General features: G+C 39.1%; 1 protein-coding gene and 1 pseudogene across 8 annotated transcripts; both read right to left on the bottom strand.

Annotated features, from left to right (window-relative positions):
- Positions 1–15,510: 15,510 nt before the first annotated feature.
- SLC35B3 (solute carrier family 35 member B3) lies at positions 15,511–49,258 on the bottom strand. Of its 8 annotated transcripts, none has more exons than XM_086706315.1 (13): positions 48,708–48,798; positions 46,535–46,660; positions 43,924–44,063; positions 43,274–43,386; positions 41,880–42,173; positions 39,549–39,670; positions 29,835–29,989; positions 28,449–28,556; positions 23,846–23,943; positions 21,546–21,638; positions 21,026–21,137; positions 17,777–17,846; positions 15,511–16,454 (listed from the first exon to the last, which is right to left on the bottom strand). In XM_086706315.1, the coding sequence occupies exons 5-13, from the start codon at positions 42,078–42,080 to the stop codon at positions 16,304–16,306; spliced, it is 1,110 nt and encodes a 369-aa protein (XP_086562441.1). In that variant the 5' UTR covers positions 42,081–42,173; positions 43,274–43,386; positions 43,924–44,063; positions 46,535–46,660; positions 48,708–48,798; the 3' UTR covers positions 15,511–16,303. The 8 variants fall into 8 exon arrangements, with proteins under 8 accessions (XP_086562441.1, XP_086562444.1, XP_086562446.1 ...); XM_086706318.1 differs by lacking the exon at positions 48,708–48,798 and adding an exon at positions 48,152–48,701; XM_086706320.1 differs by lacking the exons at positions 46,535–46,660; positions 48,708–48,798 and adding an exon at positions 48,865–49,258.
- On the bottom strand, positions 26,416–27,646 carry LOC112853768 (protein arginine N-methyltransferase 1 pseudogene; annotated as a pseudogene).
- Positions 49,259–72,089: the final 22,831 nt, after the last annotated feature.

Raw genomic sequence — 72,089 nt, 5'->3', positions numbered from 1 at the left:
CTCAGGTCTACCTACTTGAAGGCTGGTGCGCATCGATACTGTCTTATTTTTTCTCTTCGAAGCCCAGTAAGGGTATAAGCCATGATGGAGGCATGATCTACCACAAGAAGAGAAGCCAGCAGTATTTCCTCTCGTGGTCACTAGTGCTGTTAAGTTGAATACAACACTTTTTAAATTAATTCGTACTTGGCATTCCATTATAATTAGATTGATTTAACTGAGCTATGTTTTAATTTTTTAATAACTTTTAAACTTTTTTGACATCCAAGTTAGTTAACATATAGTGTCATAATGATTTCAGGAGTAGAACTTAGTGATTCATCACTTACATATAACAGCCCGTGTGCATCCCAACGGAGCTATATTTTTAATATTTCAGAGTTAGAAGACATGGAACAAAATTTTATTTTCTTTTGTGACTTTTCAAAATATTCTAGCAATGAGAAAACATCTTGAAGGAAAATACTTGGTAACATTCTTCACCAGAGAATAACATTTTTTTTTTTCCTCTTGCTTACTGGTTCTCCCTCCCTTTCCAGTTCTTTGCAGAGCCCTGGGTGGGATCATCTCCCTCTGCTGTTCCATGAGATGTGGGTGTTTCTCAGACTTCTGTCCTTGGGCAACTTTCCCTCTCACTGTATGTAACATCTCCTAGGTGATCTCACGCATTCAGCTTCCACTACCATCTGTAGACTGATGACTTCATCTTTGGCACAGACCATTCTGACTGGCATAAATCCCATTGCTTTCCTTTTGGACAAGGAGGCCCAGATGACCCACAGAAAACTAAATCTCACCATGCCCCGCAAGAGATCCAGTGCTTTCCCAACGCTGTGCTCTGAACCTCCCCTGTTCCTGCTAGACTCCCCATGTCACAGATGGCACATGGGAGCCGTCTCAAGTGTTTGGCTCCTCCCACCCAAGCTGCCACTGTCTTACTGTGCTGCCTGCTTAGTATCTCTCAAAGTCATCCCCTCCTCTGTATATCCCTTCATGAGGTCTAATCTGCATTATTCTGATACATCACCTCATATGTCGTTGTCCCACCCCCCGCCAGGCACACTGCTCAAAGTCATGTTGCTTCCTGCTGTGAGGCCCACAATGGCTTCCCACTCCCAAAGGGCAACACCCAACTTCAAGCCTTCCCCATCTCCCTCTGCAGCTTAACCCTAATTGAAATCTGAGTTTCAGCTGCAGTGAACTACGTGCAGCTATCTAAGCACCCTTTGCTGTTTAACCAATTATTCGCTTACACTGCTTCTCCGCCCAACCTCTTAGTACTGGGCTGTTAGGTCTTTCTTTGCCTTCACTGTCCTTGTCATTATGGATCTGTTGAGCAAGTGTTTTATATATATATATATATATATACATATATATATATATATATATATGTATATATATTTTTTTAACATTTAAAATTGTTTTTTATTTTATGTTCTCCCCACCACCAATTTTTCACAGTGAGCAAGCAAATCTTTTTTTAATTAGAACATCTAAACTTTATTAAAATACCTTAATGAAAAAAATACCTTAATGAATATGTAATGACATTCTCTTTATTTTTCTGATATGGTCCAGATGAATACAGGCATTGCAAAACTTCAAAACAGTTGTTATTCTTTTAAATCTATTCATATTTTCAAGTCTTTTAATTGTATGTGTAACTCACACCATCTTGAAGCAGGCTTGGGGAGCTGTGGATTTACTCCCAGATCTCCAGGAAGAGATTCAGCCATTTTTTGTCTACCTTGGTTGCTTCTTCATTCCCGTCTTCTTTCGTATATTAAAAAATTAAATAATAGCTTTATTTTTCAGTATAGTTTTAGATTTACAGAATAAATGAGTGGGTAGTAAAAAGTATTCCATATACACACCCCACTCCTCCTTCCATGCCCCCATTCTCACCCCCAACTCCCCACACATAGTTTCCCTATTATTAACAACCTTCCACAGTGAGGTACATTTGTTACAATTAATGTTCCAATATTGATATACTCCTATGAACTACAGTCCATTTAATTTGCATTAAGTGTCACTCTGTGATGTCCAGTTCTATGGGTTTTGACAGATGTGTAATGACATGTGCTCAACATGACAGTTTCACACAGAATAGCTTCCTTTGTGCTTCCTCTCTTCATCCTTCCCTTCCCTCTCCTCCTCCTCAACCACTTATCTTTTTACTGCCACTGTAGTTGTCCTCCAATATTATCTTTTGAGCCATGGATTGCTCAAATTGCCTTTTCTTTTTAGGCAGACCTCTGTTTTCTTTCTTCCTTTGTCTTTCTCTTTTTCTTTCTTTCTTTCTTTCTTTCTTTCTTTCTTTCTTTCTTTCTTCTTTCTTTCTTTCTCTTTTTATGTTTATTGTTGACAGAGAGAGACAGAGACAGAGCATGAGTGGGGGAGGGACAAAGAGAGAGGGAGACACAGAATCCGAAGCAGGCTCCAGGCTCTGAGCTGTCATCACAGAGCCTGATGAGGGGCTTGAACTCACAGACTGCGAGATCATGACCTGAGCCGAAGTTGGACGCTCAACCAAATGAGCCACCCAGGCACCCCAAGACCTCTGTTTTCTTAAAACAAAGAGAGAGTAGCTTCGTGAAATGTAAATTATTTTGCACAAATAGTAAATACAGGTTGAATGTTTTTTAGTGAGCAGTAGAGGTTTTTCAAGGACCGACCATGTTGCATTTTCTACTCCCATGAACCTATAGTGAATACATTGTTGATCAATGTATTCAAGCTATAGGAAGAAGAAAGACCCTTGGGAAGAAATGAGGGTCCAGATAGACCCAGAAATGCCCATGAGGGACACTGATTTCTCTTATCCATTACCATATTGCAAGCAGCTATGTATGACAGTTCAGTAAGAGTTTATCAATTTCTAACATGTGGCAATGATAAAATAACCTGGTGCACAATCTAGGCAATTACCATCATAATATTTTTTTTAATGCTTATTTATTTATTTGGAGAGAAAGAGTGAGCAAGCAGGATGGGGGGGAGGGGCAGAGAGAGAGAGAGGGAGAGAGAGAATCCCAACCAGGCTGCGCGCTTGGTGCAGAGCCTGACATGGGGCTCAATCTCATGAACCAGGGATCGTGACCTGAGTCAAAATCAAACATTGGACAGTTAACCAACTGAGCCAACCAGGTGTCCAGTCATGGTCAGTATTATTCTATATTTTTCCATCAGAAAAATCTCAATTGTGAGAGTCCAAAGCTTAGCACTGTTTATTTTCAAATAGACACACTTAACCTATTTCTAGATGCCACTCTCATTTAAATTTGATAGTGCTAATACCAAAGAATGGAGTGCATACTTAACACTCTTTTTAAAGTGTGTTTTCTCATATTTATTTTGATACAAGTTAGCCTTACCAGATGTGTTATTAGCATAGCAGTGTTTTAAGATATTGAAAATCTGCTTCTGAGTGCAATAGATTAGAGTGATCAGAAATGATCCCAGAGCGAAAATATAATGGCTTTCTTCTTCCTCTTTGCTTTAGTGGAATGTTTGAAAGCCTAACTCTTTGAGCTGAAAGTATGATTTGCTATTCCAAAACGATTTTAGTCTCAGCAGAGATGGGAGTTTGCACGTGCATTTTCTATAACTGGGGTTGACTCACATTAGGGAAGAAATAAAGTATATGATTCATAATAAGAAATTGCTGCCTTTGAAATCACTTCCTACCACAATACTGGCCACTTCATTACAGTGGTAATTAGAAAGAAAAAAACCCCAGAAATGGCCATTTGAGGGGGAAATTAGTGCTTAATTTCCAAGACTGTTTTATTCTAATGAATGCAACACTGGCAGGATTTTATACTTAAATTGCAAACAGAAGAATGATAAGACTAGTGTTTTAGATCTATCTTCTAAATGGAAAACACTTAATGCGATATGTGATGAAAAAGTATCTTAATGACTGAATATATCCCTTCCAATCAAATATACTGACTTTGAAGGGAGGTTTAAAAAATAAACACATATTTAAAGGTAGGCATCTGTGTGTAAGTTACATCCATTTAATCAGCTGCTGTCATTAAGGAACAACAACTCTTTCCAGGAGCACCTTTAGCTTGCTAAAGATACTCTGATAAGGAAGGAGAAGGCACTGTGAAAAGAAAATTTTATGTTTTATTAAAAATGTCTGATTCAGTCCAAAATGAAGGAATAGATCTTTTCACTGAAAGAGGAAAATGAGACTTAAGACATAGAAATAATCATGGTTGGTCTAAGATTCCACATTTAAAAAAAAATTTTTTTTTTTTTTTACATTTTATTTATTTTTGAGAGAGAGAGAGACAGAGCACAATTGGAGGAGGAGAAGAGAGAGGGAGACACAGAATCTGAAACGGGCTCCAGGCTCTGAGCTGTCAGCACAGAGCCCAACGTGGGGCTCAAACCCACGAACCGTGAGATCATGACCTGAGCCAAAGTCAGTTGCTTAACCGACTGAGCCACCCAGGCACCCCTAAGATTCCCCATTTTTTAGAGAACTGTTGAGTCATCTTATATTCTAAAGAATATATTCTCTGTTCTCCCTCCCACCTTTCTTCTTTTAGAGAACTGTTTAATTGTGCAATATAATACTCGTACAGAAAACTGTACCAAAAAATATACAGCTTGATGCTTTATCTGAAATGGCACAGTAGTGAAATTACCACACAGGACAATAGAAAACTGCCAAGCACCTTATGAACCTCCTCCTGCCATTCCTCCTGCCTTCTGTACCCCCAAAATGTAGTAGTATTTTATTTTATTTTATTTTATTTTATTTTATTTTATTTTATTTTATTTTATTATTATTATGAAAGAGAGTATGGGATGGGAGAGAGGGGCAGAAAGAGAGAGAGAGAATCTCAAGCAGGCTCCATGCTCAAAGTGGACACAGGTCTTGATCTTACAACATTGGGATCATGACCTGAGCCCAAATCAAGAGTCAAGTCAGACACTCAACCGACTGAGCCACCCAGGTGCCCCACAAAGTCCATATTATTTCTTTGCTTTCCTAGATAATTTTACCACCAAAACATGCATCCTTAAACATTCCAGTTTTGCCTTGTTTTTTTTTTTTTTTTTTTTTTTTTTTGGAACTTTGTATAAATGGAATCAGACATTTCTCTTCTTTTGTACTATGTTTTTTCATCCAACATCATTAATATGAAATTTATTCTTATCGTCCATTTTCATTACATTTATATGTATATACCATGTTTTGTTTTTGTTTTTGTATTGTTTCCCATTCTACTGTAGGTGGCTGCTGTATCTGAGTGGCTTTCAGTTTCTGCTTTTACAAATGATGTTGCTCAGAATATTCTTGTGTCTTTGGATACACATGTGCTTACATTTCTGTTGTATGTGCATTTGAGTAGAATTGCTGGGTCACTGGGGAAGCATACATTCAAATTTTGTAGATATACTGACAAGTTGCTTTCTGAAATGGTTGCATAAATTTATATTTCTACCAGCAGTGCACGAGAAGCCCTCTTTCTCCATATGGTTGTCTATATGCAGTAGTTGTGACTTCTTTAATTTTATCCTTCCTGGTAAATTTGTAGATTTTCAATTGAGGTTAAATTTATATTTCCCTGAGGTTGAGCACCTTTTCATATGTTGATGGCCACTTGGCTATGTTCTTTTGTAAAATGCCTGAAGTCTCTTCCCAGCTTTTGTGTGGTTATCCTTTTTCTTGTTCATTAAAGGGACTCTCTTCATATCCTATGTACAAGTTCTTTTTTGGTTATGTGTGTGGTCAATTCACTGTCCCACTCCACAGTTTATATTTTTATTTTCTTAGTGGTATCTTTTGATGAATAACAACCTTCTATTTTTAAAGTTTTATTTTGAATTAATTTCAGATTTAATGAAGAGTTATAGAGAGCTCCCATATGCACTTCATCCAGCTTCTTCCAGTATTAACATATTTATCAAACAAAACACTTATCAAACTCAGAAATTAACACTAATATGATACAACTGACTAAACTACAGAGTTTATTCAGATTTCATGAGTTTGTCCACTGTTGTATTTTTTTCTGTTCAGGCATCCAATCCCGGATACCATGATGGCATCCTGTCTCCTGGGTTTCCTTCAGCCTGTGGTAATTTCTCAGTCTTTCATTGTTTTTCATGACCTTTATACTGACTGGTCAGTTATTTTGTAGAGGGAACCTCAAAAGTTACCCTGGAATTCTTCTGTTCCTTCCACCCCCTGTATTAATCACCTCCTACATATCTCTCATATTGGTTCCATTCTCTCCAGCACCAATTTCCAAGTACTTATTTATGTCCTCATAATTTCTTATATGGATTTTCTTAAATACTTCCTCTTCGAAAGTCTTTCTGAACACTTATATATATTCACATCATAGAAATTATCACATTATAGAAATGATTATACCATAACTCTATGCTTGCCTCTCTCCTGTAGGATAATTGAGTGAAGGAGCTATGGCATTTATATATATCCTAATATATATTCTGAGAGTCTTTCAAATTGCTCAGTACACATTTGTTGAATGGATGAAGCAATGTGACATTTGGGTCAATGGATCTCATCAAAAAACAAAAAAGAAAAGCTTACTATTTTCTCATCGCTTATCACAATTGCTGATAATTCATACTTCTCAGTGGAGGGCCCATGTGGGTCTATGGATTGTTATTTATTAACCTTTCGGAAAAGTCAGTTAGTTCAGATGGCACTATTAATTTGAGTCAATGTCACTTTAAAATAGAACATGAATAGAATATGACCGTCTCTGCTCTCCAGGAAAAGTCTGTGTTCATGCAGTTATAATGAAGCCTTCTGACATTATAGCCACCTCATTTGAATATTCATGTCTATTTGGAAGATAATCGTCAAATCATAATACTACTGAAGCTGTATGCTTAGAAAAGCTCAGATCATGTAATTTGAATTTTGAATATTATAATTTCAAATTATATACCACTTATTAACAAAACTATCGTAAGAAAGAAATCTCACTTCTGTGGTGAACGTGTTTTTAATCATCCCTTTTTCAAAGCAGCAGATAAAATACAGTAAAATCAAGCAATTTATGTTAACTCTCATCACATTACTGACACTAATTCAGGAGTATTGATTCCTAATTCTAGATTCTCCCCCTTTCTTATGGTGGTAACATTGTCTTGACCTGACCTAAAGAGTCACACAAAATCATTAAGCATAACTTCTGATCTTGCTCTTACAGGCCATATTTTGAAATTCCCATGGTGGATAACCTTTAATCTTTACATTTAGTCCCTTCTGGATCTCTTACTGGGGGAGGCAAATAGACCTTGGAGTTCACAGCTTAGCAAGCCAGATCCCATTTCATTTTCCTCTGACCCTGGCACCTACACTTTCTATTTTTTCCCTTGTGATTAAGCTTCCGCCATGTGTTCTGTTCCAGTGATGTCTTCTCAACCTTGACCACACTTTAGCTCTGTGCTCAGCATTTCTGCTGAAACTCACATTCTGACTAGTCTTTCCTTCCTTCCTTCCTTCCTTCCTTCCTTCCTTCCTTCCTTCCTCTCTCTCTCTCCTTTCCTCTCTTTCTTTTTCTTCCTTCCTTTCCTCTTTCTTCTTTCTTTTCTTCTCTTTTCTTTCTTCTTTCTCCTTTTTTCTTTCTTTTCTTTTCTTTTCTTTTCTTTTTTCTTTTCTTTTCTTTTCTTTTTTGAGGGTGGGGGAAAAAGAGAGAGAATCTCATGACCACAAGATCATGACCTGGGCTGAAATTAAGAGTTGGATGCTCAACCGACTGAGCCACCCAGGCTCCCTTGACTAGTCCTTTAATTCTATTCCCCACCTCCACTTGTCCCTAAAACTTCTCCTCTGGTTGGGTTCTATTACCTGTTGGTAGCCTACCCTAAGTGCCTACCTGTAAAATCTCACTGATGCATATGTGGATTTACCTGCTCAGGGACACAAGGCAGAAAATCCCTTCTTTCACCACTGTCTGGGTATCTCTCTTAAAACCTGGCTGAAGTGGCCAGTCTCCTGAGATGTGTTAATAGGTAATATACAAGCAGAATTGTCCATAAAATCCCTTCCTTGGAAAAAGTCTTGCTCAGTGTAAGTGGGACAGAGAAAGAAGGCAGCATTAAGTCCTTTGACGGACCACAGGAACAATGGAGAGGATGCCAATCTGAATGTGGTGTTGTGGTGGCTAGAAAGAGTGGAGGTTCAGGAATCGTGGGTTATCAGACAGGTATTAGGATACAGAGTGAAAGACACTGGGTGTGGTTTCATTTTGCCTCTTTACTACATGTGAACTTTAGCCACATTTGTCTTGCCAAGGCCCGTTTCCATGTCTGCACAACAGAAATCATTTTTGCCTTTTCTGTTCCCAGAATTTTGTACAAGTGATGATTACTTCGCTGTGCATTAGACAACAGCACAATTGGAGAATTTTATAAGGTATATGAATAAGTATCATCTCAAAATTAAAGCTTTAAGTGTAGTGAAGTTTTTCAATCTCAAGTAATTATGCAGATGTATTAAAATAATCTTCAGGCACCTGGGTGGCTCAGTCAGTTAAGCTTCTGATTCTTGATTTTGGCTCAATTCACAATCTTGTAGTTGGTGAGTTTTAGCCCCGTGTTGGGCTTTGCACTGACAGTGCAGAACCTGCTTGGGATACTCTTTCTCCCTCTCTCTCTGCCACCCCGCCCCCCAAATAAATTAATTAATTAAAAAAAAATCTCATCTAATTAACTATAATATAAAATTAAAGTTTATTGTAATGACTGAATTCTATTTTATGTTTCCATTACTTAATTTTCCTTTCAAAAGATGTGAAATCTTTCAAATGGTTGAATATTATAAATCTTACTGCTTAAATTTGAATTTTTACCAATTTAAAGGAACCAGTATTTGTAAAATACACTGAATCAAAATAGCAGCCAGCAAACTATTACTTATAGGGGTTGGAATGGCAAATCAGAGAATCATTAGTGTGAATCACTGAGAGACAGAATTGAGAGAGCTTCCTTTTTAATTAATTTCAGCTCCTATCAAATGGTGAACTAGCACAGGCTGCTGGCTTCTTCTAAAACCACCCCAGAGAAATTATTGAAGAGAGAGAAAGGCAATAGGGAGACAGACATATGGATTCTAGAAAAACAGAAAAGTGAGATGTCCTGGGGAGGCCAAGACAGTCTTAAGCCTTGCAGCGTGGAGAAAGGAGTGCAATGTGCAGAGGGGACGGTGCATGAGGGAGGAGCACAGTGCCAGAGCGCACAGTGTGGGAGGGGCCTGGTGTGTGTGGGAGCCAGGTATGTGGGGGAATGTGTTATAGCAGGCAGCGAGAAGGCTGGGCTGAACAGCCAATGCCTATACAAAGGTGTATAATTAATAAAAGACCACCAACTTAAAAAACATCTATCATCAGAAACAGAATGATTAGGATAGAGAATGCAGGAAATTAAAATAACCATGGTAACTATAATAAGGGAAAATATTGTTAACATAAAGCAGAACCAAGAAATCATTAGAAGAATCCAAGTGGACATATTAGGTATGAATATGTAATAACTGGGATATAAAAAAATGACACTACACTGAATGGGACAAATAGTAGGTTGAATGGATGAAGAACAAGCAGAAAGATCAGACTGAGAAACTCTCCTAGAAGCGGCAAGAAAGAATAAAGAGTTGGAAACCATGAAAGAACAGCTCAGGGATATGTGAGGCAAAAGTGGAATTGGCATCTCTTAGGAGTCCTTGAGGGAAAGAAAAGAAAACAAAAACAAAAAACAAAAATAAAAACAAAACAAAAACAAAAAACTATCAGGTCTTCTTAGAAATTTTGTAAATAGATAAGCCCTGAGAATTAAGGGAAAAAACAAAAACAAAAACTACCCATGGCTCAGTTTTATGAGAATGGCTGACTGCCGAGAATTGAATGAATAATTAAATATATGTTTAGTAAGATTAAGTTTGAGAATCTGAGTAGCTGGGATCTTAAAGAATGAGTTCCTCCAGGCACCTGGCTGGCTCAGTTGGTTAAGTGCCTGACTTCGGCTCAGGTCCTGATCTCACAGCTCGTGAGTTCGAGCCCTACATTAGGTTCTCTGCTGTCTGTGCAGAGCCTGCTTCAGATCTTCTGAAGATCTTTTTGCCCTTCTCTCTTCACCCTTCCCCCACTTGGTGCGCGCGGGCTCTCTCTCTCTCAAAAATAAATAAACCTTAAAGAAAAAAAAAATAAGGAGCTTCTTCATTCAGTGTTTGACTGTCAGCTAATGTAGGCACATTTGAACTAGTCCCGTTAACTGTGCACTAGCTCCATGAGCTAACCTGTGTCTCCACGGGCACCGCACTCCTCTGGTGCAAGCCTCTCCTGGATCCTGCAATAATCCCTAGTGGTTTAAAGATAGGCTTGAACTGGCTGTGGATGTGTTTGTAGGTATTTTACAGGAAATTACCCCCAGCCCCATCCCATCCTATTAGATCAAACCTTCGTAAGGGCAGACATTTCAATCAACTTTTCATTTCATGAGAGGTACCCAAATACCAAAACAGTACTGAGATTAGCACATATATTGCAGATTAACATTATGTCAATTAATATGTAGTTAGAAACTAGAGAAAAGATAATCACCCACCTTTATGAGTCATCTCTGGGTATACACACACGTACAAATCCTACACAATTAAAAATAGGATATATATGAACGGACAATTTTTCATAACATATAAAAAAATGAATTCCCACATGTTCATTTTCTGTCGAGTCAGAAATATGCTTTTTAGTCCTTTCATTGTGACTGGCGTTAGGAGAAAACATGGAAGGTGAGTACTGTAAGGAAATCTCTAATAATCAGACTCCAAAGTCTCATTTCTGTCATTATCTATTGTGATAATTATCCACACTTTACCTATTTCACCTATTTAAATCTTATCAAGTGTGTGAAACTGATGAAAATGGAAATGTTTTAGACATTTGGGGGTATCATAGGATTAAGATATTTATTTTTTTTTTTTTTCAACGTTTATTTATTTTTTTGGGGACAGAGAGAGACAGAGCATGAACAGGGGAGGGGCAGAGAGAGAGGGAGACACAGAATCGGAAACAGGCTCCAGGCTCTGAGCCATCCGCCCAGAGCCCGACGCGGGGCTCGAACTCACGGACCGCGAGATCGTGACCTGGCTGAAGTCGGACGCTTAACCGACTGCGCCACCCAGGCGCCCCGTCATAGGATTAAGATATTTAATAAAACACATTTTTGTGATTAAAGTCTCAGAAGAATCCCTTAAGTGTTAAGTCCTACTTCCTGAACCCCTTATAATACAGTTCATTCTGAAGCTGGAGTAAATCACTGAAGTGAACATTTTCTTCATAATGTCACTACAAAATAGCGTAAAAGGGATTCTAACTACATGCCATGAAATTAAAACAACAGACCATGACTGGTAGGAAATTATGGGTTTATCTTAGTTTCGTGAAGATTAAAAAAAAAAGCCACATTTATGGAGAAAGTAATGAATATTAAATCTTTCATACACCTACACTGATTAAATAACTCTTTTCACTTATGCTAGCAACTCTGCAACATGGTAAGATTTTTGTTCAGTTTGAACAAAGAGACTTAGAGATGTTACATAGTGTGAGGTAGGTCCCACAGAATGGGAAGTTTGAAAAGCAAATGGAAGGGAATGAGGTGGAAGCTATTCAAATAGCTTAAGATGTCTGGACCCCAAGAGCAGGACACAGATCCGGTATTCTAAGGCTTTGATACTCAAGTGTGGTCCAAAGACCAGAGCATCAGCATCTTGTTAGAGCAAAGTCTCAGCCCCAAGACAACCCTATTAAATTAAAATCTTTTAAAAGAAGATCCTCTGGTGACTTACGTGCACATATAACTTTTAGAAGCACTACCACCTTAGGGCGTTATTTTGAAAACTTAAGGCTAACAAGCTACTCTGTGACAGGAAGTTTATGTATTTTTACGTAGCGATCACAGCAAATCTTCTCTATAGAATAGGTTCTACTTAAGAGTTAGGGTTTATTTGATTATTTTTCTTATCCTCAGCATCTAGTATAATGCCTGGCTCATATCTGACCAGTGAGAATGGAAGAGAAAAGTATGTTAAAGTAAAAATAAGAGTAGTCAAGTCAGTGATGCTACACAATCTGTTAAAAAGGTTAAGATGGTTGGCCCCATGGGCAAGAACGAGGACATTCAATAGGGATACGTAAAAAGCAGAGTAAGTAAAAACAGGAGAAAATGTTTTTGTTCAAACACACAATGGGAAAAAAAAGGTCATGTGCTTAATTAGGAAGAAAGCATACAAAGGTTTTGAGCATTCTGGGCATAACTTGGTAATTGGAAAACTGTAGTTTAAAGGACAAACGTGATATTGGAATGCAAAAATATTTTCATTATGTTAAGCCCTATTATTTGTTGGCCCCAAATATTGGTCAAATTTTACTAGAACTCTATGCTCTTTGATCAAGGAGGAATCTAGAATGTAAAGTGGGCTGAAGATGAAAATCACTTGAGAAAACTCAAGAGGCTTTGAGAATAGTGCAGAGAATGCTAACAGTTATTTACAAGCATTTGTTCAGCAATAAAGCCCACAATGGAATTGTAACAACCCAGATTAGGTCATTTCACAGGCAGTCTCCACAAGACTTCCCTCAGTTCAGACACCAGCTGCAAGCCCTGGGATCCTAAGGCCACTCGTACTTGTTACCCACTGGGTACAAATTCGGCAGTTCCCACTATCCCCTCAGGTTCGAGAATGTGCCAGAACAACTCGCAGAACTCAAGGAAGTGCTATACTTCCTATGTTTGTTTTGTTACAAAGTTACAAATCAGGACCAGACCAAAGAAGAAATCCTTGGGGCAAGGTCTGCGGAGGGTGACAGACACTAAGCTTCCAAGTCCTCTGGCACATCCTCCTGTCACCCCCCTGGTACATCCACGTGCATCTCCAATCTGAGAAACTCTCCCAAGCTTTCAGGTATAGTGTTTATTGATCCTCACTGCATGGCCATGATTGACTGAATCATTGGCTATACAACTGAACTGACGTTCCAAATCCTCTGCCATCCTTGGAGGTCGGGCTGGTATGATGTGGCTCAAAACCCCAACTCCATAGACAGTTACATGGTTAGTCATTCTAACATGGTCAGCACCTACTCTGGAACTATTTAGGGACCTACCATGAATATCAAAGACATGCCCATCACTTGGGAAATCCCAAAGATTGGAAACTCCCTACCAGGAACCAAGGAAAGGCCAGCCAAATTCATCATATAAGTTGGCCTTACTAAGGATTCTGGCTAGGCTGGCTTACCTGTACGTAAGATTGAAGAGTGATCCACATGAGTTGGCCAGATTCTTCTGCTATTATTTTGTTGCTGCACTATTATGCTAAAAAGAGGGACACTGCTGGAAGAATTCAGAACATATATTATCCAATATAGTTTTTGGCCTCATGGTATTCTTTGAGGATTAGTCTCGGATAACACAGATATTTAGTGAGTGCTAACTATGTGATAGGCACCTAATGTGAATACAGCTGAAGAAACAATCTATATTTACATACTACTTAAAACAAATACATCTATCTGCACCGAACTAACGTTCCAATCAAATCATCTTTGCCTATTCATTAAAGTATGTCTCACAAATTCTTTACTAAAAAATATTCTATCATTGGGGTGCCTGGGTGGCTCAGTTGGTTAAGCGTCCAACTCTTGATCTCAGCTCAGGTCATGATCTCATGGCTTGTGAGTTTGAGCCCCCCATCAGGCTCCGTGCTGAGTGTGCTTGAGAATCTCTCTCTCTCCCTCTCTCTCTGCCCCTCCCCCACTCGTGCCCATGCTCTCCTTCAAACATAAATAAACTTAAAAAAAATATTTCATCATTATGTTACTTGTTACCTAAATGCTCATAGTGGGGTTCAGAAAATATGCCTTGGGGTATGATGGAAAGGGACTTGAAATCCAATTAACTGTGAGCTAGTGAGTACTTACCCTGGTCCTCAACCTCTGTATTTGCAAAACATGAACATAAACCATCACATCTACTTAGAGAGGCAACGTGGCTAAGAGCCTTACTCTGGGACTTGGCTGCTTGACAGACAGCTCTGGTTCTTTCTAGCTCTGGTTCTTTCTAGGTGAGAAATGTCACCTAATCTCTCTGGTCACAGCTTCCTCATCTGTAAAATGAGGATAATACTTGCCCTCATAGAGCTGTTGTGAGGATTAAATAAACTGTTGAGTATTTCACTTAAAATAGTGCCTGGCACCTAATAAGCACTTAAATTTTAGTGATTTTAGTAATTATTATTTTTAATTCCTTTATTAATTATATTACTTATACGTGGGTTGTTGGGATCACATAATATTTACGAATGCTATTAGAAAACCTGACACAAAGTATACATTCAAATATTGATTTCCTTTACTATAGAAAAGTATTCTGTATTTCAAACTATTCACTAAGGGTACTCTAGGGACACAAATGAGATGAAGTTTGCTTCCATCTGATAGCAGGTAAAAAAAAGGAAATGGGAGTAAAAGGGTTAGGCTGGCAAACCAATTTTTAAACAGTGCTCAGCTGTTTAAAATTGGGGGGTGGGGTGAGGAATTCTTAACAGGCAAAGACAAAAAAAATTAGAAAAGCGTGTACATAAAAGGATGCCTTGAAAAGTTAAAATTATAATCTTTTATCAAGAACTCGGGAAAACTGATTTTTTTTAATGGCCCAAATTTCCTTACTGTCTTAAGAGTTTAAGAAGGCATAATGAGGGGCGCCTGGGTGGCGCAGTCGGTTAAGCGTCCGACTTCAGCCAGGTCACGATCTCGCGCTCCGTGAGTTCGAGCCCCGTGTCAGGCTCTGGGCTGATGGTTCAGAGCCTGGAGCCTGTTTCCGATTCTGTGTCTCCCTCTCTCTCTGCCCCTCCCCCGTTAGTGCTCTGTCTGTCTCTGTCCCAAAAATAAATAAATGTTAAAAAAAAAGAAGGCATAATGAAATATAAATTAAGATTCCTTTCATTTTAAAATATGAAAACTTAAAAAATGATTACCATTTGGGGAAAAATACCCTCAGAGTATTTTAACATGTAACTGATTTTCAGTCAGAATTCCTTATGGCTAGACTCTTAAATTATCACGGGCTCTGTTACACCCACATATGCACATAACAGGTTAAAATTACCATCAGAATACAATGGAATTTTCAGAACAAGATTAATATTCCAAGTATATTATACTCACAAAATATAAGTGATATCACCAATAACACAGAAACTAAGCTGTTTTAACTAGCATTACTTATGCTGAAAATGAAGATTAATTGGATTTTTTTAATACAGTGGAAGCAATTCCAAAACTCAACTGCTACAAAATAAGGCCAAAATCTTTACGAGTTTATACTCAAAACTGTGCAAACAAGATACTGTACAAATTTGGTAAAATCTACTTGTGTTTCTTACGTTTACCCTATTTAATCTTTAAGCTGCCAAATTAAATTTCAGTTTTATGAGAAAAACTATGATGGTTTTATTATTTTATTGTAATTTAAGGCATGCATTATTTTCCCTTCAATTAAAAAATCCAAATCATTAAATCTTTTAGCACTTCTTTGATGAATAGTAGCAATTTTTTCTGTGACACATACTTACAGGTTGCAGGATGACTCTTTTTATTATTCTGTCTATATTTCACAGAAAACTTAAAGCACGTTTCCTCTAATACTCCTACTAAAGTATCAGAGAAAAGCCTAAGTTTTAAAGTTTCTGTAAAGACTTACTCCAACCTTCACTTCCCTCTTCATAACAAAATTCTAATAACACATTTATTTAAAAAAATCACAGAATAATTTTTATTTATAATGAAGTTATTCTTTCTAGACTTTAAATCATCAGTTCACTCTTATAACAGAGAATCATTTAAATAACACCACCAAAATGGAATGAAAACAAAACAATCTATTAATTGATATTATTATATCAATTTCTTTGATATGTCATAATGATATCCAATTAGTTTTGCAACATGGTCCATTTCCAGTGCAATTCTCAACAGGTTGCTAAGAAATGTCAGTCCTTCGCACTGACATTTGATTCTAAGGCGTGCCAGATGTGGCTCTCTTGATTGCTTCAGAAGTCAAACGGTTAAACAAGTATCCTGAAGAAAAGGCTTCAGGTCACCACTTCGTAGGTGACCCATCCACAAATGGGTAGCATGCCTTCAGATCCTTTGGTTTTTATAATAATCCCTTTGGAAAGTTAATTACTTGATGATTACTCCCTTAGAGTTCTGTTTTAAACAGGATGAATCACTCACTATACGGTTTGTGCCAACGTCCTTGACTTTCTCATTTCCACTATTTTGTTTATCAGATCATATAGTGCTGGTAGTCTTAGTTTATCCATATTTTTGCTGTAAACATTGAGAAATATACCAAGGACAACTAACAAACCAGACCAGACATACCTAAGAAAAGAAGGAAGGAAAAAATATTAATATCAAGGTAACGATTTATTGTTAACCACAGAACTTGGTGATGAGTTAACAATAATTCTTCAATAAAATAAACATTTTGTTATTGGAGGGCCACCATGACACTAAAATAAAAAAAAAAAAACAGTATTTTTAGACCAGATTAGATAGAATTCCTATTATTTATGTTAAGTATAGGTACAGAGAAGATATTTTACAAAATATTAAATATAGTTCATTTGAATTTTGAGGATAATAGCAAATTCAAGTCCATGTCCTAACCAATAGTCTTAAGAGTCTAAGCACTGATTGTGTAAATCTGCCAGTGGCCATCTTGGGAATTCAACAATCTACCCAGTTATCCCAGTTGGGTGGGACATACAGAGGTAAAAAGGGGCACATCCTGAGAAAGTAGGGGAATTACATGGGTTGCTATAATGTATACCTAGCACATGCACAAAGAGAAACTGATTACAGAAAACAAATACACCAACTGAAATTTATCTGTGGTTAACTTTAAGCTTATACATTGATAATTTCTAGGTTTGAATCTTCTCAATTACTAAGCAGCATAAATTGAAAGGATACTAATTTTAAATGTATACCAGACAGTAAAGAAAACAGTAAATGCTTTATAAGAAGCCATAAACTAAATAAACTTACAGAATAGATCTGTACCTCAAATCTTTGTTCTAAGGGGAACAAATTGTTCTAAGGGGAACAATAAACTTAACAACTTTATTTATTTTTTTGTTTTAATGTTTATTTTTGAGAGACAGAGAGGGACAGCGTGAGCAGGGGAGGGGCAGAGAGAGAGAGACACACACAGAATCCGAAGCAGGCTCCAGGTTTTGAGCTGTCAGCACAGAGCCCGAGGCAGGGCTCGAACCCATGAACCATGAGATCATGACCTGAACTAAAGTTGGGCACTTAACTGACTAAGTCACCCAGGTGCCCCTGAACTTAGTAACTTTAAAAACCACATATATATATATAACTTATATAATTTATGTATTACATACATATAATTTATACTTTTGTACTAGGGCAAGGCAGAATCCCTTCATCTCAAGACATCACTCACGTTCACTTATACTGGAAACAGGGTCATTTTAGCACTGGAACTCTAGTTAGGCAGTTTAAGTGTACAACATGATTTCTTCAAAATATTACATGCATTTCTGAAGTAGCAGAAGACACGTCAATAAAGTATGGCTCCAGATAAAACTGATTCTTTATAAAGAAATTAAGGAAATAGGAAATGTGAAACCAGGTACCTGCAAGTAGAAAAACTTGTTGAATTACAAACTACTTACTGAAATGTGAATGGTTTGGAGAAGAACATAAATGAAAGTACGATAGTCATTGCTTTTCTTCCGGTTGTCACTGTAGGGAGAAAAAAAGGTTGCTTTAGAATGTGCCTACTAATATCTATCTTTTAGAATATTTTGGAAATCATTTCAACAAATATTAACTAAGCCTGCTATGTGCCGAGATCTACATGACACGCTAAGAAAACAACAGAAACCAAAAAACAAACAGAAAGTTGCTGCTGGGGTTATGGAGTTAACAGTCTGGTAGAGGGTAGAGACATTAAATCATACAGTTAAATGTTAAAGTACAACTGTAATGAGTACTTGATAAAGGCCACGACACTAGGGAGGCATGTCAATCCCTTAGAGATGCTTAGTCTGGCAGGAAAGAAAGGCTTTCACGAGGAAGGTATGATTAGGTAGAACAGGTATTATTCTTTAAAAGTAGTAAGCTAAATTCCTAGGAGTGCTATCTGCTTTCACTCATATGTGGAACTTGAGAAGCTTAACAGAAGACCATGGGGAAAGGGAAGGAGAAAAAAATAGTTACAGAGAGGGAGGGAGGCAAACCATAAAAGACTCTTAAATGCAGAGAACACACTGAGGTTTGATGGGGGGTGGGATAGAGAGGAAGATGGGTGATGGGCATTGAGGAGGGCACCTGTTGGGATGAGCACTGGGCGTTGTATGCAAGCGGTGAACCATGGGAATCCACCCCCAAAACCAAGAGCAAACTGAACACACTGTTATGTTAGCCACTTTGACAATAAATTATATTAAAAATAAATAAACAAATGAAAGTAGTAAGCTAAAGGATAAAGTAAGCTAATATCCTAATACTACTGGTCATGTCTGGGTAAGACCATGAATAATCTTGACATGGCTGTATCAACCTTTACCGGTCTTTCAAGTATTATTTTAAGTCTGCTGTTAGGCATGAAGCCCTCCTCCCTGTCCCAGCCAGGTAGAGGTAGGACTCGGCAAATATCTCCATGGCAGCCCTGTTCCCCGCCTTGCATTATTACTTGCTATCCTCTCTCTGGACTGTGTGTCTTACTTAGTTCCTTGTCTTACTCATCCTTGTATCCCCAGACTACAGTCCCTGGCACTCAATGTCCAATGCATGAATAAATGAACTCCAAATGAAGAAAGTTTTGGAAATGTGTCAGAGCCTGACTCCCCAGATCTATTTTTCCTTCTGTGTTATTTTTTATGCTCTATTTTTACCTGGGCATACCTTCCTTTCCTACAGTCAGGTGTGGTCATGTGATTAGGTTTTGGCCGGTGAAAAGTGAGCAGTGCTGTTTCTAGGGGTGTGTGATTTCTAGGAAGATTTTCTGAAGACAAAGGTGTGTCCTTCATCTTCTCTCCACCCCACTGCCTGAAATGAGGATGAGGACAAGCTGGCAGAGAAGACAGGAGTCCGGCTTCCTGATGAACGTGGAGCCACCACAGCAGTTCAGGAGGCAGGATCACATATGGGTTAAGAGCATAGGTCAGGAGCCAGACTGCCTCCGTTGGAATACTGATTCTGCAACTTACTAGCTGGTTGACCATGGGGCAAGCCACTTAACCTCTCTGTGCCTCTGTTTACCCCTTGTAAAATGGAACAATAACAGTGCCTACTTTATTACAGGATTATTGCGAGATGAAAATGAATAATGTATGTGAAATGGCTCTGGGTACATAATGAAGGTTATATACATGCTGGCTATTGTTACTGCCACCACATTTCTTTTACACAGAAGAGAAATAAACCTGTCTGCACCTTTAAGACAAGGACTGCATCTCATATTTTTTTATACCAACTACAGGGTTTAGATAATACGTATCAATTGATATCAACCCCCTTTTGAAGAGTTATCATCTTTAAGCGAAACTGGAACCCGAGCTAAGTATATGAATTTGCAATCTTTCTTGGTAGTATGAGATAACTTGACAGATTATACATATGGCCTCACCTATAATTAAATGCCCTCTGTTTACCATTAGCAATACAAACTTCAGCAGGGGAGTCATATGTGAGCAAATAAAGAGAAAGTTTAGGATTTAAATCCATTTGCTTAATTTATTCTGTAGTATTAAACTAAGTATTCCCTTAAAAGTATGAAATGTTAAAATCAGCTATAAATGGCTAATGTGTGTGTGCATTATGATGCAAACCTTACAAATCTGATAGAAATGTTCAAGTCCAACCCAGTCTCTTTCCAAGAGAGAAATGAAGGCCAGAGAAGAGGAAAGAATTACTCTCCAGGCCACATGCCATTAAGCATCTGAGCTGGGACGACGTTCTACCTTCTCTGACATCCCAAACCAGCCACACTGCATCCAATCCTGGGCTCCTTTCAGCGCTCTCTCCATATGGGAGATGCTGAGTGCATTTGTCATCTGGACCATTCACTTGGCAAATGGTACGAGGTTAGCACATGGAATCATCTATCTTTTTCACTGGGCCTCACCTGTAGCCTCTCATCTGTTTTCCTGACTCCTCCAAAGCATAACAAATATAACTTCCATTCCTCTAAAGTGCCAAGCAAAGTTCCTGCACAAAGCAGGTGCATAATAATTATTAGTGACAAGGGAATGCCCCAGAAAGGGTACGAATGAAGGTCCAAAGCTTTGTTTGAAATATAGCTGCCATATTTTCCGTGCATCAAAACTAGAATTTTTGTTATAAATTAAAAGTGTATATAAAAGCAGCATTTTTCTCTGAAGGTATTTGGCCTATCACACTTAAAAAAAATTTTTTTTTAATGTTTATTTTATTTTTGAGAGAGAGAGAGAGAGAGAGAGAGAGAGAGAGAGAGAGGCAGAGAGAGAGGGAGACATAGAATCTGAAGCAGGCTCCAGGCTCTGTGCTGACAGCTCAGAGCCTGATGTGGGGCTTGAACTCACAAACTGCGAGATCATGACCTGAGCTGAAGTTGGACACTTAACTTACTGAGCCACCCAGGCACCCCATAGCCCATCACACTTTTTAATGAAAAATTCTTTTAATGCATTTAAAAGTTACTATTTAGATATATATACATATTTGATTTTAAAATTAAACCTTCAAATAAATAAAATATTATGAGGAAACATCATTTTCTTTAGAATTTTAAAGAAATACCATAAGCCAAAAAACAAATTGATGAAATACAACAATTTTCTTTTTAACGCAGAGTAGACGCTGCCCGTATCTTTTGAAAATGAGAGTCAGAGAAAATTTAAATGTTTATTTCATAATCTAAGCAAGTATATCATTCATACCTGTTACAGCAAGAAGTGCACCAAAAATTTTAATCAAAGCCAGAACAAAGGAGATTCCAAAATACCCAGTGAGGGAAAAAAGGAAAGCATAACCATAGGTCTGAATTGGATTCTGCAACATATAAAAAAAGCCTGTTAGGAAAATGCAAAACAAACCCTGAGGTATTACAAATGAAATAAAACTACAGATTTTAATCAACCTCCTGAGTAGTAATAAGCCATTCAACAATGCAGTCAAGCAAAGATTCTTATTTAGTTCCGATTTAATGGAAAAACAATGATGAAATTAAAAATCCCAACTTTTACACATTATGCATCGCTTAAAAATTAACTTATAGGGTAGAGCAAGGATAAAATAAATTTAAATATAAATCATTTCATTTCTGAAATAATTTCTGATCTGCATATATTATATTAAAGGAGTTATCAAATTACATAAAAATAATCTTTTTGAACAAGAAATACAGAGGAGACTATTTAATGGGAGATGTTTATTTTTAAAAATATGATTAGTGTTTACCTTTGAACAAAATGTTACTGCAGGGCCTAATCCACTAGTGCATGTCAATCCCAGTAAAATGTACACAAAACCGATGGAATACGAATACAAAACCTATAGTAGATAAAAATATAGTGGGAAAAAAATGCTATCAAACCAAAGGCAGAAAATGAAGGATTTTTAATACATGGCTTAATTAATTATTTTTTTTTTAATTTTTTTTTCAACATTTATTTATTTATTTTTGGGACAGAGAGACAGAGCATGAATGGGGGAGGGGCAGCGAGAGAGGGAGACACAGAATCGGAAACAGGCTCCAGGCTCCGAGCCATCAGCTCAGAGCCTGACGCGGGGCTCGAACTCACGGACCGCGAGATCGTGACCTGGCTGAAGTCGGCCGCTTAACCGACTGCGCCACCCAGGCGCCCCATGGCTTAATTAATTAAATGTGAAGAACAAAACATTTTTTAAGTAACATCATTATTTCAATACGGCCTAACTTTGTCGAGACGATGACGGATCCTGTTTCGAAGTTTACAGCTTTTTTTACGTATAAGGTAACAACACAGCAGTACTGATCCTTTCATATATACGGTCACATAATATTCATTTTTTTGCCTGGCTTAATTACTGAACTCAAACCACATTTTATTGTGGGGGTTCTAAAAACACATATAAATAAAACAAAATAACTTTAAAGCTACTTATTAAACATTAAAACACCCAAACGTTAAATTTGCAAAGAAATTAAAATATAAGGAAAATAAGCAGTATCTGGCATATCTATTGCTTCATTTCCCAGTTTTCCTACCAATCTTTCTATCCCGGTTTAGTATACTCTCAGAACAGTCAGCAGCAGCATCGTCATCAAATTTACAGACCTGTGACGCTGCAGGTACCGTGTTAACAATGCTCTCTATGAATAATTCCACTTATGCCTCAACCTGCAGATGAGGAAATTAAAACTTAGAGACAGTAAGTCATTTTCCCCAAATAAGAGAGCTCGCCAAGTTGGGATATAAACTGAGGTGATCTTAGCCCAGAGCCTAAGCTCTTAACCATTGTACTTCTAACTATTTACACTTCCTTAATTCTCTGATCTTGACCTTACCCAGGAAGAGTGGTGACGATCATCAAGAAAACTTCTGACCGAGATTAAAGACTCCTTTAAGATGCTCACTCTGCTGACAAAGTAACAGGAAAGACCATTCCTATATACTCTTAATGTAGTACGTTCTGTCTAGCAAGAGGTTGGTTAGAAAATTAATGTAAACATACATATGGTAACTTTCCTATATATAAATACCAACCAGGTAGAAGGTATAGGGAAAGAAAGAGCGTTATTAGCAGTAACAACAGCAAAAAGATGAAACCCCTAACAATAGCTTCAATAAGAAATATGGATTTATATGAAAAAAAAAAAATCTAAGGGACATTGGGAAAAAAAAACACTTGAATAAAAGGAAAGTCATACCTTATTCTTGGACTGAAAGAATCAAGTGTATAGATGTCATTCTCCCTAAATTAAGTTATAATTCAGTGCTATACCAATCACAATAGCAATGCGATTTCTAGTTTATTTGGGGATATGAACACCCAAGAATAACCATGGTAGTAATATTCTGAAAAACAAAAGGAACATTGCTGGCTAGTCTTAGCAGATGGTAAATGTATGACAAAGCTGCTGTCATCACATGGTTTGGGTGCAGAAAGAAATCCAAAAGAATATAATTCTGAATCCTACATTACACTATGATATGATAAAGAAGGCACTTAGGCTGAAAAGTGGATCTTTCAATAAATGAAATTGGGGCAAGTGGATAGCCATATGGAAGAAAAATCTTTTAAAGTGTTGGCTAGATCGAAGCTTTAATTAAAAAGGAAATCATAAAATGGATAGGCAACCTGGGTAAAATTCTTAAATCTTAAGAGATGGGAAAGCCCTTTTCAATCATAATATGTTTCCAGAAGCCATGAAGGAAAGGATCAACCATATAAAAATCACAAGCTTCTAAATGGAAGATAATACCAAATACAAAGAGAAGAGAAAAGTGATGTAACAAAGGATTTTTTAATATGTAAAAAACAGAAATAGGGAAAATATTCATCAAATATTATACAATAAGCTCTACAGTGGTAATGGTATTTTTACTTTTTCATTTCCTGTAATGTTTGCATGGATTACTTTTGTGAAAATAATGATGACAAACCAGTTGGAAAATGCCGTGCCAGTCTCCAACACCAGAAGTGGTTCGCAAAATGAAGCACGTCACCATTTCTGAGCCTGTCCATCGTGGAGAAAAAAACACCAGAGCACTTACCATTTCTGAGTTGGAAGCATTGTGCAGTTTCATGGCTTTCTCTTGAACGTTCCCAATGACGGCGTCCGCACACAGTGCCAGGGAAATAAGGATCACACCTTCAAGAAAGTGCAGAAAAATACAACCTCCTTATTTAAACATGGGAATGACAATCAAGATTTACCAGAGATTTAACTTGGCTGAAAAACCAAAGCAGATCTTAAATCACATTTGCTCAGTAAAAATGGATTATTTTCATCCACAACCAGCTATAATTGGGCGCATAGATGATAACGTCAAAAAAAAAAAGGTAATGGACACTAATAAACTACATTAAAGTTGTCACCTTACTGTGTTTCATTATTATATAAAATAATAGTTCTGTTTAGGTTAAATGTTTGAAAGGAATACTCTATTAAACACATACAGAAGAAATTCTTAGGAGCTCTATCGGGACTGGTAGTTAGTTAATTGAAAAAATCAGATGAGGATGGAAATCATAAAAGAAATTACCTACATTATTAAAACATTTAAAACACATAAACATACACATAGTTGCCAAGGTCTTTTCTTTGAATATGTGTCCTAACAAAAACCATACTCATAACACACACCATTAATGATTTCCCAGTTTTTTTTGTTAAAAAGCATACAGGAAAACACAGGAACTTCGGACACAGTCGGGGGGGCAGAATCCCTTCACGCTTTTATGATATCCTGCTATTTTTACAGTTGTTTCCTCCACACCTAATTCAACAATGATTCTGTTGACTAGTCAACCATATTGTTTCAATTAACAGAAACAATTCTCTCTTCAAACTCATTTTTAAACAATTAAAAAAAAAATATTTACTTTTGAGAGAGCGCAAGTTGGGGAGGGGCAGAGAGAGGGGGACAGAGGATCTGAAATGGGCTTTGCACCAACAGCAGTGAGCCTGATGTGGGGCTCGAACTCGTGAACCGTGAGATCATGACCTAGGCTGAAGTCGGACGCTCAACGATTGAGCCACCCAGGTGTCCTTCATTTCTGCACAATGCAAGCAATATTATTACCTAGTTGTAACAGTACAACTGGCATGTACAAATCTGGAAATCAACACACCAATGCGAATAGGCACATCTACCTAAGAAGCAGGTGGTTGGTTACCTGAAGTGTTCAGGACACCGGTCATCAGCCATGTGCTTTACAGAAAGAACAAAAAGCAGCCTTGGTTACGTCTGCGAGTCTGCTGGGACCTACGGGAGTTTCCCCCTTTTCATTTTTTTAAACAATGCAGAAGCAATTACATGGAGCAGAAAAATATATGTGCATGTGTGTGCACTTGAGAATTTTCAAGTTTTCATATTTATTCTTCAGTTTGCCTTTTCATCATCTAACTTTGTGGTATTTATTACCTAATCATACATTTTTATTCACCAAACTTGATCCTGAATGCTCTTTTACTTATTTCAAATATGAAACCTGTCCTTGAAACAAAGACGGGCTATTGTTGAAGACTTGAATACAACATCCTCGCTCCCGGCAGGCTATTCAAAGACATTCTAAAAATGTTCTGAACAAAGGCAACACAGCATGAAAATGCTTGAACTACATTCTAAGGGGAATATTTAAAGGCAGACATTTATCTGCATAAGTAAATTCAGATATATTCACTTTACACATTCAAAGTTTTATTTATGTCTATGTTAAATAACTACCTAAACAGTTAATCTAATCTCCTTTAGATAATATTATTATTACAGATCAGAGACCATGATAAGTGCTCATCAGTTATTCTTAATGATGAAGTATGACCAGGTTCTAATTTTCTTACAAAATATTTCCATGGGAGTTGGAAAAGGTCAGCGGTCATGTCACCTTGAGAGGTTGCGGGACCACCGACACCAATGACACCACTTCAGCCCATCTTTATTGTCACTTTCACCCTCAGCACGCGCATGTGCTTTCATTCATACCCACTGTTCCATTACCTCAGTCAATCCTCCCACCACCTCTGTGTGAGGCAAGCTATCATCATGATCTCTGTTTAAAGGGGAGAGTACAAAGGGGTCTGGCACTTTAGCCAGGGTTATAATTTTAGGTGATCTGAACAGAATTTGAAGCCGTGATTCTGACTGCAAATTGTGCCTTCTCTAAAATTGCTTTTTCAATAAGTAAAAGGGTCAATTACCTCAGTTTCCATACATAATTTTCCTTTGAGAGTTGCTGACACGAAGCGTTCTTGAAAAATCTACACCATGTCAGACACATCTGTAACCATAAGCTTCTTTCTCAGAGGAAAACTCAGTGAAGTAATGATCACCTGTACTCTGAGCAAAGTTGAAACAGATGTTGTAAAAGGTTCCATCAGAATCTTTTGGTTGTTGAAGGGTTACTCCAAGAGGCTGTGCTGGTTACATTTAAACCCATTAACTTAGCCTGGTTAACCAGGTTAGTAAATAAAGAAGGCTGACTAACAGCCATGAAGAAAGATTTTGATTCTTAGGAATAGCAAAGCTGATGTAAATCATTTTCTTCATTATGTAGTACCTTTTTCTCATGAATAAATTTTTTCCGTTTCTTCAGAGTTCCTATGAACACGTAAGTATTTTATTTTATTTTTACTCTCCTCCCCCCCGTTGAGGATCTACTGGCAATAAATGCAACCATATAAAAGCATAAATTATGAAAAACATAGCCATGATGTGCCCTGCCCCTCAGCCCAGGCCCTAAAAAAAGCCCTTCTGAGGGAGGGAAGAGAAGAACTACCTAAGAACACTGTTGCCCCTGGGCCTGTGGGAGAAGCCAGGTGCTGCTTCAGCATATCTGGTAGTCAGTAGAGCAGGACAGCTCACACAGCTGGCCCTTGAAGTCCAGGTCAATGGTGAAGTCCAGATCTCGATTATTATTGGCACTGGGCTGAATGTCAATGGTGCCAAAGATCTCTCCGCCTGTTTTCACTGTCAGGTGGTCCTCCATGTAGAACACTGTCTCCTCCCAGTGTGTGTGCAGGGACTCAGGGCTGGTGGAGAAGCCTGTCCTCTTGGGGCAGCAAGTAAACTTGATGTAGAAGTAGGCCACCAGGGCGTGCTTCACTTGCAGGCAGAAGGGGGAGGTGAAGGTTAGGTCTTCCACCTTGACAGTGTAGATGTCCACCTCCTTCATGAGGCGGGCATTGGTGACCAGCTGCTTGGGGTCCACCACATCCACCAGGGGCTCTCTGATGGCCATGTCTTTGACACAAGATATGTCAAAGCCATATATGTTCTCCCAACAGTGGATCTTCATAGTCTTAGTACAGCCGGTCTTCAATGGTTGTCACATACAGCATGGCTCAGTCTGGGAAGATGAGGCCATTAGGTGTCAGCCACTTGTCTGGAACACCATATTGAGCATCGACTTGTAGAAGGGGCGGCAGTCCATCTACTCACTGATGATGATGTCTACCTTCTTCACTGGAACCTCTACTTTCTCCACCTTCCCCTTAGTGATGGTCACCACACGGTCTAAACTGTTGGTTTTGACAATCTGCACCACATAATCAGAGATACTGGAGCACTGGATCCCAATGACCAATGACCTTGCGGGCTCCAGCCTTGGCAGCAAACATACAGAGGATCCCTTGGCCAGAGCCCACGTCCAGTACCATGTTGTCCACAAAGAGGTGTCGGCTATGAAACATGGAGTTTTGGTACATGAGGGTGACTGCCTCATCTTTCAGCATCTCTTTCGAAATGCCAAAGTGAGCACTGGAATCAAAGTAGTGATCTTTGCATGTCAGCACTGGGCTTCCTGCTGTTTTCTGCCTGGCCCCAGGTGACCTCCATGATGCAGTCCGTGGCCTTGGCTGCTGCCACCTTTACCTGCACCTACTCCTCCTCCGGCCACCAAGACCTGCCCTGAACACGTAAGTATTTTAAATACTACTTTTGTCAGGCTAGGAGATGGGATGATACTAAGCTTATGAATAAAACTCAACAGAATAAGAATGACCATACTGTGTATATAATAATATAATAAATTCTCTTCAAGGTCGTTAGAACAAAAACAATATTATAACACATTTTTTATTCTTATTTAGTTCTAAATATACAGAATACCTATTTTGCCTGTGAAAAATCTAAATTTTATTTGCAAAATTCCATGGGACACACAAGGAGGAAACTGTTCATGGTGGAAACTTCAAGCACTGTAAGGTTATAGACATATTTAGAGTACACAGTTCTATGTTAACGTATAGCATAACTTTTCCTCTTTAGCTAAAATAATGACAAGTAAATGTGCAATTTAAATTTTTTTTTAAAAAAAGAATAAAAAGTTACTACTGTGATTCTCCTATAACTAATGTGTATACTTCCGATTCAGCCCATAAGAAACTCATCTATCATGTACTGGATCACAGAAAGTTTTGACTGGCCGCACAGCCTTTTGTCATGTCAAGATACCAGAGCACTAAAAAGAACTGTTACATCTGCAGGGTTGTAATATTTTTACTACATCTTATACAGAAAGTCCAAAAGCTTTATGTCAGATACGAAAATCATAGATGTCACACTATCGTTTAAAATTCTCATGAAATTATAAAAGTTCTTACTCTAAACCCAAATGCCTGTAAAATCTGAGCAGCACAAACAATTTCCTTACCGGTCAGGTTGAAATTTGGTGCAACCGTGCTGTCAGCTAGGGTGAACCATATCAGGCCAAGGCTCATACATATGGCAGCAGACACATCTGCAATGTTGTAACGCTTCCCTGTGTAAAATAAATGTAAGCCAACCTTATTATGCACATGCCCACTTGACACAGTTTTAGATCTATGTGTCTAACCAAGTATAGCAGGATCTGCTTTTTATGTCCAAAGTCAAAAACATACGAAGAATGCTTAGATCAGTGCCTTAGACAGTCACAGAAGGGCTTCGGAAAATTAAATTACCAATGAGCAGCAACATGTCCTTAGGAGTTAGATATGAGATCCTACCTTATCTGTTACGGTGAGTAAATATGAACATTTAAAGTGCATGGACATGAGTGCCTTTTTTACTTCGTGTATATTAGAAGATTCTGAATTTTCTTACAGCCCATACGTTTACAAAGTAACCAGACCAATTTTCCAGGCTGCATAACTGTTTAAGTTTGCAACTACCATAATCAGAATTGGTGCGAATGAACCTATTTTAGTAGATCCACATCTAAATAATAAAATCATGCAGTGTAACTTTTTGGTAAGGATTGTTAAGGACGTATTACACATGCATGTGGTTTTTAATAGGGAAAGGTATCAGTACTTTTTCCTGCATCAACAGTTACCCTGAAATTATACATGAAGTAGTTGACATCCATACTTTCATTTCAAAGGGCTTTTGTGGGAAGGCCTCTAATGTAAAAAATGAAGTCAGGCTGTATAAGAACTTTAGTGAAATAGAAACCCTTGATTGTCAAAACATGAATATTCTGCATGACTGTTATAGAAACAACAAAAATGTGTTCCACGTGCTATCATTGCTTCCTCTTTCGCTCCTATTTCCACATAGCCTGTAATTTAGTTGGGGCTCTAGGAAGTCAGTGAGCCAGCAGAGTTGGTAAAAAAAGCAGTTCTGCTCAGGTTAACCTTTACTTCAGTGTGAGAACTGTCCGTGTGTATGATGGAGGTAGAGAGAGGAGCCCTGCAGAGCAGAAGAATGAAAGAATTGAAAAGAGGAGTTTTCTAGGTATTTCTGAGCTACGTCTTCAATAGATGAATGCAGTATTTCTGGAAATGTGATGGATTCCCAACTAAAAGAAAAAGTAATTTAAAAAAGTACTATTTTTATTTTTCCCCAGTCCAAATTACTGACGGCAAAGACTAGGGGATATTGCAGAAGTATCAGTGTTTTTATAATACCTTATTTTGATACAATGTCACTCAGAATTGTTCTGATATTTCGAATGTTCATTAAAAAATATTAATTGAGTTTCAGGTTTTTCCTAATGCTAGATGCCGTAACAGATCCTATTAGTTTCAAACAGTATGAAAACATATCATTACTATACCTTGAATAAAAACTCCTCCTAGCATAACAGGAATCAATTTGCAGCACTTGAAGATGACTTGGGTGGGATAATTCAGGTAGCCCAAGGAAGTATTTGATAACCCCATAGTACCCACAGTTAGAAAAGCTATTATCATGTAGGTTTTTCCTGGTATTCTGTAAAAGACAATTTTTAAAATCTTCATTTGGGACCCGATTCACACTATTATAAGATAATGTGTTTACAATGTGTAAATGTCTAATTTCTGATGAATATTTCTACAAATACTGGTGAAATATCACTATTTTAAAGGTTATCACGCTGTATTCATACAAAAGAATGTTGGTAAAAGCAACAATTTACCCTTATTTAATTGATCACAAGTGAGAACTTTCAGCTGTGTGAAACACGGTGTACCACAGAGTTCTGCAGATTCTTCTGGATGGTCTGAAACGTTGGTAAGAAGTTTTTTTTTTTAATTTTTTTTTTAACGTTTATTTTTGAGACAGAGAGAGACAGAGCATGAGCAGGGGAGGGTCAGAGAGAGAGGGAGACACAGAATCTGAAATGGGCTCCAGGCTCTGAGCTGTTAGCACAGAGCCCGACGCGGGGCTCGAACTCACGGACCGTGAGATCATGACCTGTGCTGAAGTCGGCCGCTTAAGCGACTAAGCCACCCAGGCGCCCTGGTAAGAAGTTTTTTAACAGCAGTTCTACCTACGTGTAAAAAACATCTTGACTAAATTTGGAAAAAAAGAGTTTTAAAAAATATTGACCTCCATAGTGGTAAAAGGAACCTTAACTAATTTTCAACTTCTCAATTGTTGTTTCCTAATGTTCCCATCTAGCATTAGGAAAAATACGTCTAGCCCTTCGGCTAAAATATCCTGAGCAGAGTACCTGCAGAAAAAGTACATGGCAGTTTAAAACGCTGAACGTGATTTTTATTACCACAATGTCATATGGGTGAACTCTAATTCTGTATTCCATAAAATGTTAAAACAATTAGCTTCGGAGAGAGGGAAGATGGCGGCTTAGGAGGACGCTGGGCTCACCGCGCGTCCTGCTGATCACTTAGATTCCACCTACACCTGCCTAAATAACCCAGAAAACCGCCAGAGGATTAGCAGAACGGAGTCGCCGGAGCCAAGCGCAGACGAGAGGCCCACGGAAGAGGGTAGGAAGGGCGGCGAGGCAGTGCGCGCTCCACGGACTGGCGGGAGGGAGCCGGGGCGGAGGGGCGGCTCGCCGGCCAAGCAGAGCCCCCGAGTCTGGCTTGCAAAACGCGGAGGGGCCTGACGGACTGTGTTCCGACAGCAAGAGCGACTTAGCGGCTGGGAGGTCATAAGTTAACAGCTCTGCTCAGAAAGCGGGAAGGCTGGAGGACAAAGGGAAGGAGAGCTGCTGAGCCCCCGGATGACAGAGCTCAGTTTGGTGGGGAACAAAGGCGCTCGCCAGCGCCATCTCCCCCGCCCATCCCCCAGCCAAAATCCCAAAGGGAACCAGTTCCTGCCAGGGAACTTGCTCGCTCCGCGCAAACACCCAACTCTGCGCTGCTGCGGAGCCAAACCTCCGGCAGCGGATCTGACTCCCTCCTGCTGCCACAGGGCCCCTCCTGAAGTGGATCACCTAAGGAGAAGCAAGCTAAGCCTGCCCCTCCTGCCCCTGTGCACCTTGTCTACCCACCCCAGCTAAGACGCCAGATCCCCAGCATCACAAGCCTGGCAGTGTGCAAGTAGCCCAGACAGGCCACCCCACCCCACAGTGAATCCCGTCCCTAGGAGAGGGGAAGAGAAGGCACACACCAGTCTGACTGTGGCCCCAGCGGTGGGCTGGGGGCAGACATCAGGTCTGACTGCGGCTCCGCCCACCAACTCCAATTATACACCACAGCACAGGGGAAGTGCCCTGCAGGTCCTCACCACGCCAGGGACTATCCAAAATGACCAAGCGGAAGAATTCCCCTCAGAAGAATCTCCAGGAAATAACAACAGCTAATGAGCTGATCAAAAAGGATTTAAATAATATAACAGAAAGTGAATTTAGAATAATAGTCATAAAATTAATCGCTGGGCTTGAAAACAGTATAGCTGACAGCAGAGAATCTCTTGCTACAGAGATCAAGGGACTAAGGAACAGTCACGAGGAGCTGAAAAACGCTTTAAACGAAATGCATAACAAAATGGAAACCACCACGGCTCGGATTGAAGAGGCAGAGGAGAGAATAGGTGAACTAGAAGATAAAGTTATGGAAAAAGAGGAAGCTGAGAAAAAGAGAGATAAAAAAATCCAGGAGTATGAGGGGAAAATTAGAGAACTAAGTGATACACTAAAAAGAAATAATCTACGCATAATTGGTATCCCAGAGGAGGAAGACAGAGGGAAAGGTGCTGAAGGCGTACTTGAAGAAATAATAGCTGAGAACTTCCCTGAAGTGGGGAAGGAAAAAGGCATTGAAATCCAAGAGGCACAGAGAACTCCCTTCAGACGTAACTTGAATCGATCTTCTGCACGACATATCATAGTGAAACTGGCAAAATACAAGGATAAAGAGAAAATTCTGAAAGCAGCAAGGGGTAAACGTGCCCTCACATATAAAGGGAGACCTATAAGACTCGTGACTGATCTCTCTTTTGAAACTTGGCAGGCCAGAAAGAATTGGCACGAGATTTTCAGTGTGCTACAGAAAAAATATGCAGCCGAGAATCCTTTATCCAGCAAGTCTGTCATTTAGAATAGAAGGAGAGATAAAGGTCTTCCCAAACAAACAAAAACTGAAGGAATTTGTCACCACTAAACCAGCCCTACAAGAGATCCTAAGGGGGACCCTGTGAGACAAAGTACCAGAGACATCACTACAAGCATAAAACATACAGACATCACAATGACTCTAAACCCATATCTTTCTATAATAACACTGAATGTAAATGGATTAAATGCGCCAACCAAAAGACATAGGGTATCAGAATGGATAAAAAAACAAGACCCATCTATTTGCTGTCTACAAGAGACTCATTTTAGACCTGAGGACACCTTTAGATTGAGAGTGAGGGGATGGAGAACTATTTATCATGCGACTGGAAGCCAAAAGAAAGCTGGAGTAGCCATCCTTATATCAGACAAACTAGACTTTAAATTAAAGGCTGTAACAAGAGATGAAGAAGGACATTATATAATAGTGACAGGGTCTATCCATCAGGAAGAGCTAACAATTATAAATGTCTATGCGCCGAATACCGGAGCGCCCAAATATATAAAACAATTACTCATAAACATAAGCAACCTTATTGAGAAGAATGTGGTCATTGCAGGGGACTTTAACACCCCACTTACAGAAATGGATAGATCATCTAGACACACGGTCAATAAAGAAACAAGGGCCCTGAATGAGACATTGGATCAGATGGACTTGACAGATATATTTAGAACTCTGCATCCCAAAGCAACAGAATATACTTTCTTCTCGAGTGCACATGGAACATTCTCCAAGATAGATCATATACTGGGTCACAAAACAGCCCTTCATAAGTTTACAAGAATTGAAATCATACCATGCATACTTTCAGACCACAATGCTATGAAGCTTGAAATCAACCACAGAAAAAAGTCTGGAAAACCTCCAAAAGCATGGAGGTTAAAGAACACCCTACTAACGAATGAGTGGGTCAACCAGGCAATTAGAGAAGAAATTAAAAAATATATGGAAACAAACGAAAATGAAAATACAACAATCCAAACGCTTTGGGACGCAGCAAAGGCAGTCCTGAGAGGAAAATACATTGCAATCCAGGCCTATCTCAAGAAACAAGAAAAATCCCCAATACAAAATCTAACAGCACACCTAAAGGAAATAGAAGCAGAACAGCAAAGGCAGCCTAAACCCAGCAGAAGAAGAGAAATCATAAAGATCAGAGCAGAAATAAACAATATAGAATCTAAAAAAACTGTAGAGCAGATAAACGAAACCAAGAGTTGGTTTTTTGAAAAAATAAACAAAATTGACAAACCTCTAGCCAGGCTTCTCAAAAAGAAAAGGGAGATGACCCAAATAGATAAAATCATGAATGAAAATGGAATTATTACAACCAATCCCTCAGAGATACAAACAATTATCAGGGAATACTATGAAAAATTATATGCCAACAAATTGGACAACCTGGAAGAAATGGACAAATTCCTGAACACCCACACTCTTCCAAAACTCAATCAGGAGGAAATAGAAAGCTTGAACAGACCCATAACCAGCGAAGAAATTGAATCGGTTATCAAAAATCTCCCAACAAATAAGAGTCCAGGACCAGATGGCTTCCCAGGGGAGTTCTACCAGACGTTTAAAGCAGAGATAATACCTATCCTTCTCAAGCTATTCCAAGAAATAGAAAGGGAAGGAAAACTTCCAGACTCATTCTATGAAGCCAGTATTACTTTGATTCCTAAACCAGACAGAGACCCAGTAAAAAAAGAGAACTACAGGCCAATATCCCTGATGAATATGGATGCAAAAATTCTCAGTAAGATACTAGCAAATCGAATTCAACGGCATATAAAAGGAATTATTCACCACGATCAAGTGGGATTCATTCCTGGGATGCAGGGCTGGTTCAACATTCGCAAATCAATCAACGTGATACATCACATTAACAAAAAAAAAGAGAAGAACCATATGATCCTGTCAATCGATGCAGAAAAGGCCTTTGACAAAATCCAGCACCCTTTCTTAATAAAAACCCTTGAGAAAGTCGGGATAGAAGGAACATACTTAAAGATCATAAAAGCCATTTATGAAAAGCCCACAGCTAACATCATCCTCAACGGGGAAAAACTGAGAGCTTTTTCCCTGAGATCAGGAACACGACAGGGATGCCCACTCTCACCACTGTTGTTTAACATAGTGCTGGAAGTTCTAGCATCAGCAATCAGACAACAAAAGGAAATCAAAGGCATCAAAATTGGCAAAGATGAAGTCAAGCTTTCGCTTTTTGCAGATGACATGATATTATACATGGAAAATCCGATAGACTCCACCAAAAGTCTGCTAGAACTGATACATGAATTCAGCAAAGTTGCAGGATACAAAATCAATGTACAGAAATCAGTTGCATTCTTATACACTAACAATGAAGCAACAGAAAGACAAATCAAGAAACTGATCCCATTCACAATTGCACCAAGAAGCATAAAATACCTAGGAATAAATCTAACCAAAGATGTAAAGGATCTGTATGCTGAAAACTATAGAAAGCTTATGAAGGTAATTGAAGAAGATTTAAAGAAATGGAAAGACATTCCCTGCTCATGGATTGGAAGAATAAATATTGTCAAAATGTCAATACTACCCAAAGCTATCTACACATTCAATGCAATCCCAATCAAAATTGCATCAGCATTCTTCTCGAAACTAGAACAAGCAATCCTAAAATTCATATGGAACCACAAAAGGCCCCGAATAGCCAAAGTAATTTTGAAGAAGAAGACCAAAGCAGGAGGCATCACAATCCCAGACTTTAGCCTCTACTACAAAGCTGTCATCATCAAGACAGCATGGTATTGGCACAAAAACAGACACATAGACCAATGGAATAGAATAGAAACCCCAGAACTAGACCCACAAACGTATGGCCAACTCATCTTTGACAAAGCAGGAAAGAACATCCAATGGAAAAAAGACAGTCTCTTTAACAAATGGTGCTGGGAGAACTGGACAGCAACATGCAGAAGGTTGAAACTAGACCACTTTCTCACACCATTCACAAAAATAAACTCAAACTGGATAAAGGACCTGAATGTGAGACAGGAAACCATCAAAACCTTAGAGGAGAAAGCAGGAAAAGACCTCTCTGACCTCAGCCGTAGCAATCTCTTACTCGACACATCCCCAAAGGCAAGGGAATTAAAAGCAAAAGTGAATTACTGGGACCTTATGAAGATAAAAAGCTTCTGCACAGCAAAGGAAACAACCAACAAAACTAAAAGACAACCAACAAAACTAAAAGGCAACCAACGGAATGGGAAAAGATTTGCAAATGACATATCGGACAAAGGGCTAGTATCCAAAATCTATAAAGAGCTCACCAAACTCCACACCCGAAAAGCAAATAACCCAGTGAAGAAATGGGCAGAAAACATGAATAGACACTTCTCTAAAGAAGACATCCGGATGGCCAACAGGCACATGAAAAGATGTTCAGCGTCGCTCCTTATCAGGGAAATACAAATCAAAACCACACTCAGGTATCACCTCACGCCAGTCAGAGTGGCCAAAATGAACAAATCAGGAGACTATAGATGCTGGAGAGGATGTGGAGAAACGGGAAGCCTCTTGCAGTGTTGGTGGGAATGCAAATTGGTGCAGCCACTCTGGAAAGCAGTGTGGAGGTTCCTCAGAAAATTAAAAATAGACCTACCCTATGACCCAGCAATAGCACTGCTAGGAATTTATCCAAGGGACACAGGAGTACTGATGCATAGGGGCACTTGTACCCCAATGTTCATAGCAGCACTCTCAACAATAGCCAAATTATGGAAAGAGCCTAAATGTCCATCAACTAATGAATGGATAAAGAAATTGTGGTTTATATACACAATGGAATACTACGTGGCAATGAGAAAAAATGAAATATGGCCTTTTGTAGCAACGTGGATGGAACTGGAGAGTGTGATGCTAAGTGAAATAAGCCATACAGAGAAAGACAGATACCATATGGTTTCACTCTTATGTGGATCCTGAGAAACTTAACAGGAACCCATGGGGGAGGGGAAGGAAAAAAAAAAAAAAGAGGTTAGAGTGGGAGAGAGCCAAAGCATAAGAGACTGTTGAGAACTGAGAGCAAACTGAGGGTTGATGGGGGTGGGAGGGAGGAGAGGGTGGGTGATGGGTATTGAGGAGGGCACCTTTTGGGATGAGCACTGGGTGTTGTATAGAAACCAATTTGACAATAAATTTCATATGTTAAAAAAAAAAAAAAACAACCAAAAAAAAAAAAAACCCAATTAGCTTCAAGATGAGGTATCTGATTCCCCTCCTCATGATTCCAAATCACTACCTGGGGTCCTATCTGAATTTCCTAAAGGGGATTTTTAATATGACATCTTCAGAGCACTATTATTGTGCACTTTGACTGGATATTTATTGGTCTAAAATAACCCTGTACACTGGTGTGACTAACACGTGAAGTACTATGCACATAATTAGATTATGCTGCATACTTAGATGTAGCTTCCATTTTGGGATTAAATCAAGGCAACAAAATTCCTCCATAGTTTTTATTTGGCTACATATAAGGCAAAATAATTTACTGGAAAATTCAATTAAAATGTATCCTTCCCATTTACATTTCAATTTTCAGGTCTTTCCTACTCAACCGCTAATACAGTAGTCAACATTTAAAGTCCGTGTGGAAATAACGTGGCATGCCCATATGCATCAGTGTAGAACACAAACACTGATTTACATGCTGTCTGTGGGGTCTAATCCTCAGTGAGGCATCACCAGGGAAGGACAGCACTACTCTTCCAGGTAATGACAGAAGTCACAGTGATCAAATTTCCTCAGAGATAAATTGCAAATAGTGGCCAGAAAATTAAAAAAAACCTCAAGTCAGAAAAATCATAAGGAATGTTGATTAAAAAGTAGCGTAACACAGGTCGAAAGAAAACCAGCCTGAAACTCAGGAGACCTATATTCAGAAGGTCGCAACTCTGAGAGCAACTTGCCATAGAGACTCATGAAGGCCCCAGCCTCCTCCAGGGGTGTTTGCTCACTGGTGAAACCAGGAGGTTATTAGATTCATCATCCTGCCTCTGGGGTGCTCACTGGGTCTGTTTTATTTAGTATCTCAATTTCTTACTTCTTTAGACATGGTGGGGAAATTGTGACTTTAAATAGCCCCTTCAAAACCAATTTGACAGATCTTCCTTAAAAACTCAAATAAAGTAACAACAAAGTTACAAGGTAATCTTTGGTGAAAAATAACAAGTAGCCGGTTCAGGGTATTGCAACTTACAATATGCTTTACCACACATTACGGAGTGGTCCTCAAAGGTCAGAGAACTTAAGAAACTCCCTTGAGGTCTTAGGACAGCTAATTAGAGGCCATGCCAAGACTCAAATACATGTTTTCTGACTCCATATCCTTTTCTCTTTCAAGTACAAGGTATTCATATAAACATAGGAAGAAAGGGGGAAAAAAAACTAAGCAAAGAATCTGGCTAACTCAAGATTTAGAGAACAGTGGCATTTAAATAAATTCAGAAATATGTGACTGAGCATATTTTCATTGTAACATACCTTTAAAGACTTTTTCTAAAAATGTTTTAATGTGCCATGGAAATGAAAAGGTTTCAACTCATAATTATCTTCATCTGTAAATTCTTTTCCTACACTCCTTCATTTATGTTTAAATCAAACAAATGATTTTATCTTTAAACATGTTACAGTCATGTGGTTTAAAGGCAGGGGATAAACATGGCCGGAGGCACACTCCCCATCTCATTTGGGTAGATGACAGGGAGGCGTATCTTGGTATCACTTTCCATTTAAGAAAGACAGTGTTAGATTCTTTTACTTTGAAAACAGACGTCCAGCAGTTTGCAATTGGTAATGAATCATCAGGTTTTCCTACATATTAGTCTTGACAGATATATTTAATTACTTTTTATTCTATCACCTGTGACTGAGAATGGCAGTTTTAGAGCATGAAAATAATACAAATGCTATCCTCAGATTCAAACATTTTACTATGACTGCTCTAAAAATTTATTGGCAGTAAAGAGGTTGAGAACTATGAATTAGGACTATGAAGAAATACCAGTGGTATAGACTTAAATATTTAGAATTTTATAGTTATCTTCTTAGAAATATCAAAAATATATTTGTAAGAAAAATAGCAGCTGTGAAAATATCCTATTTTTACTGAAAGATTGAACATTTGTATCAATGAAGATCGAATGTCAGTATTATAGCTCCTTTACTGCATTTAAACTGCCCGATACATACATGAAATGTTCACATATTAAAGTCTGATATGACAGGATAACCACACTTACAGAAGTTACATTCAATTTCCTAACCTCCTCTTGTATATAATCAGGTTTTTATTGCACATTGTTCAGTATACCATTAAAAATATTTTGAGATATTTCTCAAATCTAGATGGTCAATTTAAAATACACTGTTAAACAAGCTCCTGTGGTTTTGATGAAAACACACGTTATGAAATTTCTCTGATGTCTAAACATGCAGTCTCAGGTCCTGGACATTACAAATACAACAATATTAAGCAGAGCATATCCCACCAAACATTAACTGTACATTTCAAAGACCACTATAAAAGTGGCATTGATAGTTCATTTCATCACTTTGATCTCAGTAGCACTGTAAGTCTTTCAGTAATCACACCCACTTCAGTGAAATTTATAAAAACACTTATGTACACTTGATACTTTCTCTCGTTTCAAGAAGATACATTTACTGTAAGTTGAGCCTAAACTACATTTTTCTGATAACATTACACTGTAAGAGAGACCACTTTTTTTCAGGGTATAAAGGAAATATATTTAGTATTTTTTAGTAAGTTGATTATACTGATAAAAATTCTTGGGTATTAGATATGTTTTATTAATAGGAAATATGTATATTGCATGTATAATATATTCCACATTCCCAAAACACAAAACAAAAAATTTAACTACTACTAATGAATTTAACTGTCAAAAAAATAAAAACAAACTACATACCTTCTCCTTTTGTCCTGAATAAGCTGAAGTTCTATTAGGCCAAATATGGAGTAAAATGCAAACTGTACTAAAGTTAGGTACCAGCCAAAGGACTTAAAACCCTCCATTGAAAATATTAATTCCTGTCAAGAGATACATGAATACTGTTAAGTTCTTGGGCAAACCAATTTCTTCACAATAAATTCCTATAAACACAACATTAAAAATTTTTTTTTACATTTATTTATTTTTGAGAGACAGAGAGACACAGCACAAGTGGAGAGGGGCAGAGAGAGAAGGAGACAGAATCCGAAACAGGCTCCAGGCTCTGAGCTGTCAGCACAGAGCCCGACACGGGGCTCGAACTCACAAACCGTGAGATCATGACCTGAGCCGCAGTTGGACGCTCAACCAACTGAGCCACCCAGGAGCCCCTATAAACACATTTTAAAAGAAACCAAGCCTCACCACCACCACCACCAAAAAAACAAACAAAACAAAAAAAACCCACCAAAAATCAAAACACCATCCAAATCACAAGGCACCTCAAAGGTAGAATTAGAGAAGTCCAGGAGGCCTTTCCAAAGAACTGAGTGAGAAAAACAAAGGGAGGAAGGCTGGCTATAAAGCAACATTATCCTATGCTTTGCTCTTTAAAAAAAAAAAAAAAAAGATTGCCAAAATTAAAAATTGCCCCCAAACATTGAGAAAGGTCCCTGGGTCAAGAACTCCTTTATGATACAATAAATATATTTCATTAGAAGTTTATTATCTCAGACCTGTTTTTTCTATAGGAATTTAATCAGTTGAAACCAATGTTATTTTTTGGAATATCTGGGCCACGGATTTTATGAAATTTCTCCTTGTAAATGGTTACTTATCTAAACACAATGTTGTGTCATGAAGTAACATTTATATTAATTGTTAATAAGCCATTATTAACAAGTCATTAAGAGGTATTCCATTTGGCTTAATCCAATAAATCACCCTCCCTCATAAACTCTGAACTAGATACTGTGTAATTCCCCAAATTTACTTCATGTTCAAGTACGTTTGCAAGGTATTTAGGAATTTTCTGGCACATGAACTAAAAAACATGAAAATAGCTTTATTAAGTATGCTAGCATTCAGATATATTATACTTATATATATATAAATAACTTCATTACAAAACCCCACCATTTTCTCTAAACTATTTTAAAGCTTTTCTTTTTTTCATTTATTTTTGAGAGTCAGAGAGCAAGAGAGAGAGAGCACGAGCCAGGGAGGGTCAGAGAGAGAGAGGGAGAGAGAGAGAATCCCAAGCAGAATCTGCACTATCAGTGCAGAGCCTGACACGGGGCTCAATCTCATAAGCTGTGAGATCATGACCTGAGCAGAGATCAAGAATCGGACACTTAACCAACTGAGCCACGCAGGTGCCCCTAAACTATTTTAATATGCTAGCAACATCAGTTGTCACAAAGTGAAAGTGATGTTTATCTAATTTTAAAAGAAGTTTTGCATAGATTATTAAGTCTCTGCTCATTAATCAAACAGAAAAAGATTAATATAAATTTGTACGGCAAACTTCTAATTCATTTTCCTTTCTAATGACTAACTCTGCTCCCAAACTATTTGGTAACAATGGTATTTTGAAGAAGAAATAAAATATTTCTTAACAAGAAACTGCAACCTTTCTTTGATAAAATTTACTATTTTTCATTGCTCTTCATTGTGATATCTGAATGTTTGTATCATCTTCTAGTGGGGAAATTAGTTATTATAAATACTAAGATTTTTAATTCATGTTTTTATTTCACGCTAATACTCCTCATAGCATTTTTACAAGGTAAGGAATAATCAATTCTACCATCTTCTTTATTTATATTTTTATATTTCATCTATATATGATAATCAAAAAGAATACAATAATTTTTAAGATCACTCTAATGAGCTCCAAGAATCAACCATGGGCTAGAATATGACTTTTGTGTTATTATTATTCAATTTTATTGGAGAATTATGTTCCAATATATCAGCGAATACTTGAATCACTCTTTACAAACACATGGGTGCATATTACCCCCATTTTGTTAAACACAATAAATAGTTCAAATTGTGTTCATAATTTTAATTTTTTAAGATGGTCTCTGTTCCTCTCCCATCTGAAATGTTCAACTGTGAAATTTTGATCCCTGAAAAAAGGAGCACACTAACTTTTAGAAAGTCTTTTTCCATATTTAAAAAACTCAAAAATATGAATAAACTGGTATCCTATGGAGAAAACTACCTTGGGTAAAACTATTAGTAATGCTCTTATTGACCTCAACTGTTATAAATAATTAGCATCTTGTAAATAAATATTTTTACCTGTAAATATCCATAAATTAGGTAAAATACAAAAACTCCAGCAACACATATGAAAAACTGAGTAAGTTTGTTAAATCTGCTGAGATTTATGCCAAGCACTACAACGTCATCTATTGACTTGATGTGTGGTGACATTGTCTGTGTTTTGGGAGGGACAGTTATAGAAATATATTTCCTGGAACTGTTGAACTTGAGATCCATTGTTCTTGTTTTGCTGCATTCAGTGCTTCCAAATTTATCTTTGTTGGTTTCCTCTCCTTTGTTCAGTGTTTCTTTTGCTTGCTGAGCCAAGTCCTAAAGAAGGAAATTAGCAATTAAAGCAAAACCTTTGGATAAGATACTATGCTCCAAGTAATAGTTCACATCACACTTTAAAAATTATACAGGCGAGTCTCATTTTCTCTAGATATTAATATAGTAATTCCTCTATTCAAACTTCTAAGCAACCAAAAACAATGTCTACTCTCCAATTGCCTGGTAAAGACTAATATCGCTAAACATAATGCCATTCTCATTCCCACAGCAAACGTCAAAAGCTAACTTAGTGTTTATTTTTTATCTTTGTGTTTACTTATCAAAGAAGTAAATATGCTTTTATTGTTTTTATATGTATTATGGATATGATTTTTAAAGCCCATGACAGTCTATGAGTAACATCTTCAACATTAAAGTTGATCTTTAATTGCACAAAAAAAACTAATGCTCCCTTAAATACTAATACAATTTAAAATATACTTGCTAAGGATGTTTTAAAATAAACTCAAACAACTATAAGTTACTTTTAAAAAAGCTAGATTTGGGGCGCCTGGGTGGCGTGGTCGGTTAAGCGTCGACTTCAGCCAGGTCACGATCTCGCGGTCCGTGAGTTCGAGCCCCGCGTCGGGCTCTGGGCTGATGGCTCAGAGCCTGGAGCCTGTTTCCGATTCTGTGTCTCCCTCTCTCTCTGCCCCTCCCCCGTTCATGCTCTGTCTCTCTCTGTCCCAAAAATAAATAAACGTTGAAAAAAAAAAAAAAAAAAAAAAGCTAGATTTGTCAGAGACTATAGAAAGGATGATATGCTTTAGCAACAGCATTTCTTAGGTTAAAAGATGTTTCCTTCCTTTGGAAATCATTTTAATTTAAAAAGTCTTTGGGGAGTTGTTCAATGGATTTCAAGTTTCAGTTATACAAGATGAGTAAGTTCTAGAGACTCACTATAGGACATAGTGCCTAGAGTTAACAACATGGTGGCGTGCACTTAAAAATTTCTTAAGAGGGTAGATACCATGTTATACATTTTTAACCACACACACACACACACACACACACACACACACACACACACACACACACATACACACACACACAGAGGCAGACACATGGAAACTTGTAGAGATGACAGATATATGTATTACCTTGATTATTAGGTGATGGTATCATAGGTATATGCATATGTCCCAACTCATCAAATTGTGTAATGTTAAACATGTGTAGTTTTTTTTTGTATAAAAATTATACCTCAATACAGCTGTTTAAAAAAAAAAGAAATAAAGAAGTCTTTGGGATTATAAAAAGCTGGAAAACATCATTTTTTGTTAGTCTGAAAAAAAGTCATGAGGACTCTGTAGATGACTGTCAGTTTCTCTTTGGATTTATATAAACTGAAAAATGAATTCCAAGTACAGGGTGAGGAGAGAGCAGAGTTAGGACAACTAAACACATTTATGATGAAAAAATTATCCTAGAAAAGACTGTCTTTCACAACCCCAATGGGGACTAAAATTCAGACTAGTTCAGTAAAGAGGATGGATAAGGATAATTTTGACAAAACTGTCTTCATGGCTTAAAATGGCAAGACTTAGTCACTTGATCACTTCTCCTTTGCTGATCACAGAGATTAAGCAGGCCATCTTTAGTAATTTAAATATGGATCCAGGTTCTGAATACAACTTGTAACTAACCACACTCAGGCATCAAAGAACATTTGTTTTACAGTGCACCCGCCAAATTTCTAAAGAGAAAAAGCATAATTTTAAAAAGTTTTACTGTATTTCTTTTCCTTTACCTGTTTCTTCTTCTTTATATATTGTTCTTCCTTCCCACACTATGTTTCAATCACTGCCATCTCTGAGTTAAGACTTTTTAAGACATCTTGCAGGACACCCTTGAGATCTGACTTTCTTTATAAATCATGCTTCAAATGATCTTGAATGTAGAAGAAACAAAAACCTGAGTAACTACTTTCCACATGTGTAGGCATGGATACAGAGTACCATTCAAATAAATCTGATCCCCCTTAAGCTTCTCCTCCCTCCACATCTTTCAATCAAGCCCCAAACTGCCCACAATGGACTACTATTTCATTCCAGAAATAGACCATGGACTTTCAAACACCTCTACCTTATGTTAATGATGTTCTTTCAGCCTGATGTCTTCTTTCTCTAGGTCAGGGTTTGAAATAAGCTTTAGCGTTCCTTCCTTTGTGATACCCTCTCTAATTCCCCAGCTGGGAGAGAACAGAACTGAAAAGGCAAGACTCAAATCTTACTTATCTCTCCGTTCTTGGGATCCGGCATGCTCTGCACCCTTAAAAAGGAACCAAACAAATTGGCCCTTCGTCTGGAAGTCCTGAAACCCCAGCTTGCAATCACTCTGTCTACCTGACTATGATTTTTCAAATGTACTGTGGTGGTGGCAAACTTTGTGAGCAAAACTAAAAATCTTACAGAAAACAGGTTGAGTAGGATGTGCAAATATTGATTATATATTTACACGAGAGAATAAAACTTCTAGAAGACCTCTTTCCTGCTTTTGTTAGTATCAAAAATTTCTCCCCAACCATATTCTGCTGAGATGTTTGTAATTTAGCAAAATGCCTGGCATATTGCAGTGACTCAAAAAAATTATAGCTACCCTTATGAGAAAGCAGTACAGCATGGTGCTTTCCCTATGCTTTGGATTTTTGACAGATCTGAGTGCACGACCCAGCTTTGCTAACTGATTAGCTGAAGAACCTTAAGCAAATTCTTTTAACCTTTTTTTTTTTTTTTTTTTTTTTTTTTTAATTTTTTTTTTTTTTTTTTTCAACGTTTATTTATTTTTGGGACAGAGAGAGACAGAGCATGAACGGGGGAGGGGCAGAGAGAGAGGGAGACACAGAATCGGAAACAGGCTCCAGGCTCCGAGCCATCAGCCCAGAGCCCGACGCGGGGCTCGAACTCACGGACCGTGAGATCGTGACCTGGCTGAAGTCGGACGCTTAACCGACTGCGCCACCCAGGCGCCCCTCTTTTAACCTTTTTGAACTTCAGGTTGTACATCTTTAAAAGGGAGGGGGGGTGGTAAAAAATGTGCTATCATAGAATTTTTGTTAGTACTACATGAAATAAATGTAAAAACATCTGGCATATAGTTAAGACCACCAATGTTAACTATTACCCAACTTTTTTTTTTTTTTTTTTTAACGTTTATTTATTTTTGGGACAAAGAGAGACAGCATGAACGGGGGAGGGGCAGAGAGAGAGGGAGACACAGAATCGGAAACAGGCTCCAGGCTCTGAGCCCTCAGCCCAGAGCCCGACGTGGGGCTCGAACTCACGAATCGCGAGATCGTGACCTGAGCTGAAGTCGGACGCTTAACCGACTGAACCACCCAGGCGCCCCAACTATCACCCAACTTTTTAGAACTACTGCTAGTGCGATATGGTCGGCTGCTGGGAGACTCACTCCTCTGATGTGCAGTTGGAAATATGAATCTGGACTTCCAACCCGGACTTCTCTTCTGAAATCCAGATCTCTATTTCCAAATGCTTCTTTGAAAGCATTTCTACTCATGAGTTCCACTGGCACCTCATTTCAAAAATGTTCAAAGCTGGGAGTGCCTGGGTGGCTAAGTCAGTTAAGCCTCCGACTCTTGATTTTGGCTCAGGTCATGATCTCAGGGGTTCATGAGTTCCAGCCTCGCAATGGACTCCATGCTCTCAGTGTGTAGCCTGGTTGCAATTCTCTCTCTCTGCCCCTCCCCCATGCTCTCTCTCTCTCAAAATAGATAAACTTAAATAAATAAATAAAAGTCCAAAGTTGAACTATGTTCACCTCCAAACAAACCTGCCCTTCCTATATTCCCAATCTCACTTATGGTATTGAGCGGAAAATCTGTAAATTATCTTAGATTCTTTCCTTTTCCTCAAATTTACGTTTTGCCAAGGTTCCTGTTGACTCTACATCTGTAAATGTATTTAAAATCTGTTTCTGAACCTACCATTAGCAGCTGTTTTCTCTTGCCTAGATTACTAGGCATCACTAGATTACTGTTTATAATCTCTTCTTCCCTTTCTGATCCCTCTTTCAAATTGCTCAACATGAATACCCACTATGCTATACCTCTGATTAAGGCCCTATACATTACAAGCTGGGTGATTCTCTGGACTCTCATAGCATTTTATAAAATTTTTTACAAATACCTAAATCATAACAGCATAACTTTTTGCTTTTATGGTTGCTTCTCTTAGAAGCTTCTGAAATCTTTAGGGGAAGAGAAGATATCATCTTCATTATGTTTCAACACATAACAAAAGTGTAAAATATGAAATGAAGGAGTCTATTGCACTCTAGTAAGCACCAATTTAATCAACAGAATTCTGCTCCTTTCCAACAATTTGCCACTTTCAACACACCTATTGGCAATCTTAGGAGCCGCAGATCTGTGCCAGACATGTAGAGTTAAATCCCTTCAGCACTGTCACTTCTTGGACATCTGTGCCAAAATATTGACATCTCCACTGAAATTTCCCACAAAGCATCTGAAATGAACATGGAAATAAATTCATTTCTTTTGCTTACTTGAGGTACCAGTTCCAGAAAATCTGCCTTGCAAGCTTTGCATTTAGAACGCAGTTTTATTAATCAGAACATCACTGGTCAGATCACATGACTGATGAAGGAAGACACTGTAAACTCTGATACCCAATAACTGTGATCCTAATGTGTGAAACCTTCCGTTTCAGACATTAATGATGGATATCAATCAATATCCACAGAACCTAGGCCAATGTCCTTTCGATGCAGGAAAAATAAAATCCAGCATAGAATTAAACCTGTTTTCAAACTAAATGATCAACATTTTGCTCTGCTTTAGACATTCACAGTAACCCTTAAACTAAGAACAAAAAACCCCACAGGTGTGAATCACTGCCTGGGGCCTCTCCTGTTCTTAAAGTCAACACATATATTTAACTTTAGTTACTTGTTGGTACAAAGCAACTGCTAAAATGGGAAAAGGCAGAATTTTCAGTATATACTGACATCTAAAAATTATAAATAACTGGTAATTACATTGGTTTGCAATGACCGACTTAAGTTAAAAATCTTTCAGTTCATTTCTTAATCTAGTTCTTTTCCAGTCTTTAGAAGAAAAATCTCCCACTACTAAAGGGTAGAATATGAGGAAATTACATTACAGTGTAAATAACCTGAACATACTTCACTCTGTATTTTGTCATACTCGTTGTTACAAATAAAATAATCTTGCCATTGTATCTACATTAACTGGACTCTATTAATTGTTCACCTATGGGTTATGGTTATAAAACAACAAAAAAAAAAGGGGGGGCTCATTTCTTTGTACACACTTCACTACATGAAGATCAAACAGGGTTACTCATTTTTGACAGTTACTCTATTTTTTTTCCAAGGGATAAATCTAAGCTTTGGATTTAATATAAAGAAATTAAGAACAGGGGCGCCTGGGTGGCGCAGTCGGTTAAGCGTCCGACTTCAGCCAGGTCACGATCTCGCGGTCCGTGAGTTCGAGCCCCGCGTCAGGCTCTGGGCTGATGGCTCGGAGCCTGGAGCCTGTTTCCGATTCTGTGTCTCCCTCTCTCTCTGCCCCTCCCCCGTTCATGCTCTGTCTCTCTCTGTCCCAAAAAAAAAAATAAATAAAAACGTTGAAAAAAAAAATTAAAAAAAAAAAAAAAAAAGAACAAATAACACTCATCCAAATTATTTTCAAATGCTGCCGTATCTCTCTCTTCCAAGGCCCAAACCGTCCCAAATCACTTAGGAAAACGTGAATCCAAAAATCTACCCTCGACATCGACATGTGAGACCCTAACTTAGAAGAAATGCATATATGCCCGACACTAAAAAAACCCACTGTCAGCACACCAAAGCATTCCACCTCCTTTCAGTATTTCTTTAAAAGAAAAATAAAAAGGCGGGGGAGAAAACTAAGCTGCAAAGACTGGAGAATCTGCATAACTTTTAGTGGAAGATTATGACATAAATTTAATAACCTGGCAAGAACGATCACCTTGCACCGCAAAGCAGATGGACAGCAGAAGACCCTAAGTACTTTATCTAACGCAGAACCCGGAAGTAGCTCTTCACTCAAAAGCAGTCTTGGGAACCCAGGCGACTGCCAGTTCTCCAGAGGCCCCTCACTAGTCTAAAAGGCCCTCCTGGAAGTGGTCTCACTCCTGAGTCCACAGACCGGGGCCTGAGGGGGTTCTAGCCTGCTGCAGGGAGCAAAGGGGACAAGGAGGGACACACACTCCTCCCTAGAAACCGTGCCAGGTTTCCGTTCTTTAAAAAAGGAAGTCATCCCCGCCCTCCATCCTGCCCTCAATCCCCTCGCCGCACGCTCGTTATAGATGAGGAAGGTAAGCTGTGTCCAGGTTCTCTGGGGAGGGGAGGGTCTGGGTCCCGAACACGGCGAAGAGCCGGGGGTACACGTCCACTCCAGAGCCATTAAGCCACCTGAAAAGGTGACCCCAGCCCGGGTGGCGCCTGCCAGACGGAGCGGTCTCCCCCTCCCCAGGTCGCCATCACCTCCTTCTCCTCTCCGCCTACCCCTGCACTTTCCACAGCGGCCGCCGCCTCCTCGCAAGGTGTTCGCCTGGCCTGCGCCCGCGCGCCACTTCCGCCTACGTGTCCCCGCGCGCGTGCGCAGCTGTGCGGCCCCGCCCCCTCCCCGGCCTGGGGTCTCTAACGGCGAGGGCGCGGTTACCTTTCGCGCATGCTCTGTCTTCTCAGGAACATCGGTAGAGCGCAGCCAAGGTGGGCACCGCGGTGCCGCGAGCGCGTTCCTGCGCCCACTAAAATTTGCTTAGGAGCGGGGAGCGCCGATCGGGTAGAGTGTTCTTATCCTTTGATCGGTCCTCGCTTGTTGCTGGTCTCTGAGCCTCTGCAGCCTCCGGGTTGCTTCGGCCTCGTACTCCCGGGTCCCTCCCCCCGTGGGCCACCACGCTTGGGGCCACTTCCACTGCCATGGCCCTTTGCTGATATTTGGGAAGGAAGACTAGTGGAGAATGTTGAACCCGGAATTAGAAACACTGGGGTTCCCTCTTCCCTCCTCTTGATCCAGATGAGATGGCATAGTCACCCTACCTGTCTCTATTATGTTCTTGCCTGACTTGCACCTGCTTTCTGGTGACAGCGGACTGAAGTCGCACTTGGGTTGCTTCTGACGTTATAATTCACCTTGTAGCTACAGCAACCCCAGGCCTTCCAACGTGACACGAAAGTTGACAGCATTGTTAACACAATGTCACTTACTGCTCAGAATGTACATACATCCCGTAGCTTTGCCAGCCATCAACACTAAACATTTATCCTGCATTTAGGGTTACATCTACGGTCGCTGAGATGTAATGACATGAACCCCAAGATGGGATAGCTGCGATAGCTTTAGGTAACACTAAGGTGGCCCGGAAGGCAAAGATTACTGTAAGGAAGCCAGAACATTTTTTGAGTGCATGATTTGGATACCCATAGAGGGATGGGTTGGATTAATGTATATGTTAACATCAAGTCAGTTTCGCACAGCTTTGACAATTTCACAGGCATTATACAGAAAGGGCAACATTTGTATTTTGTCTTGGGTGTGAGGGTTTATATCAAAGACTGGCAGATATCTCCTAGTATAAGCGAGGTGAGTGTGGCTAGGCATTTTTATTTAATCCTTACCAACCTGGTACAAGGTCAGTGTTATCAGCATTTTATAAATGTTGAAATTAGGACTTAGAGAATTTTAATTTCCCACTGAGACAGTAAATGACAAAGCCATTAACGATGCCATACTGTTACCTGAATAATGTGGACTTAAAGGCATTTGAACAACAGTTCTTTATTGAGCACCCATTAAATGGGCATATGCAGAGTTTGTATACATAATCCATAAATTACAAGTATGGGTTCCTTGCCCTCAAGGAGTTGTGGGCACAAAAGAAAAGGTAAATGTCAGCATAGAACAACTTCTTGTACAAGAGACATCATAAGTTACCCTCTACTTCTGCCTGGACAATTACCATAGCCTTTCTGACAGGACTTTCTACTTCCCGTTTATTTCTCTACTTCCAGTTTCCATTCAGCAGCTTGCTGTTTGCGCCTCCCCCATGTATTATGAGAGCAGAGATTTTGTCTCAGTCACAGCTCTATTGCCATCATCTAGAACAGAGTGCTTGGTACAGTCTGCACTCAGTAAATAGTTGCTGAGTGAATTACCAAGATGCAATGCCAAATGAGGGTTAGGACAGGAGTATGGAAATCCAGAAAAAGTAAAGTATTGGCTGGCATGGCTTATGAAAGCCTCTTCTAAAGGGCAGAACCTAGATGATGAGGATTCCTATGGCTTTGAAATGGGGGAAAGGGGAGGGAAGGCAGTCCGAGCAGAATCAACCAAAATAAACAGAGACATTAAACAGGCAGTAATCAGATTTACAGTAATGCTAATATGCTGATCTCCATGAGCAAAACTAAGACAGGAAAGCAGCTAATAACTGGTGTGTGAAAATTCAGCCTTGCCTCACCGAGGGCTCATGTATCATTTCCCTCTTTACTAGCAAATTCCATCCTTCCTAGATCGTATCCATTAGCTATTATCAATTCCAGACAGACTGGCAAATACATTTAGAGCATAGTTGGAATTTGTTTTAAGCTATGAAAAAGAAAATACTGAAAATGACATGGAATTTAATGTCTGGACGTCCTCAAAACCCAAACCAGACCAACCCAAACCAAACCAGAAAAACAACCCAGGGAATTGGGAATCATGAGGTCTGCATCCAGGAGGCTATGGAAGCTGGTGGAGGACTCATAGCTGTTTTTCTTGGACAAGCTGGGGTTTGCACATTATCTACCTGGATGACTGTTCAGGGAATCACTAAACACATTTAAAGGAAGAACAGCAATCATTTAACAGAAAGCAGAAAAGAGGAGAAAAGGTGAAATGTAGCAGTTGTCAAAAAAAAAAAAAAAAGGGGGGGATCTGGGGACAGACATGTACAGAGGGAGGGTCATGTGAAGACAGCCAGAGAGAGGAGAGGAGCCTCAGAAGACACCAATCCTACTAGTACCTTGATCCTGAACTTCTAGCCTCCAGAACTCTGAGGAAATAAATTTCTGTGGCTTAAGCCACCCATTCTCTGGTATTTTGTTACGACAGCCCTAGCAAAGAAATACAGCCAGTGCAATATTTTTACATGTCAGATGTGAGGTGAATGACAGACTGAGTAGTACTTGTTACTGAGTCGGTTTTTAACAAGTGCTGACTCCATTACATCACTGTGATGCCCTAGTGATGACCACTGTGGGAAACTGAAGATGTGCAGCAATGAACTGACTGTCGACTCCTAAGAAATTCATAGTCCTATTGTGTCAAAAGCCTGTGGTGTCTTGACTCATGTTCTGAGCATCACCTCCAATTTTGGACTTGGTTGCGGGGTCGGTTTCATGCAAACTTGTCACTTTTCCCTGATGGCTTCCTTTCTCTATCATTCTTTGCTGTCTGCCCGGAGTCTCCTCTAAAAGTTTGCTAACTCCCATGACAACAACGCACTCCTGGGTTGGCCTTCAACCAACGGTGACAGTCCCCGATGGGTAAAGCCTCCTGCTCTTACCCTTTAGTGAGGCAGTTCTGGAGGGCCATTCTGTGTGCTTCTCAAGAGGTCCTGGGGAAACTGCATCCTGGTTGCCCAGAGCAGCAACTTTCAAACTGCGTTCTTAGACCATTTCCTATACCTTCCTTTCATTCCTGCACTGCTTCTCACTGGGATCATCTTCCAGATGGCCTGGGCACACACATGCAGCTGTCTTAGGTTACGCTTTTTAGGGAAACCAAGCTAAGAAAGTTAGTGTAGGAAGAAAGTCTCAAATGCAGCCCCTCAGGTGACTCACTAGTCAGATGGCGACACCGATACGTCCGGGTGTGCTGGGGTATCACCATCACTAAGGCTCTTCTTAGATGTGGTGGACAGAAGGTGAAGATAAAACACTGGTCTGCATGGTAGCTCTAGCATTTGAGTGGGAAGAGATAAGGACACTTAGAAGATGGCAGAATTCGCTGGCTTTTTTTTTTTTTTAATTTTTTTTTCAATGTTTTTATTTATTTTTGGGACAGAGAGAGACAGAGCATGAACGGGGTAGGGGCAGAGAGAGAGGGAGACACAGAATCGGAAACAGGCTCCAGGCTCCGAGCCATCAGCCCAGAGCCTGACGCGGGGCTCGAACTCACGGACCGCGAGATCATGACCTGGCTGAAGTCGGACGCTTAACCGACTGCGCCACACAGGCGCCCCCCTTTTTTTTTTTTTTTTTAAACTTTCATGGTCAGCCAGCTCTCAGCTCAGGGCTCACTGGGAGATGTATCAGCATTTAAGGAGACCCTCATCTCTTGCAGCCACAGGACAGGGTGCTAAAATCATGTTCAAGATTTAATTCTAAGGGTGGCAGAGCTTCTTGGTAATCCAATGTGTATCTTTGACAGATCTCTAATGTTAGGGTCAGGGGAGGAGAAGGATCCTGAGACTAAGAAGGGGAAAGTTACGTGGGTGATCTTGGGAACCTTAAACCTGGAAACTCCCTTAATCCCTTTGGGTTAGTAGAAGCAACCCTTACCCCCGCCCCCCACCTCCAACACACACACCCTTGTTTAGGGAAAATCACTCCCACCCCCACCTGAAGACCATGAAAAGACCTCATCAGAGACAGGTGCTTGACAGGGTCATGCTTATCATCAAGATCTGCTCCAATCTCTCCTCATTGCCTCCAGACTAAAAATTAGGGTGGGCTCTTATTATAGCCTTAGTGGGGAAGTGCAGTCCCTTCTTTGGCAGGAAATGGTTTTGTCACCCAAAGAATCACTAGATCTAGCCGATAAGAACCGGCAGCAATCCAGAGGACACAGGCTAGAATCTGGGAGTGGTTATTGCAGGTATTGGATTTTGTGGGGTAGGGAAAGGGGACAAAATATCAGGCTGGATAATGGAGGGTTTAATGACATATTAGTAGTCTCCATGATTCAATTTAATAGCTGGGCAAGGTCAACTAGAGGCAGTCCCCATGCCCTGCTGAGATGGTTCACTGAAGCTTAAATGCAGTGGAAGCCCCCAGTAAATGAAACAGGGTTGGCAAAATGGTCTTGACAGAATATTGAGGAAGGAATCAGGGAGGTGGTATTTTTGGAGTGAATTTTTAATGGGAGAGCAAAGAACCCGACATGTGACTATATTGCCTGGGAAGGCTAGGTGGGCACTGCCCTCAATAAAGCAATAATGAATATTCTTTGAGAAGTTTAGGGTCCTCTATAAGCCCAGGCTGAAGTAGGAGATGCTTCCATGGAACAAGGATCCCGAATAATCAGCGGAGGATGACAGGGGTGAGAGGATTCCAGAAGAGCAAAAGCCCTGTGGTAGCATTTAGCCAACAGAAGGTGGATACAATTACTAAAACTAGTAGCAAAACCAGAGTGGCATCGGGTTGCCTTGGTCTGCAGGCTCACAGTCAAAGTCTTTCTAACAGTAAGGCAGATGTGTATTTAAGCATATTGTTCACCTTGAGTAGCCATAAAAACAAACAGAAGAAGTAGTGAGCAAAAGGCTGACATTAACTGCCTTAATACGAGTAACCTCACATTCAGACCCATCAAATGAGGGGGAAGCCAGGTCCCTTGAGGAAGAACCCTGCAATGCCACTACAAATTACCTACAATAAATGTTCCCAACACATTCCCCAAGGGACCAAAAGCCATTTGCCCAAGGAGAAGCACACTGTGGAAAGTGAATTACACAGGGACTAAATCTGCGTCATAGTGTGTCCACTGCGTCTATGGATTCCCCCAGGTATAATTGGTACTGACATGCTTAGCAACTGATAGATCCCTCTCTGACCTGTTGTAAGAGTTCTTATGCTAGGAAGGGCCAAGGTAAAACTCCTGAAATCATTTCACCTCCTTGGACCAGAATAAAAAACCGGAAGCTTATTGCACCTGAGAGGGATTGTAGAGATTGCATCAGTAAACACTTAAAACATGTAGAGATGATGATCTCTGTCATAACCCATTCAATTCATCTTTTTGGTATTTGAAAAAATTAGTAGTAGCATGGTGTATTTTGGTACATTTTGGAAACTTAACCAAGCGATAGCTCCAATAACAGCTGCTCTTGTGCCAGATGTGATATTTTTATTAAAATAGCTAAAACAGCCTTTCATACTTGTTATATGGTTACTGAGCTGGCAAATGTCCCATCCATAAAGCAGAACAAAAGCACTTCACTCCTTTGTGAAAAAGACTTAAGTACATATTCACTGTCTTTTTCCAGGGATAGGATAACTTTTCTGCTTTCCGTCAATATGGAGTCTTGCAGGAACCTTGACTGTCACGACATCCTCTATATCATTGACATCATGCTCATTGGACAGAGATAACAGGAGGCAAGTGCTGGATATTCTAGGAAGATATTCTAGGGAGAGTGCCACAGAGTGGGAGATAAAACCTATGAGGATTTAGAATCTGCCTGACTTGGGGGTATCTAATGGTTTAGGGGCTGGTGGCATCCTCTCTTAGTTTGGTTTCACCTGAAATAAGACCTGAGACAAGAACTTGTGTGCAGGTAATTTCTTTGGAAAGCCATCTCAGGAAGCAGAGGGCAAACAAGAAGGAGAGGAAGAGGGAGAATGAGAGGCAGTACTGGGGTTCATATAGAGGTGGTTGGTCCAGACAACAGCGCTCAGTTCTCTCAGGAATGCAAAGTGTTAAGGACCGGAGTTTGGATTTCGGAACATACATGAGCCCTGTCTAAAAGACACCGATAGTTTCAAGGGAGACCCTGGGGCAGGAAGCAGAGAGACTCACAGGGTCTGCTTGAGCTGAAACATTGCAAGTGAAAAGTGGATCTGAGCTCCCACAAACATGTTCAACAAAGCTGTGGCTTAAGTCAGAGATTTGCTGATGGAATGTCATGTTGTGGGGCACAGAAGCACTGGCTACATCCTTTCAAGTGAAGGAAAATGTATTGCACTTTGCAGTTCCTATTGAAGAGAGAGAGAGAGAAAGAGAGAGGGAGAGAGAGAGAGAGAAATTGCACTGATGACTCCTTGATTTGGGAGGCCACATATACCACATTTAGGAATGCTGCGTCAATTCATTCATTAGATGACTCAAAAAACCTTCAGCTCTGAATGTGGCCCAGATCTGCTCTGTAGCAGATCCAGGCAGTACTGAAGTATAAACTTTTCTGCACTTGACCTGTGTGACCCAGTAGATTCATCGGGGCTGGAGGCATCTATTGTAGATAACAATGTTAACTGGAACCTCTGGAAAACAATAGAAGATCCAAGGTGTAGGCTACAGAAAACTGCTTGATTTTGATAAGCTCCTGCAATACTCCTGGGGGCTGGTAGAGACTGGGTTTTAACTGTGGGATATCAAGTGGCTATGAAAGCACTGGTGCCCATCATGAGCTAGCTGTTGTCAAATTCAGACCCACTGAGTCATAAGGGTAGGCAAGTAGAATAGCAATCTGCTGTAAGAGGAAAATGGTACATTAAGGATCAGGCCTGAGGAGGTCCAGAGGGCAACGTAAGTTAGATATCACCTACCTCTATTGCCCCAGTGCCTCTCAGTCAGCTCACATCTATGGCCTTAGGACAGGCTTCTGAAGATGAAGTAATGAAAGAGACAACAATAGCAAGAGCAACAACACAGACCTTATGCATGCATTGGTTGGCTAAATAGCTTGGTTTGAGCTGAAAATGTATTATTGTTTTTCTGTAGCCTTACTCAGGGATGGCCCTAAGAAGACATTTGAGTGAAATGCCCCCATTGGACGGAGATGTGAGCACTTGATTGTGTACTTAGTGTGGAGGGAGAAATGGCCGCTCCCTCCTAACTAGTGTCTATTTCTGGTCAGGGGTGAAGATGGTACAAAATCAGCAGATTGGAGACAAGGAGCTTTGGAGGAGGCATGTGGATAGATCTAAGGGTGTCTGCACAAAGTTCATGAACCTTTGTATATTATTTTTATGCCCCATATAGAATCTTTATCACAGAGGAGGCACTCAGCAAGCAAGTCCAATGTGTGTTAGTTAGCCTTTGTCCTCAGCTGATTCAGTGCTTGCCTGATACTCTCATGAACAGAGGAGCCATCATGTTAAGGATGGGGTGCATGTCTGGCTCCACAGCAAAAGCTCCTGCTTACTAAAGCTTGTATAGCTCTTGGAATGTCCAGTGTGTCAGCAGCAAAGATTGATAGTAAATCCTGAAAGGAGAGCAGCCAGCCACTTGATTGATTACAGAAAAGCCTGTCTTTCCTGGAGAGTGAAGGGATTTATCCTTTAGGAATTGACACCTTCCTTGTTATGGATTGGTCCTGTTCCCAATGCCTCTGCCAGCACTACCATCTGATGGACTTACAAGATACCTGATTTTCTGACACATTGCCTTTGAGTAAGGGACCGACTTTATGGTAAAGAGGTGTCACAATGGGTACACGACCATGGGTTCTATGGGTCCTACTGTATATTGCATCCCCTGGAGGCAGCTGGCCTAATAGGACATTGGCATGGTCCATCATATCTCCCATTCAGGAATCCTGATCGAATTGGAAGGCCATCATCCCGGATACTTACATGCACAAAACAAAAACAGCTGATAGATATGATCTTGTGCCCCCAAAGAGCTAGAATATATGAGTCTGGGAACCAAGAAGTGGAAATAATATTGGCCTTTCTCACACTGCCTCCCAGTGACTTAACTGCAGAATTTCTGCTTCCTATTCTTCTACTAGAGGTTCTAATCTCCACAGAAGAACTCTCCTACCAGAGACCATAATAGGAGCCACTGAAACTGAAGTTATAACTACAGCTTGATTAGTTGGGTACCTCATACTAGTGGGGCGAACAGGTGGAGAAGAGACCTGGATTCTTCTCAGACCTGTTCATTACAAATGCTACTCTATTTAGTGAGGACAAGGAGAATCTGTGTCTACAAAGCTAGGGGATTCATTGAGGTGTTTCTTGGTGTTTCCATGCCCAAATTGGTGAAGGCAACTACAGCAATAATAGCCTCATGAGGGCAAAGCAACTAAAGGCTCAAATGTCTCAGTCACCCCACTAGGTAAGCAGTCAGCTGTGGTGCTGGCCAAGGGTGAAATATATCTAGAATGAAAGTTGGAAGAGGAAGAAGATGGCTGTCAACTATGGCCTCACATAAGTTGCTGCAGCGGGTTCTCTCGCTGATTCTACTAAGCCTTGGGAATTAGATATTCTGTAGAGATGCATATGTCTTCTCAATCTCACCGGATCACTTATTGCTGCCAGTGTCTGGCCTCAAGCTTACGTTGTGTTTTTTGCTTTCTGTTTTTCTGATGCGGCAGAGGCCTGACAGAGCAATGACCCTCCATTGGGGGATGGACACCTATGGATAGATACTCCTGCATTCTATCCCTCAGGACAATTTTAGGAGGCGTTTTGCTTCTCAGATTCTCAAATGTCCTGGGGAATCATCTTGCATAGTGTTAAGACTTAAGTTCTAGAATCAGACTAAATTTATATCCTTTTACTAGTACTTGCTTGTTGGGTATCTTTGGGCAAATTACTTAAATCTTCTAAATTCCAGTCTTCCAGTGTGTAAAATGATGATAATAGTACTCATCTGGTTAGTTGTAGTGTTAAGTGAAAAAGGATTAAATGTTGCCAAATGGTTAGCACAATGGGTATCATCTGGTAAGCCCTCAGTAAATGTTAGCTTTATTTATTATTATTATTATTATTATTATTATTAACTTTTTTATTTAGAGAGAGAGAGAGTGAATGGGGGAGAAGGGCAGTGGGGGAGAGAGAGAGAGAGAGAGAGAGAGAGAGAGAGAGAGAATCCCAAGCAGACTCCATGCTCAATATGGAGTTCGATGCTTGATCCCATGACCCTGAGATCATGACCTGAGCCAAAATCAAGAGTTGGACGCTCAACTGATTGAGCCACCTAGGTGCCCCTATTATCATTTTTATTAAAAGCACTTTTATCGTAGGGGCGCCTGGGTGGCTCAGTCGGTTAGGCGACTGACTTCAGCTCAGGTCATGATCTCACAGCTCGTGAGTTCGAGCCCCGCGTCGGCCTCTGTGCTGACAGCTTGGAGCCTGGAGCCTGCTTCCGATTCTGTGTCTCCCTCTCTCTGCACCTCCCCTGCTCATACTCTGTCTCTCTCTGTCTCTCAAAAAATAAATAAATGTTAAAAAAATATTAAAAAAACACTTTTATTGTTAATTATTATATTCATATATTAAATATTATATCAATTATTAATTATTAATATTAATATATCATTGTTACTGGTGAGTCCTGTTCTCTGGACTTGGTTCCTGAGTTTGGCCAAGAAAGAATTCAGAGCCAAACTTGCAAGCAAGCAATCCTTTAATAGTGGCCAGAGTGAAAGTGCGCTCTCAAAGTGGGCGATTGGGCAGGCCCAGGGTTGTCTTATTTTTTATACTTGTATGGGTTATGGGTACAAATTAGGGCAGTCTCTGTCTGAGGTTGCCTCCAGTCATCTAAGAGATCTCTCCTACTAGTCGGGAGGGTGAGATTTTGGCCCTTCATGGTCCTTGTTGGAATTGTCACAGCAGTCATCCCCTGCAGGGAGGGTCAAAACCTCATTGCAAATGTATTACAATGAAGTTATTGGTTACTTTAGGGCAGCGATTATAGGGAAGAGCTCATGTGAGCTCCCCCAGGTTTTCCCTGACTTCAGTGAGGAGGTAGTTGGTGATTTCTGTCTTTTTCATGGTCAGAGAATCCAGTTCTCTGCACATACCTAGCTAGCTGCCTGCACTATATCATCATTTCTGTATTATTATTATCAGTTGCCTCTTTTCTATCTCTGCCATAAAGAGAAGCTTTGATAGCATTTTCAAGCTAGGCCACTCATTGGTAGATATGTAACTTCCAGTGCACTGAACAGAAAAACTACTTGATTCAATTTTTACCAAACATTCATTTAGTAAATAGTGATTGAGCCCTTATTATACATGTTGCTGGGCATTGTGGACATGTGCATGAGGAAGACAGATATGGATTCTTGCTCTCACAAAGCTCATAGTCTTGTGCTGGAGATAGTTACTTGCACAAGTAATTACAGTGTGATTAGTATTAATGATAAGAAAATTAGCTATAGGGTGTGATGGGAACTGTAGGCTATGTTAATAAGGCTCTGGTTATGCATTCAATTCCCCTGGAGGATGGTTGACTTCCAGGGCTACAAGGTTTGCTCTGCTCTTTCCCAAATGCACAGAGGTTCGCAGAGCTGGGCCACTTGTGGACATTGGCCCCCATACCCTTTCTTTCTCAGCATTAATACTTTGTGTGGTGCAAAATTGTACATGAAGAATTCGCACGTGTAATGGGATGGAGAAATATTTTACTTGTTCAGCCCCTAGTTTGCGAATCCCTTTTTGGACAAAGTTTTTTTGTTTTTTTTGTAATAAGTAATTTGATAAGCCCCTTACAAGATTATTCCTAAAATGCTTTCTATGGTGGGTTGATCTGTTTTTTGTTTTTTTTGTTTTTTTTTTTTTTAAGTAGGCGTCACACCCAGTGTGGGGGGCCAATGTGGGGCTTCCGCTCACAACCCTGAGATCAAGAACTGAGCCGACATCAAGAGTCAGAAGGGGCTCAACCAACTAGGCTACCCTGACACCCCTAGAGGGTTGGTCTTTTTAATATTCAGTTTCTTTTACTTCTTAGAGCAGTGCCACTAGAAATACAACGTACACTACATATGCATTTTATTTATTTATTTATTATTTTTTTAATGTTTATGTATTTTTGAGAGAGAGACAGAGAGACAGAGTGTGAGAGGGGGAGGGGCAGAGAGAGAGGGAGACACAGAATCCGAAGCAGGCTCCAGGCTCTGAGCTGTCAACAGAGCCCAATGCAGGGCTTGAACTCACTGACCATGAGATCATGACCTGACCCAAAGTTGGACACTTAATGGACTGAGCCACCCGGGCACCCCTACATATGCAATTTTAAATTTCCTGCTAGTTACACTAAAAAGGTAAAATGGAAAAAGTGAAATTAATTTTAATAATGTTTCATTTAACCCAATATAGACAAGAGAGTGTCATTTCAACAAGTGTTCAATATTGTTGAACAAAATTCAACTCAGCAGAAATTCAAATTTGAATTTTAATTTTCAAATTTGAAGATCTAATTGGCTTTATTAAGCCATTCACGAATTGTGCAGCATCCCGTGCAGCACCTGGAAGGGAACTCCTGGAGGAGTTGTACAAAATGGAAGGTTTTTATAGGAAGAAGAGTCAGGCCAGGAAATTATTAGCAAAACAAAAGAAAGGATCTTTTCAGAGAAGGTCACCTTCCCTTAGCGGGAGGTGGAGGGAGTCTGATTATGTGGACATTATATTCTCTACATAAAGTCTTGAAAACTGAGTGTCAATTTTATACTTCCAGCACATCTCAGTTCAGACTAGCTGCATTTCAGGTAGCACATGACTGTTGGCTACTGTATTAGAGTAGTTTTAGAGCATTTTAATTAATTCTGATGGTATATTTGGAGGGGAAATGGAGTTTAAAGTTCTAGAGAAAATTCAGGAGCTGAAGGGAGGAAGGAGAGAGAAGAGAGGATGATCTGGCTAAGAAGGGGCTGTGGGAACAACATAGATACCTCATTGGAAGGAATTAGTTACAAATGAAGTATCTAGGGGTGCCTGGGTGGCTCAGTCGGTTAAGCGTCCGACTTCGGCTCAGGTCATCATCTCATAGTTGGTGGGTTTGAGCCTGTGTCCGGCTCTGTGCTGACAGCTCGGAGCCTGGAGCCTTCTTCGGATTCTGCGTCTCCCTCTCTCTCTGCTCCTCCCCCACTCATGCTCTGTTTCTGTCTGTCTCAAAAATAAATAAACATAAAAAATTTTTAAATAAAAAGACAAATGAAGTATCTAATTTGTAATTCCACACACCAAAGATAGGTGTTATTCTTGTGCAGTTTTGTTTTTATTGCATCTATGTTTTCTGGACACAGATCGTGACCATTCAACAACTAGAGGTACATTATTTTCAAACAAGGTAAACTTAAATTCCTGGCTTAAAGCGATTGCTTTCTATTTTCAAATGAATTCAGTAGAAATGGTCCCCATGAGGTATAAAGAACTTTGAATTTTGGATATGTGCAACCGTACATTGTGCAACTCAGGAGCCTCCTATGTTGCTGTTTTAGGAGACAGTATTCCAACAGGGTTAAAACAGTTGCTACTTGGCAAAATCTAGTGCCGGACAAATTAGTCTTGTACCCATATCAAGGGGAGAACTATTAAAAGGAAATATTTATCAACAATTTTTTCCCTAGATGCTTTATGGAAATGATGTTTTGATTCACTGATACAATTGAATAAGTAAAAGTTTATAGTTCGTATCAAAGCCTTGATTTGTCTATAAATTCTATTATGGTTTGTTATTTTAAATTTTTTTTCTACTGACTTCTGTAATAAATAAGTTGAAAGATTTTATTATTCTAGCCTGATTTGTAGAAGTCACACTAATATTTGGCTAATTGTAATTGTGGTTTGAGGCAATTTGTTACCTTTAATACTTAGAAATAAGTAAAAATCTTAAATCAGCATGCAAAATGCATTCCGAAGGTCTGCCAAGAAACTAATAGTATAATATACAGATATATTTAATATTATAATATATGAAATAATACCCATGTATAATTGGCATAAAAAGTACTTTCTAAATGCACTGTATTTTTGCAGTTCAAAGAAACAAAGAATCATAGAGCTAGGGGGAACTTTTTCTATTCTATGCTATTCCTGTTTATGACTAATATTAATTGGACCAATTCATGACAGAGAGATACGTTTTTACTTACTTTTACTTTCTCTGTACTCCGGAGAAGAAGTTTCTACAGTCAAATAAATATAATTAAATGAAGTCTGGAGACGTATGTGACATGACTATTTTCCTTAGTATATTAAGATATTGTACATAAGATTTAAAGAAATAATTGCTTCTTTTGGATTAAAAGCTTAAATGAAATTTCATAATCAATGACCAGAAAAGCAGTCCAAAAAATGATAAATTTATAACCTTAGAAAAATATTAGTCCCTTTTTTATGTCACGTGTGTTAATAATGACTGAGTCCCCTTATTTTCCTTTTGTATTGAAAACATCATGGTCTACATAGGTATCTGCTTAAGATATTCATACGATTTCTTGTTATTCTTTTTTTCTTAATTTTTAATGTTTATTTTTGAGTGAGACAGAGTGTGAGTGGGGGAGGGGCAGAGAGAGAGGGAGACACAGAATCCGAAGCAGGCTCCAGGCTTGTAGCTGTCAGCACAGAGACCAACGTGGGGCTTGAACTCACGAACCTCAAGATCATGACCTGAGTCACAGTTGGATGCTTAACCAACTGAGACACTCAGGCTCCCCGCAATTAATTTTCATCACAACTAAGTTATGTGTGATTCAGTGGCTTTGAGTTTGATTTCATCACAATAATTTTTCATGAACTAAATTTTCATTTCATATGTATTCTATGTATATATTTCTGTTTGTCTGCTTACACTGTGTATGATTATTTTAATGTGATTTAGGTCTTAGCAATATAAATTCTTTTAGAAATAAAACGGCCAGCTTTCATTCATTTAGACTTGTAGTATTATCTGCAATTGAACGAATATGAAAAGAGAAATTTACTTAGACAGCTTCTTGTGACCACAGTCTACTGGATCCACCAAATAAAAAAGCCTGGGGACCAACACAGCTTGGAGAAAAATTGTAGCATTTTGGCTTATTGTACTTTAGCACACTGTGATGTAGAATGTGGTGTTCTTCCTTACTGCTGTTCTGATGTTTGTCTTAAGTTTCCTAAATATGATGGAATAAAATCAGGCTCATGAGATGACAGAAGAAGTTTCATCCACATGTGTGACAGCATAAAAGGCTGAGGAACTGAGGAATGAACCTTGTTAGCGCCATGATGTGCTTAAACATTACACACAAGCCCCATTTCTAAGGGTACGCTGCTGAATAGAACCTCTGTGACGAATACCTGATTCTAGGAAGACGCACAGACATCACTTTAACAAATAATACTTCAATGTTCTTAAAAGCCATTCTTCCCCCCCGCCCAAGGTTTTATTTAAATTCTAATTAGTTAAGATATGTGGTAACATTGGTTTGGGGAGTAGAAATTAGTTATTTGTCTCTTGTATACAACACCCAGTGCTCATCTCAACAAGTGCCCCTCTTAATGCCCATCACCCGTCTAGTCACCCACCTCCCTCCATCAACCCTCAGTTTGTTCTCTGTAGTTGAGTCTCTTACAATTTGCCTCCCTCACTCTCTCTTTTTTTCCTTCCTCTATAGTCATCTGTTTTGTTTCTCGAATTCCACATAGAAGAGAAATCATATGGTATTTGTCTTTAAAGGCCATTCTTGATGGGAGCTTTGAGAATACCAACAGCCGTGTACAAGCTTCACCTTCTCATTACCATGGGTGGCAATATTCACTGACCCTCATCCATTATTATTACTAATGCCTCCGACACGTGAATACAGTGTCATTATTATACTTCACCTCTTGTCAAATGTAACAGAGGTTTTCACTGCTTTGCACACATTTGACGAGAACAGGCTATTTGGACATTCCAAGTAGCCAACTCAGTTTTATATTGAATTAGCTCCATTAAACCAGATAATCCCTCTGAAACACATTCCATTAAATAAGAGACACAGCAATAATGAAAAGATTCGTCCTTGTTTCCAATCTACACGTCCTGCTGGGATAAGAGTTTTGTAGCAACACTGCCTGACAGCTGGTTAGTTAATAAGCTTTCAGCACCAAAGTGATTATAAATAAGCTGAATTGGACTTGTGGTTTGAAATAACACTTAATGCTAGCTATGCGTATCTGTTAACTTCTATGTGAAACTGCATGTGCACACATAATATATATCACACAATGCACGTGTGTAAGTCATAAACGCTTTTGGCAAAAGGTTTGAGTTGTTCAAAAGATCTTTTTTAATTCCGTGAAGCAGGTAATTGTTAGCAAGACACAGGTTGAAAACATGGCTTACATTAAATCTCACTCCTGTGTGTGTGCACCACAGCTGTAAGTATTGATGATCTCTGGTCATCCTGTTAGGGACAGTGTGGAAAATGAATACTATTGGAAATAAAGAGATAATTTTTTTAAAAAGTGACTTATTTATTTATTTCGAGAGAGAGAGATAGAGAAAGAGAGGGAGAGAGGGAGGGTTCCAAACAGGCTCTGTACTGTCAGGCAGAGCCTGACGTGGGGCTCAAATTCATAATGAAACCATGAGATCATGACCTGAGCTGAAATCGAGTCAGATGCTTAACCAGCAGAGCCACCCAGGCTCCCCTCCAGAGATTTGAATTTGATTGAAGGCTCTGCCATTCCCATGCTCTGTTAACAGCAAGAAGTAGATCCTCTAAAGATCTCTCACCCTTCCTCTCTTTGCCAAGTAGATGAACATTTCCCTGTCTTGGGCCACTGCAATTCTTATGAATCGCATCTGTTGGTTTCTAGTAGAGCAGAAATCATAGTGTTTTGCAGTGTTTGTGCTTGTCTCTCTCTCTTTCTCCCTCTCTGTCTCTCTCTCTTCCTCCCGTCCCCCATTCCTTACTGAGTTGTGAGCTTTTAGAAGGCAGTGACCATAGCGCGTATTATTTAACGTGTATTTTTCGTCTCTGCCTGTTACAGTGCTTGCCTTATAGTGGCATTCAATGAATATGTGCTAAATTAACAGATTTGTATATGAGGAAGTTTGGATGGAGTATGTTTAATGACTCCTAATGCTTCCATGTATACTTGATATGTAGCTGGCACGGTTCTTTATACGATTGGTCTGTAATACATGTAGTTGAGTGAATGCTTCCCAAACCTATTATTGAATTATTTCAGATTACAAACTCCTGGATTGGCTGGGTTGGCCATGGACATCTGAAGTGCATTATTCATCGGTTTGTGACTTACTAAGAGCAATTGGAATATTTTATAGTCATTCAGTCACATTCTGAACCTCAACAATGGAAGAAATTATTTTATAGCTGGTTTATGAGACAGTACAATCTGAAGATTATTTTGCCATGCCTTTAAACATGTATATCTCATTGTTAATCTCATTAGATTATTGAACACATTAGTTACTGACGTTGCTGAAATGGGCAGCAATGCCACAGTTTTAAATTTTCTTGAAACCTCCAACCAGGACATACCTGCACAATGTAATTCTGGGTGCTTGAAATATACAAAGACACGAAAATGTAAAGGTAATGATATTTAATATAGAAATGTGATTTTGAGTATCAAGCAAGAGGATTACTTTACTCCTACGTTTCCATGTATATGTAGGGAATCTTGGAAAAGAGTCAGCAATTTGGGGATTGAACTCAACTCTGGGATTATTTCATTTTCCCTTGTGGTTCATTACTAGGCAAGGCTTCAGACTATTTGTCAGAGAAAATGCCCCAGGCATGTTTTATCCCGACATTCATGGGATTCTTAAAATGTTTTTTAATGTTTATTTATTTTTGAAAGAGAGACAGAACGTGAGCAGGGGAGGGGCAGAGAGAGAGGGAGACGCAGAATCTGAAGCAGGCTGTCAGCACAGATCCCGATGTGGGGCTCGAACTCCTGAATCGTGAGATTGTGAAGCAGAAGCGTCTAAACAGAAGTTGGGTGCTTAACCAACTGAGCCACCCAGGGGCTGCTTTGGGATTCTTTTTTAAAATATTTCTTTACTTATTGCCTTCTTTAAGTTTTAATGTTATTAATGTCTGTATATATATCCATAGAGTTAACATTTCAAAAGTTGCAAAGGCATATGTAATGAAAAGTTGATCACATGCCATGGGTCTCGTTCACTTAGTTCCCTCTCCTAAGGCAACCAATGCCACCAGTATCTTAATATGCTTCCAGCTATATTATACAGAAGAAGTATACACACATGCATAATTTTTCCTTTATGAAACTTAAGTTGGTAGTATCATATATATTTTATGCACCTGGCTTTTTTCACCCGTGATATCTTAGAGGTTCCCTAGGTGCAACCAAAATGGGGGCACAGGATATATAAAACATATAACTTGTTTTTTTTTTTTCTGTCTATTTGTGTATATTTATTTTTTTATATCTGTTGTTCTTACACTTATGTTTTATTCATGCATATTTACATTACCTGTAATTTTAGGTCTATCCAGTCATCATGCACTTAATCATGACATGTTCCATATGACCAAGTGTTCTTTTATTTATTTATTATTTTTTTACTGTTTATTTTTTAGAGAGAGAGAGACAGAGTGTGAGTGAGGGAGGGGCAGAGAGAGAGAGAAAGAAACAGAATCCGACGCAGGCTCCAGGCTCTGAGCTGTCAGCACAGAGCCCGACGCGGGGCTCAAACCCATGAACTGTGAGATCACGACCTGAGCTGAGGTTGGATGCTTAACCGACTGAGCCACCCAGGCCCCTCACCAACTGTTCTTTTCAAACTGATTGTGGGAAGAAGAAGGGAGGGGACAAGCGTCTGAGGGCATTTTAGAAGCTTAAACTTTGGGCTTCAACAAAAATTTTGATGAAGAAGAGAGGGACTATGATGTGGACGAAGGTGTAGAAACTGTGACATAAAGCAGACTCATTGAAATAAATGGGCACTCAGTTATTGTCCTCAGATCATTAAAAGTCTGTTATAGAAAAAGGAATTAGGCTTATGTGGCTCTGGAAGGCAGTCCTAGAACTAAGAGATAGAATGCATCATTTCTCATTCCAAAATGAAGTGGGTTGTCTCATGCAACGCACAATAGGGACTGGAATGGCCTTTTTCTGGGATGATTTTATACAAGGGATCACTGTATTATACACGGGAGTTCCCAGCCCTGACATGCTGCTTTCCAGAGCAGTGCTCCTGAAAGTGCCAAGCCCTTGGGGCTGCTCCATGGCTAAGACTACTCCTTTTGGGTCACGCATGTCCCTGTAGAAGGAGCCATACCGACAGATCAACAATGCCAACAGCAGCTCATGATTGTAGGCAGAGGTAATGGTTACAGATTTCTTACATACCAACAGATAAGTGTAATAGAAAAAGGACGGGAATGTCCTTTGTGTTAAAAACGATAGAAAAATGTAAGAAACATTTCAGACCCAAACAGAACCATTTCTGTGCTGAAAGGGACAGTCCATGTGGACATAATTTTCCCCATTAAAAGCACTTGGCTGTATATGCCAATCTTAGTGCCCATACAGTGAGTAGGAAAACAGGGCAGACTAGTTTCCTGAGCTAGTTTTAGGTTATAAAATCCTGTAATTCTCAGTTTGCAGCAAGCTTCTTGAGAGCAGAGTTGATGTCTAATACATCTGGAAATTCTGTAGCATCCTATCACAGTGGTGCTCAAATAAATATTTGTTGAATACATCAATAAATCACAAGCTCAGTCAAAGCCAATTTCTTCACCATCCTCCATGAATGTTTACAATGTTTACTATCAGTAGGAGTGCACCCCTAATAGTGTTTCTCCTTTTTAAAATTTTTAAAATTTTATTAAAATTTTTTAAAATTTATTTTGAGAAAGAGAGAGAGAGAGAGAGAGAGAGAGAGCAGGGGAGGGGCAGAGAGAAACAGAGAGAGAAAGAATCCCAAGCAGGCTCTGAGCTGTCAGTGCAGAGCCTGATGTGGGGCTCGAACTCACAAACTGTGAGATCATGACCTGAGCATCAACCAACAGTCAGTTGCTTAACCAACTGAGCTGCCCAGGTGCCCCCCCCAAAAGTTTTTTAATGTTTATTCATTTTTGAGAGACAGATTGCAAGCGGTGGGGGGGCAGAGCAGAGAGAGAAGGACACACAGAATCCGAAGCAGGCTCCAGGCTCTGAGCTGTCAGCACAGAATCTGATGTAGGGCTTGAACCCACAAACTGTGAGATCATGACTTGAACCGGTCAGACACTCAACTGACTGAACCACCCAGGCGCCTCTCTCCTTCTAAATCTTCATTTGTTTTGCTTCACCGGCTGACACTGTGTCCTTTTTATCAATTTTCCTCCAAGTTCTACAATTTTTCACATTTGGGGTCTGCTTTTGTATACCTCATTGTCTCTGTCTGTTCCCTTCTCTGTCTTTAGATACCTTAATACTTAATGCCATAGAATTTACACTAAATTATTACAATCTTTTGTTATTCAATATATAGAATATATAATTATAATAATATATAATATAATAATTATATAATATTTTATATAATATTTATTATTTATATTATTCATATAATATTATTATTATAATATATAATATATTCTATATATAGTGTATAATATGTGTGCTATACATTATATACTTTGTATTTTTTGCATACATACAATGAGTTCCTATATACCTCTCCCACAGTTTCCCTTATTATTAACCTCCTGTATAGAGTGATATATTTATTACTGTTGATGAGGCAATATTGATACATTATCATTAAGTAATGTCCATAGTTTACATTAGGATTTGCTCTTGGTGTCCATGGACTTGGGACACATGTAAAACGACACATCATGTATCCACCATTACAGTATCATACAGAATAGTGCCATTGCCCGAACAATTCCCTGTGTGCCACTTAATCATTCCTCCTTACCTCCCTCACAAAACTTTGGCTTTTTCCAGAATGTCATATAGTTAGAATCATACTAGTATGTGGCCTTTTCAGATTGGCTTCTTTCACTGAATAACATGTTTAATTTAAGTTTCCTCCATGTCTTTTTATGGATTGATAGCTCATTTCTTTTTATTGCTGAATAATATTCTAGTGTAGGGATCTACTGCATTATTCACCCATTGAGAGCCTAAACTAAAGAATATTGTTTTCCTTTATACAACGTTTAAAAGATTAATTAAATATAGGAATAAAAACTATAGCTAGTGTGTTTATTACTTCCAGAAACAAAAGACATTAGAAAATATAGTGAACCATTTAGTTAAAATGTCTAGCTCTGGGGTGCCTGGGTGGCTCAAATCAGTTGAGTGTCGGACTTGGGCTCAGGTTATGATCTTATGGTTTGTGAGTTTGACCGCCATATTGGCTGGCTGCTGAGAATGTGGACCTTGCTTCGGCTCTTCTGTCCCTCCTCTCTCTGCCCTTCCCTTGCTCATCCTCTCTCTCTCTCTCTCTGAAAAATAAATAACCATTAAAAAAATAAACTCTCTAGCTCTGAGATCAATATCAAATCAATATGTGACAATATTTAGATTTTGAAAACAAACATGCGTTTTGATAGAGATTACATTAAATGTGTAGATCGTCTTGGGTAATACAGACATTTTTAACAACACATGTTCTTCCAGTCCACGATCATGGAATGTGTTTCCATGGCTTGTATCATCTTCAATTTGTTTCATCAGTGTTTTATAGTTTTCAGATACAAGTCTTTCACCTTTTTGGTTCAGTTTGTTGCTCGTTATCTTACAGTTATTGATGCAACTGTAAATGGGGTTGATTCCTTGATTTCTCTTTCTGCTGCTTCATTATTGGTGTATAAAAATGCAACAGATTTCTGTATGTTGATTTTGTATCCTGTGACTTTGCTGAATTAGTGTATTAGTTCTAAAAATTTTTTGTGGTGTCTTTATATAGAGAATATCATGTTGCCTGCAAATAGTGAAAGTTATCCTTCTTTCTTGCCAATTTGGATGCCTTTTATTATTTTGTTGTTGTCTGATTGCAGTGGCTAGGACTTCCAGTACTATGTTAAATAACAGTGGTGAGAGTAGACATCCCTGTCTTGTTCCTGACCATAGGGGGAAAGCTCTCAGTTTTCCCCGTTGAGGATAATGGCTGTGGGTCTTTTATAGATGGCCTGTATTATGTTGATGTATGTTCCCTCTAACCATACTTCGTTGAGGGTTTTTATCATGAATGGATATTGTACTTTGTCAGATATTTTTCTACATCAATTGAAAAGATCATGTGGTTCTTTTCCTTTCTTTTATTCATGTGGTTTATCACATTGATTATTATGTGAATATTGAACTACACTTGCACTCAGAAATAAATCCTACTTGATTGTGGTGAATGATGCTTTTAATGTACTTTTAGATTCAGTTTGGTAATATTTTATTGAGAATTCTTCATCTATGTTCATCAGGGATATTGGCTCTTTTTTAGAACTCAGGTTCTCTTTTTTAGTGGAGTCATTATCTGGTTTTGGTATCAGGGTATGCTGGCTTCATAGAATGAATTTGGAAGTTTTCCTCTCTTTTCTATTTTTTGGAATAGTTTGAGAAGAATAGGTATTAACTGTTCTCTATATGTTTGGCGAATTCACCTGTGAAGCCATCAGGCCCTGGACTTGCGTTTTTTGGGAGATTTTTGATTATTGATTCAATTTCTTTGTTGGTTATTGGACTGTTCAAGTTTTCTATTTCTTCCTGTTTCAGTTTTGATAGTTTATATGTTTCCAGGAATTTATCTGTTTCTTCTAGGTCGTTCAATTTGTTGGCATGTAGTTTTTCATAGCAATCTCTTATAATTGTTTGTATTTCTGTGGCGTTGGTTATTATGTCTCCTCTCTCACTTGTAATTTTATTTATTTGGGTATGTTCTCTTTTCTTTTTTTATAAGTCTGGCTAGGGGTTTATAAATTTTATTGATTTTTTCAAAGAACCAGTTTTTGGTTTCCATTGACCTGTTCTATTTTTTCTTTTGTTAGCTTCTTTATCATTTATTTATGCTCTAGTCTTCATCATTTCCTTCCTCCCGCTGGCAGGATACAAAATCAATGTATAGAAATCTTTTGCATCTTTATATACCAAAAATAAGCAGTAGAAATAGAAATCAAGGAATCAATCTCATTTACAATTGCACCAAAAACAATGAGATACTTAGGAATAAACCTAACCAAAGAGGTGAAACAAGCTGTATTCTGAAAACTGTAAAACACTGACAAAAGAAACTGAAGAAGGCACAAAGACATAGAAACACATTCTATGCCTAAAGATTGGAGCAACAAATATTGTTAAAATGTCTATGCTACCCAAAGCCATCTACACATTTAATGCAATCCTATCAAAATACTACCAGCATTTTTCACAGAGCCAGAACAAACAATCCTAAAATTTGTATGGAAACACAAAAGATCCTAAATAGCTAAAGCAATGTTTAAAAAGAAAAGTGAAACTGCAAGTATCAGAATTCCGGATTTCAAGTTATATTACAAATGGTAATGGCACAAAAATAGACACATAGATCAAGGGAACAGAATAGAAAATCCATAAATGAACCCACAACTATATGGTCAATTAATCTTCAACAAGGCAGGAAAGAATATCCAATGGAAAAAAGACAGTCTCTTCAACAAATGGTGTTGGGAAAACTGGACAGCAACATTCAAAAGAATGAAACTGGACCCATTCTTACGGCATACATAATATAAATTCAAAATGGATTAAAGACCTAAATGTGAGACAGGAAACCATTAAAACCCCAGAGAAGAACATAGGCAGTAACCTCTTTGACACAGGCCATAGCAACTTCTTTATAGATACGTCTCCTGAGGCAAGGGAAACAAAATAAAAAATAAACTATTGGGACTTCATCAAAATAGAATGCTTCTGCACAGTAAAGGAAACAATCAACAAATCTAAAACACAACCTATGGAATGGGAGAAGATATTTGCAAATAACATATCTGATAAAGGGTTAGTATCCAAAATATTATGAGCTTATAAAACTCAACACCCAAAAAACAGACAATTAAAACAAACAATTAAAAAATGGACAGAATACATGAATAGTCATTTTTCCAAGGAAGACATACAGATAGCTTACAGACACATGAAAAGATGTTCGACATCACTCATCATCAGGGAAATACAAATCAAAAATACAATAAGATGTCATCTCGCACCTGTTAGAATGGCTAAAATCAACAGCACAAG

This window comes from Puma concolor, chromosome B2, assembly GCF_028749965.1.
Source record: "Puma concolor isolate L17-30 chromosome B2, mPumCon1.1.hap2, whole genome shotgun sequence".
Taxonomy (NCBI): domain Eukaryota; kingdom Metazoa; phylum Chordata; class Mammalia; order Carnivora; family Felidae; genus Puma; species Puma concolor.
This window is presented reverse-complemented; position numbering and strand designations above follow the sequence as displayed.

What these genes read in the sequence shown, in the direction of transcription:
- SLC35B3 (XM_086706320.1), bottom strand. Translation starts at nt 42,080, where the DNA reads ATGGATCTCAAGTTCAACAGTTCCAGGAAATATATTTCTATAACTGTC. An exon ending in ACCAAATTTCAACCTGACCG is followed by an intron (nt 23,944 to 28,448) that starts GTAAGGAAATTG and finishes ACTTTCTTGAAG; the next exon opens with GTGTGATCCTTATTTCCCTG. An exon ending in CAGTAACATTTTGTTCAAAG is followed by an intron (nt 21,138 to 21,545) that starts GTAAACACTAAT and finishes TATATGTTGCAG; the next exon opens with AATCCAATTCAGACCTATGG.